The 72,089-nt window shown below is 43.7% G+C and overlaps 1 protein-coding gene across 2 annotated transcripts; it reads right to left on the reverse strand.

The window, feature by feature from the left end:
- Nucleotides 1–6,872: 6,872 nt before the first annotated feature.
- Nucleotides 6,873–32,527, reverse strand: LOC141110469 (uncharacterized). 2 transcript variants are annotated; one of them, XM_073601824.1, is made up of 6 exons: nucleotides 32,399–32,527; nucleotides 24,710–24,891; nucleotides 18,648–18,776; nucleotides 15,146–15,385; nucleotides 12,060–12,182; nucleotides 6,873–10,224 (listed from the first exon to the last, which is right to left on the reverse strand). In XM_073601824.1, exons 1-6 carry the CDS (start codon nucleotides 32,416–32,418, stop codon nucleotides 10,088–10,090), a joined length of 831 nt encoding a protein of 276 aa, XP_073457925.1. In that variant the 5' UTR covers nucleotides 32,419–32,527; the 3' UTR covers nucleotides 6,873–10,087. The 2 variants fall into 2 exon arrangements, with proteins under 2 accessions (XP_073457925.1, XP_073457926.1); XM_073601825.1 differs by lacking the exon at nucleotides 15,146–15,385.
- Nucleotides 32,528–72,089: the final 39,562 nt, after the last annotated feature.

Below are 72,089 nucleotides of genomic sequence, written 5' to 3' on the forward strand. Positions count from 1 at the left end.
CCGTGTGTGAAGAGCAACCCCGCTGGCCCCCCCCCCCAGTGGCGGAATTCCAGGCCCCGTTGCAACTGCGACCATTGCGACCCTGGTAATTCCGCCACTGAATACCACATATGTGTATGTCAGTTGTTGTTTGTACCCATAGTACAGCATAAAAGCAATATTGTGCATTTTGCTTTTTATTTTTATTTTTTGTCCCACCTAAAACACGCTGATACTAATTAAAAGAAAAATCCTGCCTAAAATCTACGGAGCCTGACTTTGACCTTTGACCCTGACCTTGACCCAAACACTACCCAATGCACTGACCTAGATCAAACCTCGATCTATTATTATTATTATTATTATTTAAGGTGCTTATATAGCGCCGTCAATTTACACAGCGCTTTACATATACATTGTACATTCACATCGGTCCCTACCCTCAAGGAGCTTATATATGATCTAGGTATTTTTCTGTATTTTTTATTTTATTTTTTATTTATTTTTTTTTTTTAATTTTTTTTATAAACACTTTTTTTTTCCTCTACAAGAAAAGGCAAAGATACATTGCATCTTTCCTTTCCATTCACAGAGAGAAAAACACAGGGGCGGGCTTCACAGTGACTGATCACTATGGCGGCCACTCAGAGGCCATCACAGCGATCAGGTGACCCGGAATCAGGAGATGCGGGTCACGATCGTCAGTACGGGGGCCTGGGGCTCTCGCTGAGACCCCGGTCTCTGTGCTGGGAGCACACTATGCGGTGCACTCCCAGCACAAAGGGAGATATATGCATATATGTGAGCCAATGGAAAAAAGCCCACTTCCATGAGGCCATATATACACTATATTGCCAAAAGTATTGGGACGCCTGCCTTTACACGCACACCAACTTTAATGGCATCCCAGTCTTAGTCCGTAGGGTTCAATATTGAGTTGGCCCACCCTTTGCAGCTATAACAGCTTCAACTCTTCTGGGAAGGCCGTCCACAAGGTTTAGGAGTGTGTCTATGGGAATGTTTGACCATTCTTCCAGAAGCACATTTGTGAGGTCAGGCACTGATGTTGGACGAGAAGGCCTGGCTCGCAGTCTCCACTCTAATTCATCCCAAAGGTGTTCTATCAGGTTAAGGTCAGGACTCTGTGCAGGCCAGTCAAGTTCCTTCACCCCAAACTCGCTCATCCATGTCTTTATGGACCTTGCTTTGTTTGGCCTGCTTAGTGCATCCATATGAGAGCTAACAAACTCATCATAAACAGACGCTAATTGCGATTTAAAAAGCCACAAATGTGGGAAGTTAACCTTTAATAGCCATTTTAAGTGGTGTGTGCCACCTTCTGTGTCTGTACCAAGGCCAAACATTCCAGGGTATGTAAACTTTTGATCAGGGCCATTTGGGTGATTTCTGTTATCATTATGATTTAAAAAGGAGCCAGCAAATGATGTGATAATTAATGGCTTCATGTGATCGCTATCCTTGAATAAAAGACAGTTTTTTTTTGGCATGATCAGTCATATTTTCAATATTAATTCCAAAATGTCACAATTTCTGCCAGGGTATGCAAACTTTTGAGCACAACTGTATATAAAGTAGCTGTTTAGAAAAAAAAAACAAATAATAATAATAAAAGAAATAAACGGTAACATGGTCCCATTATTGGCTACAAGGGAGGAAACATTATTCCGTTTAATGAGAACTTATAGGATGTTGCTCAAAAGTGCAATGAAATCTTAAGGATGTAAAAATTTTCCAATGTTTTACCCAACTGTCGTCTTACGAAATTGATCGCAAGATCTTTACATCCTGCCCAACAACACAGCTTGTGGTGACCAATGAATGCCCTCGTTACCTAACAGTATAGGGAGTTTCAACATGTAGAATTTGAGAAATAAGCAAACCCTAAAGCCGAAGTTTAATTTTCTCACACTTTGCCTTACTTGTCCCCCCCCCCCCCCCCCCTTCACCAACAAGCTCATTACATTATTAAAGAAAATCTTTCCATTTTCATTACAAATACTATTTTAGTCCCAGTGATGTCATCAAAGGGTCCCTGTGCTTCTCTATGGACAGGGACTATGGGAGGGGCTGAGAGGCTGCGGTGAAATCAGGGTAAGCTATTTCAGTCAAGGAAAGGAGTCTGTACAACTGTGCAAGACTGGAAGGGAAGGCCGGAGGTCAGATGTAAGAGTGTAATGGGCTTTCCTGGTGCCCCTGTTTCATCAGATTTGGTGACCCGTCAGAATGTGTAACGGAAGTGACGTTACGTCGCCGCCATCTTGCTACACCCCGCACTCGCCCATAGTAAGGATAGAGTGGGAAGGGGGCAAGCGGACATCTTGTTACACCCACCGGAGTTTTGCACTTTACACTTGTTTTTAACTGTGGGCCCTCCGATCCCTCCTGTATTGATTTGTATTGTAAGTGTACTGTCTGTCCTCATGTTGTAAAGCGCTGCGCAAACTGTTTGCGCCATATAAATCCTGTATAATAATAATAATAACTGTAAACTGAGGTTATATAGTGAAATACAATACTTAGAACTCTGTTTGACTGTTTAGATGTTGAATTTTAAAAGCAGTGGCAAGCCTGCTGATCTCACAGGCAGGGATGGTGCAAGGATTTTTGACACCCTAGGCCAGCAATGGTGAACTTTGGCACCCCAGTTATTTTGGAACTACATATCCCATGATGCTCATCCACTTGGCAGTGTACTTGAGCATCATGGGAAATGTAGTTCCAAAATATCTGGGGTGCCAAGGTTCACCATCACTGGACTAGGGGAAACCTAATTTTACTGCCCTCCTTGGCTCTGCCCCTGACTCCACCCCCTTTGCTCTGCCCATGTAACACATGTGACCTACCTGCCCCCTTCACTGACCTACCTAAACTGACCTACCTAACCATTATGCTGACCTACCTAACCATTACACCGACCTACCTAAACTGACCTACCTAACCATTACACTGACCTACCTAAACCGGCTTACCTAAACTGACCTACCTAACCATTACACTGACCTACCTAAACTGACCTACCTAACCATTACGCTGACCTACCTAACCATTACACCGACCTACCTAAACTGACCTATCTGACCATTGCACTGACCTACCTAAACTGACCTACCTAAACTGACCTTCCTAACCATTACACTGACCTACCTAAACTGACCTACCTAACCATTACACTGACCTACCTAACCATTACGCTGACCTACCTAAACTGACCTACCTGACCATTACACTGACCTACCTAACCATTACACTGACCTACCTAAACTGACCTACCTAATTATTACACTGACCTACCTAAACTGACCTACCTAATTATTACACTGACCTACCTAAACTGACCTATTTAACCATTACACTAACCTACCTAAACTGACCTACCTGACCATTACACCGACCATTACATTGACCTACCTGACCCCTACACTGACCTACCTGACCCCTACAATGACCTACCTGACCCCTACACTGACCTACCTGACCCCTACAATGACCTACCTGACCCCTACACTGACCTACCTGACCCCTACACTGACCTACCTGACCACTACACTGTGTGAGGAGGAGATGTGGCAGCTGGGAGCTCAGCGGGACACATTGGGGGATTGGCGGCACCTTCAGCGGATGTGTTCCAGCAGCGAACAGGGCTCACAGTGACCAGGAGAGGAGAGCCGAGCTCACCCACACCTGGGGCTTCACTGGGACAGAGGCCGTGGCTGTGCCCTAGGTGGTAGTGCGCCCTAGGCTTGCCTAGTGGTAGCGCCGGCCCTGTTCACAGGTTTGCTAATCTGACAGAAGTTTGCTGCTTTTAAAATTTGACATCTAAACTGTCAGACGGAGTTCTAAGTACTGTAGTTCACTATATAACCTCAGTTTACAGTTAAAAACAAGTTTAAAATGCAAAACTCCGGTGGGTGTAACAAGAAGTCCACTTTCCCCCTTCTCAGTGTATCCTTACTGTGGGCGAGACACACCACTGTAGTCAACGGGTTGACGCGTTTCGCACACTTCACGTGCGCTTATCTCACCTGGAGCGGCGGGTTTTCTTTTTTCCATATTGCTTGTGCACCTCCGCTTTGGGTGCTTGGTTCCTTCTGGTGTGCAGCGGGGGGGGGACCCTCTGCGTCTCCAGCCATCATGCTATGGGTAGCATTGCTGGTCAGCATCCTCGCCGCCGTATTGACCCATGCGCGGTCCGGGGCGAGGTACATGATTGCCGGCTGGTAAGGGAACTGTGTAGAGCCCTGCAGGGTTTCCACTGACACTGCTCCGTGGTAGGTATAAAAAAAATGAAGGGAAGAGTGTGCATTTGTGTATATGTGTATGTATATGTGCATATATATATATATATATATATATATATATATATATATATATATATATATACCGTATTTATCGGCGTATAACACGCACCGGCGTATAACACGCACCCCAATTTAGGAGGGAATTTTAAGGAAAAAAAACTTTTAGGAGGGAAGTTGAAGGGAAAAAAACTTACATTTTAAATGCCCTTCATTGCAGCCTTGTCAGTGCAGCCTTGTCAGTGCAGCCTTCCCCAGTGCAGCCTTGTCAGTGCAGCCTTCCCCAGTGCAGCCATGTCAGTGCAGCCTTGTCAGTGCAGCCTTGTCAGTGCAGCCTTCCCCAGTGCAGCCTTGTCAGTGCAGCCTTAGTGCAGCCTTCCCCAGTGCAGCCTTGTCAGTGCAGCCTTCCCCAGTGCAGCCTTGTCAGTGCAGCCTTCCCCAGTGCAGCCTTGTCAGTGCAGCCTTCCCCAGTGCAGCCTTCCCCAGTGCAGCCTTGCCCCAGTGCAGCCTGGGATCCCCTGTCCCTGCTTCCAGGGCTTCAAAATCGCGGTCCGCGATTTGAAAATGGCGCCGCCGGCGCCGAAGTACACAGAGCCGGTCCTCGGCTCTTTCCGGCGGCTCTCGTTTACTTTCGGCTCCACTCGTAGTCCCGAGCGGAGCTATCCGAGTAGGTTCGGATAGCTCCGCTCGGGACTACGAGTGGAGCCGAAAGTAAACGAGAGCCGCCGGAAAGAGCCGAGGACCGGCTCTGTGTACTTCGGCTCCGGCGGCGCCATTTTCAAATCGCGGTCCGCGATTTTGAAAATGTGACAGCTCGGGATCGGCGGGGATCGGCGTATAACACGCACCTGCGACTTTCCCCTGATTTTAAGGGGAAAAAAGTGCGTGTTATACGCCGATAAATACGGTATATATATATATATATATATATATTTCAACTTTTATTAAAATTTCGTAGCCTTTTTCTCTATCTTACTATATTTCCGCAGCTGATCCTCCTGCCCAATTCCCCAATGAGTCATTCATCTCGTAACCAAGATCCTCCCACTTCCAATAGGTATGAGACCAACTGTACGTGAGTATAAAAATAAAAAAAAGTGTGCTTAATGATTTAGCGTGGATTCCTTGCATCGCAGCCCTGCCCAAACCAAGAGGTCCAGAAAATCCTCAAGACCCCGTGATGATGACAGCCCAAACCGCAGGCCCCATTCTTCATGTCATAGGTCAGAAAGGTCAAGATCCAGAAGACGAGAGCCGTCTCCCTCTCCTCCAACTTATGCAAGGAAGAAATGCTGGGCATGTGGAGCTACACCACTACCGGACAAGCTGGTCTGTAAGGACTGTTTCAGGGACTACGCAGCCAACCGCGAGCTGGAGCGTCAGCAGGTCGTGGATCTGCTTAAGCGGACGGTGAAGGACTCCTTCTCGGAATTAGTGGCCTTATGCCCCGTACACACGGTCGGATTTTCCAACGTAAAATGTGCGATCGGAGCTTGTTGTTGGAAATTCCGACCGTGTGTAGGCTCCATCGGACAGTTTCCATCGGAATTTCCATCGCACAAAATTTGAGATCTGGTTCTCAAATTTTCCAACAACAAAATCCGTTTGCGCAAATTCCAATCGTGTGTACACAATTCTGACGCACAAAATGCTACGCATGCTCGGAATCAAGTAGAAGAGCCGCACTGGCTATTGAACTTCATTTTTCTCGGCCCGTCGTACGTGTTATAAGTCACCGCTTTCTTGACGTTCGGAATTTCCGACCAACTTTGTGTGACCGTGTGTATGCAAGACAAGTTTGAGCCAATATCCGTTGGAAAAAATCCATGGATTTTGTTGTCGGAATGTCCTATCAATGTCCGATCGTGTGTACAGGGCATTAGTTCCCGCTTAGTCAGTCCCACAAACCTCCCAAGTACAGGACACAACCCAATGTTCCCGGTCCCTCAGCAGTCAGTACCCCTCTGCCTCCATCAGGCCAGCCGGCAAGAGATTCATTACCCGAAGACCCCTCTGAGGGCTCCTCAGAAGAATCAGAGCCTTCTGGGTTCAGTTATACCCTGGTGAAGCCTTTCATCCAAGCAGTCAAGACCGCAATCGCCTGAGAAGATCCAGAGGAACTCCCTCAAAAGTCCAAAAGATACTTTCCATTCCTCAAGAGGAAGCAGATTGTCTTCCCCCTGATGGGTGAGATTAGAGAAGTCATTGAGAATAAGTGGTCAAAAACAGATACAAATTTTTCCTTGGGCCACCTTAATAAGCTATATCCTTTGCCAGAGGCGGAAACACAGTCACTAAACTCTATGCCGGTAGTAGATGGAGCAGCTGTACGCCTCGCAAAGAATATCGCTCTCCCGATGGCTCTAATGGTTTTTAAAAATGTATATTTAATGAATTTTCATAATTTTTATTCTTTGATGGCTTGACAAAGAAGACGTATGCAAATTTGACATGTCTTTGTTTAAATATAAAAATATAATATACTGTATATATAATATAAAATAATATAATATAATATAATTATTCTAAGTAATTTTATTAAGTGAGAAAATAAAATGAGTAGTGGAACAACCCATGTAGCTGCAATTAAATCCTTTATTGTGATTTAACAGAGAAGCATTACAAACACTTACGTACTTATGCATTTCATATTACATACAACAACTAATTATAGGGACACTCAGGTAAAGATCACCTCTCCCCCATACAGAAAAGATAGGTGTTGGATAAACTCATAACAGGACTCCCAGTCCTCTTATTAGGAACTACCCTATGGGGGAGATTTGCTAAAACTGGTGCACACAGAATCTGGTGCAGCTGTGCCAAGCAACCAATCAGCTGCTAACTCCAACTTGTTCAAATAAACTTTCACTATAAAACATGGAAGCTGATTGGCTACTGTGCACAGCTGCACCAAATTCTGTGTGCACCAGTTTTTGTAAATCTCCCCCTATATGAACAGAAGACCTAACTCCCAATGGTCATCCCAATTCATCCCAAAGATGTTCAGTAGGGTTGAGGTGCAGGCCACCACACCAAACTGGTAAAACCATGGGGTTGATTTTCTAAAGGCAAGTGCGGTTGCTCTGGAACTTAGTAAATGAGGTAAAGCTTCACTTTACAAAGAACACCCAATCACATGCAAGGAAAATTTAAAAAAAACAAATTTTTGCTTGCACATTGGATGATGGAAGTCAGCAGAGCTCTCCCTCATTTACTAAGTTTCTAACTTCAGCTTGTTCAATTGAGCTTTGACAGTTAGACCTAGAAGCTGATTGGTTACTAAGCACCAGATTCTGTGTGCACCAGCTTTGAAGCCCGACACACAATGATTTATGGAGGCATTGACCTCATTTTACACCAGGGAAACAAAATATTGTATCTACAACTCAAGTTTCTTTTATATTGGCCTAGGTCAGTGATGGCGAATCTTGGCACCCCAGATGTTTTGGAACTATATTTCATCATGGGAAATGCAGTTCCAAAACATCTGGGGTGCCAAGGTTCGCCATCACTGACCTAGGTGGTTCTTCTGCTGCCATACTTGGCCATGCCACTGGCAGCTAAGAGGACACTCTTCTGTGGTTAGGACTGCATGCTCTTGGTGAATGATTCTATGCTTTGTAACTGTTCTCTCTAAGATCTTCATCCTGTGCTGCCCAGGGTCAGGGGACACGGCCCATGTTTTTCATTCTCAAATTCATCTCCATTCAGTAATTGAGTTATTGAGCTACAATGCAACCAGCTACCCAAAATGATTGACAAGATACAAATTGGAGTTTGTTAGATGGGATGTGTCTCTTGGGTAAATTGCTACAAATGCAAAATGTCCAAGTATGACTGAGATGTACTCTACCCTCCATTAGCCCCAGAGACATAGCTAGACAAATCAAGCAAGTTTGCAAATATATAAGCTTTCCTCTTGTTCCTTGCCTCTTCTGAATTTTAAGTTCTCTCCCGGGATCACCAATTGTTCTACCAACTGATACTATCCAGCTGGTACTACTACAGCCTCTTAAAAAAAAAAAAAAACCTCCTGAAACACAAGATACTACATTGGAGAGCATCCATTCCAACCTCCTAGATATGTAACACCCAAGCCGCCAATCTCCTTCAGGGTTGAGTAACAAGCAAGCACATCTACATGGGTGCTAAGGATGCCCTCTTACAAGAAGCAACAACTGCCTATCTCTCCTCCCCCCTCTATTCAAGATTTTTTATATGATCTCTTATTTGCCGATTACTTTCAGGGCTTGCGTTGACGAGCCATATTCCCCGTACACACAATCGGATTTTCTGACAACAAATGTTGTCCATCGGACATTTTGTTGTCGGACTTTCCGCCAACAAATTTTGGCTGGCAGGTTCTCAAATTTTCCGCCAACAAATTTTGTTGTTGGACTTTCCGATCGTGTGTACACAAGTCCGTCTCACAAAAGTTCACGCATGCTCAGAATCAATGCTCACCAAGCATAAAATTAGCAGAAGGAGCCCAAAGGGTGGCGCATGACTATTGAAAAATTTCACTGTTTGGCCCTGACATATCGCGCTATTGGAGGCTTCTGTATTTTGTCCCCCATCTCTCACTGAGGTATGCCTTCATGCTTATTGGGATATTGGAGCGAATTAATATACCCATAGCAGGACCACCGAAGGGTCTGCCCACCCATGGAGGACAGTAGAGATTTCGGATGTTGACTGCTATATATTCATACCATTGAGGTGAGAGTTTTGGGAGACTGTAATATTGAAGAAGCCATACTTGGACAATATATGGACACTCTTATTTGATAACTACATGTTCAAGTTCTGACAGCAGCAGAAGTTTATTTATTCATTTTTTGTCCACAGAAGAAGACTTTTTACTATTATTAGTCATCTATTTTTGATTATTATTTTTATAGACGGTGTCATAGATTGACACTCTTTCTCTTCCTCTTTTATTTAGGATACTTTGGAAGTATTTATTATATGTAATTCACCATCACTTATCTATTGCACTCCAATGCAAATATCACTCATTGTGCACTATCACTTTATTCAGATGTTTATTAAGACACGTTTATCTATATATAGTGTTACAATCTATTTAGTGTAGACACCAACATCAATTGGCGCGAGATCACCAGATTCACTTTAAACAGTTTGAGTGGTATGTGATACACTTAGAGATTTTGCTGCATTTTGATTTTACACACAGTTCTGCATTAGTTTTGTTTACTGTTCCTTGCTAGTGCGAGAGATTTATTTAACAACGCATGACTATTGAACTTCCTTTTTTTATCGGCTCGCCGTACGTCTTGTACGTCACCACGTTCGTAATTGTTGGCCAACATTTGTGTGGCCGTGTGTATGCAAGACAAGCTGGAGCCAACAACCTTCGAACAAAAATCAACGGTTTTGTTGTCGGAACGTTCGATCGTGCGTACAGGGCATTTCTTCGCTTCAAATGGTATTGCGATCCTATACAAGTCTATGGGAATGCAGAACCCGCTTGAACCCGCAGGTCATATGCACCTGTCAATGAATTCTGAACGCTCCTGAGAAGTGTGTCAGACTGATGTCATCAATGCACGCCCAAAGCCCATCAACACTAAAGGGACCAAAGTTATCTAAAGGGAACTTCTGTAAATAGAAATATTGATTTTAGTACTGCAGGCTGCTGGATATGGCCCATCCAGATATGAGAGGAAACATACCTGTTATTTTTTTTTTTTTTTTTTATCACAATGGTGAACTTAATCCTTTATTATAATGTATTTTATATGAAAATTATCATAGACATATTCCACCTAAGAAACGGCACGGGTTGTTGGGACGTGTATCTCATATGGTGGAAGTGCATCGTTCACTAATATTAGCTGTCGCATTTGATCCGATGTTCTTGCTATGTCAGGTTCTATTCTACTGCTATACCAGCTCAAAAATCCTAAAATAAAGGAGAGGATTCTGTTAGTGCACATTTAATACAATGACTAAAGCGTTATATAACTGGTGTGTTGGTGATCAGGGACACTGACTAGTGACGGTATGTCAAAATTTCATTTTTTTTCCCTTTTTTTATTAAATTCTTTTCTTTATTTACAATTTTTTTAACACACCAATACAGTGTTATCATAATAACCCTGTACTATTCTAGGGAAGTGATCAGGATTTTATCTTTTTTTTTTTTTACACATTATAATTGCTTATACCAGTGAATGTCACTGATATAAGCAACCATTTTTACTGAATGAAACTGATACATTCAGTTTGTTTTGTTATAATTAGCTGTAATTGGTCACAGCTAATGACAAGGTACAGATGTGCTATGATTGGCCCTCTCTGTGCCATGTGATCACTGTGATCAATCACAGCAAGGCACAAAATTGTACACAATGAATGGCATGAAAGGAAACCATCCATTGTTTACAACTGTCATGTTCTGCTGTGATTAGTCACAGTTAATCACGAGGTACAGCTGTGCTGTGATTGGCCCTGTCTGTACCATGTGATCACTGTGACCAATCACAGCTAGCAACACAATTGTACACAATGAATGGCATGAAAGTAAACCATCCATTGTTTACAATTGTCATGTTCTGCTGTGATTAGTCACAGTTAATCACGAGGTACAGCTGTGCTGTGATTGGCCCTGTCTGTACCATGTGATCACTGTGACCAATCACAGCTAGCAACACAATTGTACACAATGAATGGCATAAAAGTAAACCATCCATTGTTTACAATTGTCATGTTCTGCTGTGATTAGTCACAGCTAATCACAAGGTACAGATGTGCTGTGATTGGCCCTGTCTGTACCATGTGATCACTGTGACCAATCACAGCTAGCAACACAATTTTACACAATGAATGGCAAGTAAACCATTCATTGTTTACAATTGTCACGTGATCTGCTGTGATTGGTCACAGCGAATACATGGTACTGATAGCAGGCCGGTACACTGATCAGTCATCTGCTGTGTCCGGTGGACACAGCCAGTGACAGATCACGCTAGAGTGTGGCCTGTGGGGCGCGCACAAGGTGCATTGCGGGAGGACGTCCTATGACATCCACCCGGAACGACAAATGTCCCACCCAGCCATCATTTGACAATTGGTCAGGCTGTAAGTGGCTAAAGTTTGTCTGAGAGTTCAGTAAAAAGGGGGTGGAGAGCTGAAGTTACACTTGGCAGAACTCAGTGAGGAGAGCTCTGAGAGCTGATTAGAGGGAAGAGAAACACCGATTTTTTACCCAGCACACAGGAACAGAACTCAGGCAGTGAGTCAGCTGGAGCTCCCTCCCTTGTCACCATTTTTTCTCTTGGTGTCAGGAAAACTTGTCAGAAGTGATTCATGCTGATAGCAGAGGAACAAAGCAACAGACAGAAATGACACTCAGTGATCTTAATTGAGACAAGTGCACACTATAGAGGGATATGCTTTGCTCATATTTCATGTCTGAGGTTTACAATCATTTTAAAAATTATAGTTGTCTGTGGAACAGGAAAAGGGCTAATCTTTCATATTCCACAGGAACATTTGTTCTGGTGACAACTGTCAAAGAAGGGATTTCACCTAAATCAAAAACAAAAAGGGGGTTTGATCATTCCCCACTCTATCCAAAACTAAACAAAAAGTTTTGGCTCTGGATATACTTATAAAATGATAAATGACATGAAGTGAGGTATTTTGTATCTTTCGTACCAGAGATTGAATTTCCCTTTAAAATGTGGGAAATGAAGCCTGGAAAGCAAGAAATATATATAAATAAAAAGGATTTACCAGCCACACAATACAGTACTGTGCCAAGCCAGCCAAGGCCTAAGCCGTATTCAATGTGCCCAAAATTGGGGAGACGGACAAGGATGACTGTTGCGTAGATCATTCCACTCATTGCTGAAATACCTGAATAGAATGAAAATGATACACAAGAATAAAAAAAAAAAAAACAAATCACACCCTGTTTTCTTCTACCACTTTGAAGTTTGAGCAGTGATATCCCAGTTCCCAACTCCACCTCCATTTCAGGGAGGTACGGACCTCCTTGGTCAAGCAGTATCAATAACTCCTGGATGGCTACTAGTTGCATGTCTTTGAGATTCCAGCAGTGTTATCAATGCCCCTAGCTCCACCTCTATTTAATGGGGGTCCTGCTTTCCATGGTGGTGCAGGGACAGAAACTCATGCACCGAGGATTGGCTGCCTTGTACCCCTCTGAGATTCCATCAGTAATATTGATGCTCCTGAGTTCCCGGTTCTGCCTCCATTCTAGGGAGGTCCTGCTCTTCCTGGTGGAGCAGTGCCAGGAATTCCCACACAAAGGATTAGCTGTCAGCTGTACATCTCTGAGATTTCAGCAGTAATATCTATGACACCTGAGTTCTGGGCCACCTCAATTTGGGAAGGCCCTGCTCTCCTTGGTGGAGCAATGCCAGGAACTCCCTCAGAAAGGATTGGGTGCCAGAGTCTCCAAGAGAACTGAGAAGCCCAAACTAACGCCTCTCGTGGATTTTAACCACTTGCCAACCAAGTCTTTTTTTTTGACACTTTTTGTTTACAAATTTAAAGCAGTTTTTTTTGCTAGAAAATTACTTAGAACCCCCAAACATTATATACACCGTATATACGCAAGTTTTTCAGCCCATTTTTTAGGCTGAAACCCCCCCCTTGGCTTATACTCGAGTAAGGGTGCCCATCTGCAGCTGTACCTTTGATTACTAAAACAGCAGGTGTCTCCCGCTGTGTCATGCAGTCTGTTTGGCGGCCGTCCATTGTAACAAAGCCCCGCCTCCGTGATAGAGGAACACTGATACAATGCTGGGAAACTGTATCAGTGTTCCGTCTATCACGGACAAGGAGGAGGCGGGGCTTTGTTATAATGGACGGCCGCCGAGCAGACTGCATGACACAGCAGGAGACACCTGCTGTTTTAGTTATCAAGGGTACGGCTGCAGATGGGCACAATGAGGCTGCAAATAGGCACAGTGAGACTACAAATGGGCACAGTCAGGCTGCAGATGGGCACAGTGAGGCTGCAGATGGGCATTGTTTACCCAGTAGCTGCTGCATTTCCCACCCTAGTCTTATACTCGAGTCAATAAGTTTTCCCAGTTTTTTGTGATAAAATTAGGTGCCTCTGTTTATATTCGGGTCGGCCTATACTATCAGAGTATATATGGTATATTTTTAGCAGAGATCCTAGAGAATAAAATGGTGATCCTTGCAATTTTTTATGTCACACAGTATTTGACAGCAGTTTTTCAAACTGTGTATATATACAGTATCTCACAAAAGTGAGTACACCCCTCACATTTATGTAAATATTTTATTCTTTTTATTTATCTTTTTATGTGACAACAGTGAAGAAATGACACTTTGCTACAATGTAAAGTAGTGAGTGTACAGCTTGTATAACAGTGTAAATTTGCTGTCCCCTCAAAATAACACAACACACAGCCATTAATGTCTAAACCGCTGGCAACAAAAGTGAGTACACCCCTAAGTTAAAATGACCAAACTGGGCCCAATTTCCCTCCCCGGGTGCTACCAGGGTGCTACACCAAGATAAACTTATTTGGTTCAGATGGTGTAAAGCGCGTGTGGCTGCAACCAGGTGAGGAGTACAAAGACAAATGTGTGTCTTGCCTACAGTCAAGCATGGTGGTGGGAGTGTCATGGTCTGGGGCTGCATGAGTGCTGCCAGCACTGGGGATCTACAGTTCATTGGGGGAACCATGAATGCCAACATGTACTGTGACATACCGAAGCAGAGCATGATCCCCTCCCTTCAGAGACTGGGCCACAGGGCCGTTTTCCAATATGATAACAACCCCAAACACACCTCCAAGATGACCACTGCCTTGCTAAACAAGCTGAGGGTAAAGGTGATGGACTGGCCAAGCATGTCTCCAGACCTAAACCCTATTGAGCATCTGTGGGGCATCCTCAAATGGAAGGTGGAGGACCACAAGGTCTATAACATCCACTAGCTCTGTGATGTCATCATGGAGGAGGGAAAGAGGACTCCAGTGGCAACCTGTGAAGCTCTGGTGAACTCCATGTCCAAGAGGGTTAAGGCAGTGCTGGAAAATAATGGTGGCCACACAAAATATTAAACTTTGGGCCCAGTTTGGACATTTTTACTTAGGGGTGTACTCACTTTTGTTGCCAGCGGTTTAGACATCAATGGCTGTGTACACTCACTACTTTACATTGTAGCAAAGTGTCATTTCTTCAGTGTTGTCACATGAAAAGATAGAAGAAAATATTTACAAAAATGTGAGGGGTGTACTCACTTTTGTGAGATACTGTATATATATATATATATATATATATATATATATATATATATATATAAAAAAAAATATATATATATATATATATATATATATATACACACACATATATACATATACACACACAGTTGTTTTGCCTTTCATTTCTATTGTAAACTGAATGGGAAGTTTTACAAAGTGATCGTTTATAAACACTTTGTTGTTCTGCCTGCAATATCAGATTTGACCACAAGATGGAGCCAGTGAGAAATGTACTGTTTTTGCAGAATGAAACTGGTCAGCTTTAATAAAAGTTCCCATTATCCTTCAGCCTAAGAAAAGAAAACAGAAGCATTCGGAGAGCTCAGACTCCATCTTAGAAAGAACAAAATAAGAAAAATGGGCTGTCATCCCTAAGTATTGAAATAGACAGTGGATGAAGGAACCCCCCCTAATGGGACTTTAAAGGCCCAAAATTGTATTCATACCAAATATCAAAAAGTACTAAAGAGTAAAAACATTAGGTATCATTTTATTGCGAAATTCATTAAAAGAAAACAATTTCTTGGCTAATGTAATAGTATTGTCACGTACCTTGTGGCAGAGCCTGACATGCAGAAGGAGACCTCTCATACAGCCCTGGCTCAGGAACCACTGGAGTTGCGACAGTGGTTGCGAGAGTGCAGTGAGGTAGGAGTGCCTGCGAGATCCTCCGTTGGCGGCAGAGACGTGTGGCCGATGAATCACCAGACTGGACTGGATCGCTGAGCAGCAGTTGGCAGCGGGAACAGCAGGTGCGGACACACAGCGGATGCAGGACACCGTCACCAGGCACTGAATAGAGCAGAATAGCTAGAAGACTGGAGCAGGGTCAGACAAGCCGGGTCGGTCACTGATAATCAGATATGGCATAAATGGCAGGCAGAGAATAGTTAGTATGCAGGCAGAGGTTGGCAACAGGATATCAGGCAGAACAGCAAGTATAACAAGGTCTAGGTAAGCCGAGGTCAGGACTGGAGATGAGCAAGCGTGGTCAAGAAAGCCGGGTCAATACAGGAATCAATACAGGCACAGGAATTGAACTCAGGTACAGCTGCAGACCAGACAGCAATGCACTAGTGCTGCTGCTGCCCCTATATAGGCCATTTGGTGCCAACATTAATGGCTAACGGATGTGAGTATTTGAGCGAATGCGCATAAGCGTTCACCTATGTCCGGCAGGATGGCCACCTGCAGGAGCACGTCTGCGCATGCGTATCTGCCTCTGTCTAGGAGCTTCAGCTGCACTGTGGCCAGCACGTCCCTGACAAGTATAATCACCCAGGATTACAAGTGCATAATGTTCTACATATACTGTTGATGTCACGATTGATACCGTGACAGTTACAAACAGAGTCACCCGACGCGTTTCAGAAGAGACTCCATCTTAGAGACTAGAGAGAAGGAAACAAATATCAGAGCACATGTTGGATTGGAACCTGCATCTCTTCACATCCGCTAATGACAGCATTGCTGGTATGAATGATATACTGAAATAAACAGCCTAATTGTAATTTTATTTTCTGTGTATTTTATATGCTGATTATATGTACTTTTAACAGTTTTTTCCTTAATAGTTTTACCCCACCCTGTTTTGTTAAAGCAGTTGTATTGCCCACTTGGTCATTTTTACCTACGGGTAAGCCTATAATAAGGCTTACCTGTAGGTAAAATGAATATCTCCTAAACCTGCACAGTCTAGGAGATATTCACCCTTCATGCAGCCGATGACGTCAGCGGCATATGCGCGCTGAAGGTCCAGCGCCTCGTGCCGGACGTCATCGCAGCTCCGGCCAGTCGCGGCTCCAGCCACTCACAGCGCCGGAGCCTTTGAACCAGGAAGAAATGCAGAGGGAACAGGTTAGCCCCCTCTGAGGTGACCGAGCAAGCTGCGGGAACTTCGTTCTAAGGTAAATATTTCATAATGTGCTGGTATGCGATGGATACTAGCACATTATGCTATTGTCTTGCAGGGTTTTTTTGGAGGGGGGTTATTGCAGAATAGAAGGGTGTAGCTGCATGTCGAGTTACACACAGGGAAAGGTGTAGCACAGACAGAACACATGCCATACTGAATGATATGTAGGCCAATTGATAGCTTGTAGCCATTTGCATACCTCCCAACTTTTTGAGATGGGAACGAGGGACACCTATTGCCAAAAGTATGTAGGCATAGGGCACACCCTCTGCCACGCCCTTTTAAAGGAGTATTCTACAAAAAAATTATTAGTTAAACCCCCAAGTGCTTTTTATTTACCAATACTATTCCTTTTCTACTGGCTTTTGAAATTTACAAATGCAGCAATTTAAAAATTGGATGAAAGGTTTAGCGCTGGGAAACAGTTTTTGAAAGATAAAAAGTGCATTTTATATAAAACTATATAGATCAGACCAAAATAAGAAGGACAGAGCGACTTTGTTCCAAATCAGGGACAGTTCCTCGAAATCAGGGACAGTTGGGAGCTATACCATTTGTTTAGAATGAGGAGTTCTGTTATTTGATATAGGACATATTTCACATTCATGTTTTTAGGATCCTTTATGATACATTAAAGTTTTTTAATATATATACGCGTAGCACTCTCCTGGGTAGGTACTAGGATTCGATAAGTTATTATTAGTTGTGTTTTTGATTGGTCAATTTAGTTGTCACACTGTAGTCAGTGTGGTTGCATTTATTTGGTAGGCAAAACCATATTATGCTCACCGTATCCAGTGAAGCTGTAATCTGCTAGTAAGGTCTGCTCAGTGTCTTTGGCTGCTGCCAGTCTGGCCTATAGCTTCCTCTGTATCCAGGAAACCTGAGATGTTTCTGGATAATAGGTGTGAAGCTTTGCAAATGGCTGCATGAATATTGATACAGCCCTGGCCTATCCTAGAGAGGCAGGCTACGATGGCATGCTGGGTAACTGTATATATTCAGTGAGCACAGTGTCTTTTCCCAGAGTCAATTAGTTTAGCCTAGAGGGGCACACTGCCCTCCCAGGTGAAAGCTGTTGTTGATGATATCTCAGGTGGATGACCTGAGGGGCTTAAATGCTGAGACCCAGGAGCTAAAGGGAGCTGACTGAGGGGAGCTGTCTGCTGAAGATCAATCTGGTATCATGGAAAGGTTTTGCTTGGAAGTTGATTGTAGGGTGCTATCTGTCCTTGGGCCTTGTGGGTACAGATGCTAAGGGATCTTGAGGACCTTTGCGCTTTAGCTACCCCCTCTGGGACTACATAGTCAGCTGTGGGTCTATTTAAAGGAGACACTGGCTGGTGTCCTGAAGAGCTTTGTCCGCCTAATCTTCTACCTAAAATGAACTCTGCTTTTGTTCCTCTAACTCAGGCTTTCTCAAACTTTTAACCCTAGAGGAACCCCAAAAATAATTTTCATGTCTCGAGGAACCCTTACTAAAACCAAATCATCAGGGCTCAATAGGAACAATGCTCCTTATATTAGTGGTCAATAGGAATAATGTCCCCCATAAAGTGGTGTTTAGAATGCCACCCTTAAAGACAACTAAAAAGATATTTGGTGTCATGCTGCTGGCTTTGCTAAGTGGTCCTGAACCTTGAACTCTGTAGGCACCATCATATAGGTGGTTCATCAGCCACAGCTCAAGGAACCCCTAGCAACTTCTGGAGGAACCTGCCTGACCTCACAAATGCGCTTCTGGAAGAATGGTTAAACATTCCCATAGACACACTCCTAAACCTTGTGGACAGCCTTCCCAGAAGAGTTGAAGCTGTTATAGCTGCAAAGGGTGGGCCAACTCAATATTGAACACTACAGACTAAGACTGGGATGCCGTTAAAGTTCATGTGTGTGTAAAGGCAGGCGTCCCAATACTTTTGGTAATATAGTGTATGTGCTAATAATAAAGCTTTGTTAAGATTTTAACATTTGTGTGGTCTTAATTGAACCGGTAAAGTCTGACTGTATTTCTTTGGTTGTTTCAGATGGAGAGGATCAGCAAAGGGTTGTGCTTCAATGAATCTGGAATGGCCCTTTTTTAGCCCTTTTTAGAAGAAGAAGTATGAGAAGGGATTATGGTTTGAAGCTGGAACATACCTTCTGTGAACATCGCTCTTGCTATCACACGTTTCAGGTACTTCACGCCTTTCACCAGGGCCAGAATGGTCAGAATATTACAACATATTCCAAAAAAAAAGGCGATCGCAAGAATAAATTTGGTATATACTGGGAAGGAGAAAGAGAAATAGAATAGTTAGGACAAGTTGAAAAAAGTGTCCATACATACCTCCACAGAACCAGCCTGTTCAGACAGTATGATCACCTGCTCACTCTGCACCATCCAGAGACAGCTTAACTCTTCAATAAGAAACAGAATTTGAATCCAATATAATTTTACTTCAGATATTTGCAGTACACAGAAGACATTTTTCGAGGTCTACCCAGGACTAAATTAACTAGTACTAAACAAGGACTACAGCTTTTATTTTAATCAGAAACAGTGTTCTGTTTCAAATGCCGCTTTATGCTTTGACCCAGTGGGGGGGATTTACTTAAAGCGGAGTTCCACACAAAAATGGAACTTCCGCTTTTCGGTGTCACATTTGGCACCTTTCAGGGGGGGGGGAGGGGGGTGCAGATACCTGTCTAAGACAGGTATTTGCACCCACTTCCGGCATAGACTCCCATGGGAGTCTATGCCTCTTCCTGTCCCCACCGCGCTGTCTCCTGGGAACACACAGCTCCCAGGAGAGAGCGGGGACCACTCGGGACGCGCAGCGCGACTCGCGCATGCGCAGTAGGGAACCGGGAAGTGAAGCCGCAACACTTCACTTCCTGATTCCCTCACCTAGGATGGCAGTGGCAGCTGCCGAGAACCGAGCGGGTTCTCGGCGTCCCCTGCCGACATCGCTGGACCCTGGGACAGGTAAGTGGCCATGTATTAAAAGTCAGCAGCTGCAGTATTTGTAGCTGCTGGCTTTTAATATTTTTTTTTTTTTGGCGGTGTGGGTGGACCCCCGCTTTAAACTGGTTCACACAGAATCTGGCGCAGCCATTCATAGTAACTAGATATGCTTGGTTCATTTCAAATTAATATTCTGACAAATTTTTCGATATTCTGAGATTCGGATATATCCGAATACCCGAAAGTTTACTGAATGTTCAGAATAATGAAACAAAATTCGAATTGAAATTCAAATCAAATTTTACATCGAATTCCAGTCGAATTTAAACTGTAGACATACGGTTGTGCTCATAAGTTTACATACCCTGGCAGAATTTATGACTTCATGGCCATTTTTCAGAGAACATGAATGATCACACAAAAACATTTCTTTCACTCATGGTTAGTGTTTGGCTGAAGCCATTTATTATCAATCAACTGTGTTTACTCTTTTTAAATCATAATGACAGCAGAAACTACCCAAATGACCCTGATCAAAAGTTTACACATCCCAGTTCTTAATACCGTGTATTGCCCCCTTTAACATCAATGACAGCTTGAAGTCTTTTGTGGTATTTGTGGATGAGGCTCTTTATCTTCTCAGATGGTAAAGCTGCCCATTCCTCTTGGCAAAAAGCCTCCAGTTCCTGTAAATTCTTGGGCTGTCTTGCATGAACGACATGTTTGAGATCTCCCCAGAGTGGCTCAATGATATTGAGGTCAGGAGACTGAGATGGCCACTCCAGAACCTTCACTTTATTCTGCTGTAGCCAATGACAGGTCAACTTGGCTTTGTGTTTTGGATCATATTGTCATATTGGAATGTCCAAGTACGTCCCATGCACAGCTTCATGGCTGATGAATGCAAATGTTCCTCCAGTATTTTTTGATAACCTCCTGCTGTCATCTTGCCATCAATTATGACCAAATTTCATGTGCCTTTGTAGCTCAGACATCCCCAAAACATCAGCGATCCACCTCCGTGTTTCACAGTAGGAATGGTGTAGCTTTCATCATAGACCTTGTTGACTCCTCTCCAAATGTAGTGTTTATGGTTATGGCCAAAAAGCTAAATTTTGATCTCATCACTCCAAATGACTTTGTACCAGAAGGTTTGAGGCTTGTCTCTGTGCTGTTTAGCGCATTGTAAGTGGGATACTTTGCGGCATAATAATGGCTTTCTTCTGGTGACTCGACCATGCAGCCCATCTTTCTTCAAGTGCCTCCTTATTGTGCATCCTGAAAAAGCCACACTGCATGTTTTCAGAGAGTCCTGTATTTCACCTGAAGTTATTTGTGGGTTTTTCTTTGCATCCCAAACAATTTTCCTGGCAGTTGTGGCTGAAATTTCAGTTGGTCTACCTGACCGTGGTTTGGTTTCCACTTCTTGATTAGCGTTTGAACACTGCTGATTGGCATTCTCAATTCCTTGGATATCCTTTTATATCCCTTTCCTGTTTTATACAGTTCAACTACCTTTTCCCGCAGATCCTTCGAATATTCTTTTGCACTCCCCATGACTCTGAATCCAGAAACGTCAGTGCAGCACTGGATGAAAGATGCAAGGGTCTGTCAGGAGTCCAGAAACTCATTGACCTTTTATACACACACACTAATTACAAGCAAACAGATCACAGGTGAGGATGATTACCTTTAATAGCCATTCAAACCCCTTTGTGTTAACTTGTTATCAGGCCAAAATCACCAGGGTATGTAAACTTTTGATCAGGGTCATTTGGGTAGTTTCTGTTGTGATTATGATTTAAAAAGAGTAAACACAGTTGATTTATAATAAATGGCTTCAGCCAAACACTAACCATGAGTGAAAGAAAAGTTTGACCAAGAAATCATAAATTCTGCCAGGGTATGTAAACTTATGAGCACAACTGTATTTCTGAAATGAAAAGACTGTGTGTGTTATTAGAGTACCATTTGGAAATAACGCTGTTTTTGTTAAGCTAAGGGGGATTTGAAGAGTCATTGTAATCATTTGATGAAGATTTTTCTTTTGCCACATTCGAATCAAAGAAAAAATGATAACATTTTCGCTTCGACCGATTCTAAATGTATCGATCTGAACTTTTCGAATAGAAGAAAATTTCTAATACGAATCCCGAATACAAAGTTAACGAAACTAAATAACTTGATTACCGAATCTAAACGAAACAAAACAAAACATGTTTTGGTTTTTTTTCGTGTTTTTTCATGTCTAATAGTAACCAATCAGCTTCTAGGTTTTAGCTCTCGCTTACACTGAAGGTGGATTTGAAATCGTGCAAGTTCAGGGGGTGGCGATTTGAAAGACATCTGTGCGGGTTCATGCACAGATCTACTTTTGGGAATCGGTGCGGTGCCCCAAAGTCGGTGTCGTCCCGATTCAGACGGTGCCGTTTCCGGCAATCAGCTGCAATTTGACATGCAATTTGACATGTCAAATCCCATCGATTTGAACGGAGGCTTACTGTCAAAGCTTAACCACTTGCCGACCAGTCCCTGTTGTTCTACCAGGCCTTCTCGTCCAGCATCAGTGTCTGACCTCACAAATGCGCTTCTGGAAGAATGGTCAAACATTCCCATAGACACACTCCTAAACCTTGTGGACAGCCTTCCCAGTAGAGTTGAAGCCGTTATAGCTACAAAGGGTGGGCCAACTCAAAATTGAACCCTACGGACTAAGACTGGGAGGCCAATAAATTTCATGTGCGTTTAAAGGCAGGCGCCCCAATACTTTTGACAATATAGTGTATATACGATACACCAGCGCAAAACAGATCTACTTCCAGTGTAATGAATGACTATTACAGACGTCAACCATTGCTGCTGGCACAAAACAGTGTACAATAAATCATTAATAAAAACTGTGCCTGTGCAACATAAATTACTGATCTAGATCTGTGCAATCCCTAAAATTGTGCAATACGTGCAAATCAAAACCAAATGTATGTAATCCTAGCAAATCTCATATACTCAATAAATCAAAAACAGATGTGTGCTAATTCATTCAAATATATAAAACAATGAAAAAATTGTTTATATTTCAAAGAGTGAACATATATACTTTTATCCGCTGGGAAAATTCTAAATATATGTATAACAATCTAAAAAAAAATGTATAATAAAAGAAAATAAAAAAATATTTTTGTCCTGTGTCCATCTTTGATACGCACTCCTTTTTGAGCAATCTTTTCCTCTATAGTGGATAATGTATATACAAATACAGTTTTTTCCACCAGTGATTATTCTGGGATTGATGGTATTTATAGTGCTCCCATCCCATCACCAGTGTTATACCGCTCTCACCTCACAAGATGGTAGACATGTGCGATTAATTTCGTACGAATCGAAAATTTGTACGAATTTCCGTAAATTCATACATTCGGGAGGATCCGAAATACGAATTGCTATGCTTCCGAATTTTGTACAGGGATGGTGGGAGCCCCTCATAATGATAAATTCATCAAAACGAACATTCGTAATTGTTACGAAAAGTTAACGAACCTAGCGAAAATTCGTATTTCGTACGAATTTAAATTGAATTTCGGTCACGAATTACAAAATACGAATTCATTCTAATACGAAATGGAACGAAACGAAACAAATTTATTGACGGCGCACATGTCTACAAGGTGGACCTAATATATATCAGGTGAACCATGCTTTTCCTCTTTGTGATAGGGTTACTGTGTTCCTCTGTATGCATCCTTCCTGGTCGGTGTGGGTGTTAAGATATTAATCCGTTGTCATCCTGGGTCATTTTTGCATATTCTTACATATGGAACCCAAAAGAGAGTGATATTCATAGTGCTTGCTTACTGCATATTTGGCTTTGTTTTTGGTAAAAGTTAAAAATTCCCTCACATTATATATGATTAAAAAAATGCCTGTATAACGACTGTCAAGATGTAGCTGTTACTCTGTCGGTCTGTGCCCCCATTTATGGGCCCAGTTGGGGTTCTCTATGGGGTGGGGAACCTGAGAACTTACATGGGCTTTGAGCTGCCAGTCATGGACTTTTTGTGGATTATTGCCAAATCATGAACTCTAAAGGGCGTTACTTGCTAACCCTGTGGATTTACTGCCTAAATCAGGCTTTCTCAACCTTTTAACCCTAGAGGAACCCCAAAAATTATTTTCAGGTCTCGAGGAACCCTTACTAAAACCAATTCATCAGGTGTCAGTAGGAACAATGCCCCTTATACTGGTGGTCAATAGGAATGTTCCCTTTAAAGTAGTGCTCAGAATTCCACCCTTAAAGACAGCTAAAACAATATTTTGTGTCATGCTGCTGGCTTTGCTAAGTGATGGTGAACCTTGAACTCTGTAGGCACCATCAAAAAGGTGGTTCATCAGCCACACCTCAAGGAACCCCTAGCAACCTCTGGAGGAACCCCAGGGTTCCACGGAGCCCTGGTTGAGAATGGCTGGCCTAAATTGACTCTTGCTTCTGAAGGACTGTTTCATGAACTTTGCTGCTAATTCAGGTATGATTATCTCATGTGCACCTAGAGAACTTTCTACAGGAATGTGTGTGAAGATGTTGTTTGAAAACTGTTCCTGTGTTACCCTTAACTACTTCAGTAAAAATCCTTTACTGTTCCTTTAATCCTCCTAGACTGAAGTCTCCCAAGGGGTGCATGCCTGGGAAGAGCAGGGCTTACACCAGAGTACTGAGTCCAGCATGTAGTATGCTGTCCATAGGCTACATTGCTATTGTTAGGGACAACTGGATATGTATCACTGGCTAAACAGCCAACCAGTCAGGGAATGGGTGACAGGTAAGGGTGACGGACACTCTGGTTTAGGCATTAGCCAGTGCAGTTCCACAGAGTCCCCACTAGGGCGCCTTAAGCCCTGCCCACATGCAAACATTTTTATATCCCTTTACTTTGTTGAAAAAACGATTGTCACTTTGACCTCATTAACAGGGAATCTAACAAACATTCCAAAACTCTACTCTAAATATATTCTACAAAAAAAAGTCTACCTGTGCTGCTTTTGGAGATTTTCCCTCACTTCTTGTCTGTTAAAACTGTTGTCACTGTAAGCTGAAGTGAGGTGAAATCTCTCTAACAGGTTAAAACAATAAAAGTTTTCCCTGCATACACTTTAATGGTGGCTTTACCATTGATATTCATTTCAAAAGGATATAGAGCAGATCTGTTGGTGGTCTGGATGTTGTATGGAAAGATGAAGTGTGAATATTTATTCCACTTACAGACATGACTGTGCAACACGCACATCTTCGTATTGCAGATCATCCATAAGCCCATATGATCTACTGAATCCTTTCCATTTGCTTTAATCCAGTGGTTGGTACACATAGCGATTAACAGACAGATGTTGCCGATACCGATTATTATAGTCACTGCCAACCTCAGCCCGAAGGACGAAATGGGGCTGCAAAGACATGAAAATAATTTCTATTAGCTTAATAAGACCTTGACATCAACCTAAAGGCTAAGTTCCCTCTTTTACATAAAATGGCCTATAAAATGCACTGTGCCATTTGTAAAAAATATTATTTACTGTAAATGCCATACCTGTAGGTCTTTGTTGTTCATCCATGAAGCCTGGCTGAAATATTTACAATGTTTCCATTTCTATGTCCATATGTCTATATGCTTATTTTCAGGACATGGGCTACAACAAAATGGCCGTCAAGCTCCTTTTTGGGGACAACTAAAGAGAATATCACAAAGAAGGGGGGCTCCGCCATCAATTTGTGGAAGCCCATGTCCTGGAAATAAGTCAGGACTAAGGTGAAACAAGTGGATGGTTGCACACTCTTGCAAGGCAGTATTCATTTTGTTGATGAAAATATGTGTCATAATTTTCATCAGTGGCATGTTTCCAGTGAAAACTAAATGAAAATTACCCCAAATGTTCGTCGTTTGAAAATCAATTCCAATTTTCATCAACAAATGAAAACTGAATGAAAATGTTGGGGAAGAAGGTTTACCCATGTGAACTTCTGGTTTCCTTGGAGCTTCAGCTGTAAAGCCCATGAGTGTCTCCTCTCCTGGCAAGCATGGTAGTGACCATAGCGTGCTTAGAGGTGTGTCATGCTTAGCACCATGGAACATTACAGGCCTCCTCAGACCACTGCCCAGAGCACTGTGCAGAATTTACAGGCCTCCGGCCGTCCAGAGTACTATGTGCATCACAGGCCCTCTCAGATCACCATCCAGAGCACTGTTCATTATAGGCTTCCTCAGACCATCGAGAGCACTGTGCAGAACTTACAGGCCTCCCAACCGTCCAGAGCACTGTGTGTATTACAGGCCCCCTCAGACCACCGTCTAGAGCATTGTGTGCATTACAGGCCTCCTCAGACCACCGTTCAGAGCACTGTGCAGAATTAACAGGCCTCCCGACTGTCCAGAGCACTGCGTGCATTACAGACCTCCGCTCCTAAGACCATCCAAAGCACTGTAAAATATTTACAGGCCTCCTCAGACCAGCACCCAGAGCACTGTGTGCAATACAGGCCTTCTCAGACCACCGTCCAGAGCACTGTGTGCATTACAGGCCCCCTCAGACCACCGTTCAGAGCACTGTGCAGAGCACTGCGTGCATTACAGACCTCCGCTCCTAAGACCATCCAAAGCACTGTAAAGTATTTACAGGCCTCCTCAGACCAGCACCCAGAGCACTGTGTGCATTACAGGCCTTCTCAGACCACGTCCAGAGCACTGTTATTACAGGCCTCCTCAGACCACCGTCCAGAGCACTGTGCATTATAGGCCTCCTCAGACCACGTCCAGAGCACTGTTATTACAGGCCTCCTCAGACCACCGTCCAGAGCACTGTGCATTACAGGCTTTCTCAGACCACCGTCCAGAGCACTGTGGGCATTACAGACCTCCTCAGACCACCGTCCAGAGCACTGTCATTACAGGCCTCCTCAGAACACCGTCCAGAGCACTGTGCATTACAGGCCTCCTCAGACCACCGTTCAGAGCACTGTGCATTACAGGCAATGACGTATCATCCATGTGTTCAGGATGTTTACTGCACACGGGCCCCAAGGGGGGGCCCACCAAGGTCTGACTCACCCTGCACTTATGGATGATGACACAAGGATTCACAGTGGGGGGTAATCGGTGTGGCAGTTACAAGCACCAATCTCCTTGTATGGCTTTCAGTGAAGCAGCTGAAGGCCACGGGAGGGAGAGGAGGAGAAGAGGCTTACAGCTGCTTTACTGAAAGCCATACAGGGAGATCCATGCTTGTAACTGCCCCCACTGCCACACCGTTCACCCCCCCCCCACTGTCTATCTGATTTCCCTTCCTCTCTGGGCCCCCCTGTGTGTTCCTCTGGTCCTGCTCTGTGCTCCTCTACCCTCCCTCCCTCGTCCAAGATCTGTCAGGATGGAGAGTGGAGGAAGGGGCCAGTAAATGCGTAATTTACTGGACCCTTTCTTTTCTGAATGAGCAGAGTGAGCAGAGTCAGTGATTACTGTTTACGATGTTTCAGTTTATGAATGGAGGGGAGCCTCTGTCTCCTGTTCATTCATCTTCAGTGCAGCTGAGGCTGCTGGGAAAGGGATTGGGGAATCTGTGTCCTCATCTCTGTCTCAAAGGGGAGATGTCAGGGGTCGGTTTAGACCCCTGATATCTCACCAAAGCCCCCCAAATGGGCTGAAAAAAAAAGAATTGTAATAAATATTAAAAAATAAAAAGAATAAAAGAATAAAATTGTAAAAAAAAAAAAGTAATGAAAAACTACTGACACTGTCCCCTCCCACCACTTCTGAAAGCGATCCAGCGGCTAGGCTAATCAATCTTTTATGAGAAAGCCTGTTTACGGCTGGAAAAAAAAAAAAATACTGGGGTTATGGCTAATATCTTCAGCCATAACCCTGGTAAACTACTTGCAAACCACACGTATATATATATATATATATATATATATATATATATATATATATATATATATATATATATATATATATATATATATATATATATATATGTATATATATATATATATATATATATATGTATATATATATATATATATGTATATATATATATATATATATACATATACGTATATATATATATATATATATATATATATATATATATATGTATATGTATATATATATATATATGTATATGTATATATATATATATATATATATATATATATATATATATATGTATATGTATGTATATGTATGTATATATATATATATATATGTATATATATACATATTGCGGGTGGCAAGTGGATATAATGATTTTGTAAATTCTAGAGAAATGTTTAAATAATGCATTACAATTTACCTAAACCCTTATTCGACTAAAATAATTTTAGTCAACTAAAATGTACTGGTTACCTATGAACCACTTGCCGACCAGCCGCCACAGTTGTACTGCTGCAGAATGGCACGGCTGGGCGAAACGACGTTATGTCGTTTTGCCCAGCGGTTTCTGTTTACATCATCGTTTACGGCGGCTTCTGTTTACATCATCTGATCAGCTGTCATTGGCTGGCAGCTGATCACATGGTAAAGGACCGGCCCTGCCCCCCCCGGCGCCAGCGTCATCGGATTTGATTGACAGCAGTGGGAGCCAATGGCTGCGCTGCTATCAATCTATCCAATCAAGAGCCGAGAACCCCAGGCAGAGAGACAGCGTGTCCCTCACCGGGTGAAGTTCCAGGGTTCAGGTAAGTAAAATGGGGGGGCTGGGGTTCCGGTTACTGCCAGGTGTTTTTTCACCTTAATGCATAGGATAAAAAACCTTTACAGCCCCTTTAACTGTGCATTGCGCCCTGCATCGGGGTTATGCAGCGTTTTTATCACACAATACTGGCCTCACTATAACAAACGTAGCTCTGATCACTCGGGCCTCTCGTCACATTCGGGTGTCTCCAGCGGACCAGCTCTCCTTCCTGAGGAAATCGAGGCAAGGTTACAGGGAGGAAAGCTGGTGAAGACTAATGCCCCGTACACACGGTCGGATTTTCCGATGGAAAATGTCCGATCGGAGCGTGTTGTCGGAAATTCCCACCGTGTGGGGGCTCCATCGGACATTTTCCATCGGATTTTCCGACACACAAAGTTGGAGAGCAGGAGATAAAATTTTCCGACAACAAAATCCGTTGTCGGAAATTCCGATCGTGTGTACACAAATCCGACCGACAAAGTGCCACGCATGCTCAGAATAAATAAAGAGATGAAGGCTATTGGCCACTGCCCCGTTTATAGTCCCGACGTACATGTTTTACGTCACCGCGTTTAAAACGATCGGATTTTCCGACAACTTTGTGTGACCGTGTGTATGCAAGACAAGTTTGAGCCAACATCCGTCAGAAAAAATCCTAGGATTTTGTTGTCGGAATGTCCGAACAAAGTCTGACCGTGTGTACGGGGCATAAAAGTCTAGATGTGTAAAGTTAATAGAGAGACTAAAGACTGCAATTAAAGCAAAAAAGGAGGTTTAAAGGATCACTAAAGATTATTTAATTTTTTTTTTTAAATAACAAACATGTTATACTTACCTCCACTGTGCAGCTTGTTTTGCACAGAGTGGCCCCGAACCTGGTCTTCTGGGGTCCCTCGGCGGCTGTCTCGGCTCCTCCCCGCCCCGCAAGGACTCAACACCTTCATGCGAGCTCCCTCTCATGGTGATTAGTTCTTGCGGGCGCGCTCCTTTGATACAGCCGGCGGCCATAGCCGCTCACTGTATCACTTGGCCCCGCCCCCCCGGCGCGCCGCGTCTTTGGATGTAATTGACACTTACCTGTCCAGCGAACCTGCGATGTCGCCCCTCCCCCGAGGTCGATCCATCCATCGGCTGCCGGCGCCGCCATCTTAACGAAGGGAAACAGGCAGTGGAGCCTTGCGGCTTCACTGCCCGTTTCCTACTGCGCACGCGCGAGTCGTGCGGCGCTTTGTGAATGGCCCCGTTGTGTTCTGGGACACACATGTCCCAGAAGGCAACGGGGCCGCTCTCTGAAGAGGAGGAAGCGACGCGGAATAGGAAGAGGCAGATTAAGAAGACTGCCTAGCAACAGGGGTTTCTGGTAAGTTGAAAAAAAAAAAAAAATTCTAATTTAGTTTTTTTTTAATTTTTTTAAGAATATTAATGCAATTTTTTTTTTTTTTTAGGGTGGCCCTCCGCTTTAAACACTAAACCCTTTTCTGACATTTGTTGGTTTCAAGTTATATAATAATTATATAATTATATAATGTATAATTTTTTTTTTTGCTAGAAAATTACTTAGAACCCCCAAACATTATATATATATATTTTTTTAGTAGAGACCCAAGAGAATAAAATATTGGTTGTTGCAATATTTTAAGTCACACTGTATTTGCGCAGCAGTTGTTCAAATGCAATTTTTTGGGAATAAATTACACTTTGATGAATTTTTTTTAAAAAAAAAAATAACCAGTAAACTTAGCCCAATTTTTTTTTTGTATAATGTGAAAGATTTTACGCCGTGAGAATCGCGATTTTTTTATTCTAATCGAAAAAAGAGAATGTAAAAACCACATCGAGCAAACCCGGGTGCAGCCAGCCACTCCTACATATACATACAACTTCTCCTATTCATGGATAGGAGAAATCAAGCTCTTTTTTTTTTTTTACATACACTATATTACCAAAAGTATTGGGACGCCTGCCTCTACATCAACTTTAACGGCGTCTTAGTCCGTATGGGTTCAATATTGGTTTGGCCCACCCTTTGCAGCTATAACAGCTTCAACTCTTCTGGGAAGGCTGTCCACAAGGTTTAGGAGTGTGTCTATGGGAATGTTTGACCATTCTTCCAGAAGAGCATTTGTGAGGTCAGGTACTGATGTGGACGAGAAGGCCTGGCTCGCCAAAGGTGTTCTAACGAGTTGAGGTCAAGACTCTGTGCAGGCCAGTCAAGTTCCTCCACCCCAAACTCGCTCATCCATGTCTTTATGGACCTTGCCTTGTGCACTGGTCCAACTCATGCCCAATCATGGTTGTTTTTCAGGGGTTGGGCTTGGCCCCTTAGTCATACCTCCCAACTTTTTGAGATGGGAATGAGGGACACCTATCAGCAAAAGTATGCAGGCATAGGACACACCCCTGGTCACGCCCCCTTAAAGGAGAATTGTACAAAAAAACAAGATTGGTTAAACCCACGAGTGCTTTTTTTTTTTACCACTACTATTCCTTTATACTGGCTTTTGGAATTTACAAATGCAGCAATTTAGAAATCAGATGAAAGGTTTAGCACTGGGAAACACTTTTTGATAGATAAAAATTGTATTTTACATACAAGTATATAGATCAGACCAAAATGAGGGACAAATGAGGAGGAATGAGGGACAGAGGGACATTGCTCCAAATCAGGGACAGTCCCTCGAAATCAGGGACAGTTGGGAGCTATGCCTTAGTTCCAGTGAAGGGAACTCTTAAGGCGTCAGCATACCAAAACATTTTGGACAAGTTCATGCCCCCAACTTTGTGGGAACAGTTTGGGGATGGCCCCTTCCTGTTCCAACATGACTTATGGACTTTGCTTTGTGCACTGCTCAGCAGTCATGTTCAATGGTGGCTGGTGGGTTTTTCTTTTGGGTGGGGCGGCAAACAAGCACCCCCCCTCCGAGCCGGCAGCACGGCACTGACAGCACTCAGCCACCACCCCCCCCACACGGGAGGCCCGTGGCTCGGCACTGACACCACCCCCCTCTGGGAGGCTGGCGACGCTGCACTGACAACCCCCCCACTCGTCCCCAACCAGGCAGCCACTGTGACAAAGTCCTGCCTCCTAGACAGGCTCCTATGATACACGTCACACTGATGCAATTTCCCGGCATTGGATCAGTGTGCCGCCTATCACAATTCAATTTTGCCTCTTCTAACTTGGGACACTCTTTTGACCCAGTTCTGCCCCCTTTTGATTATTTAAGGAGTCTGTTTTCTCTTGGAGGGGGGGGGGACACCGAATTAATCCTCACAGGCTACCTAGGCTTCTCCTTCACCGGACCGGCTGACAAAAATTACACAAGTGAATCAGCAGTCTTCTTGGTAGTTTTCTAGTATATGTACAAATTTGTGCTCCAATCTAAGGCCCTGATGAAGCGGGACTCCCCATGAAACGCGTAGGCCAGTTTTCATCAATTCTTCAGCCAGGACTAGCACATCCTGGATAGACTTACAGTGACTGTGGTTTTAACCAGTTGTATTCAACTTTCTTAAATCTAACCATTTGTATATGGAAATTAAAGATTTGTTTATTTTTTTAAGCCTTTTTGATATGTGTATTTATTAGACCCTGCAAAGTACATGTAAATTCCCACCCCCCATTCTTGTTCTCATTCGGTAATTCCTACAGATGTATTTCACATCTGTGCATTTTATAGAAAGGGCCAGGGACTTTTTTTCTAGTTTTTGGTTCCATAGACTTCAATGGCTAAAAAGCTTTTTTTGAAAAATGCAAAATGCACCTGGAATGTGCTAACTGCAACCTGCATAAGTGTGAATCGGGCATATTAAAAATCCCAGCAGAGCATCCATGCAACAGAAGCAGATTTGTTAGTTTCGAGTATTAGTTTTGAGTATTTGATAAAAGACCTTGCAATAAAAGAATCTAGAAGATTTTTTTCTAGATATAAATAGATATAAATTCTAAAATAAATATTAAAGGATAAGTAACTAATTGAATGGAAAAATAAAAAGCAAAACCACTGTGCTAGCATGACAAAGCGGAGCCCACATACATAAACAATACATAATAAGTATAAATAAGATACATGTGAGTATAAATATATTGTGGTTCCCTCCTCACTTTAAAAAGATTAAGTAAAAATAAAAATAAATAAATAAAAAAATTAAATAAATAAAACATTTCCTTTTGTTAATTAAGCGCTAAGAAATGAGCCCGGGGAAGTTTAGGAAAATATCTCTATACCTTGTCATGTTGGGAATCATGTCTGATCTCCTCAGCCTTCAGTCTTTACTGGAACGTTCGCGCCACAAGTCAGCTTTCGTTTTGCTAGCTTCCTCCTCCCACTCAAATACTATAGGAATTTGGGACTTTGCTTCAACGTGTAAACCTTTTTGATTTTACAAACAGGTTGTTTTAGAAAAAAATAGCAGAAGCACAAACTCTTGATTTCACTTGCTCAGCTATTTAGGTGACATGTGCTTACATAAAAAAAAAAAAAAATCGACATTTTCCCTTTTTTATAGAGGATGTGTTTCTTTTTTTTGTTGTGTTTGTGGGTGTATTAAGGGGAGTTTATTTTATTTTATAGTCTATTTATAAATGTTTTTACAAGATTTACACAACTTTCACCCAAGGTTCCCACATTTTTGTTCTTTGTATTTGTGGTTTCATCTTTTGTGTATCCCTGTACCAGTGGCGGCTGGTGTTAAACTTTTTTTGTGGGGAGAGCGGCAAACAAACCCCCCCAGGTCTACCCGCACTCAGCTTCTCCATGGTGACGGTCCCACTACACTCAGCCCCTCCACACTGACGGTGCCCCCGCACTCTGCCCCTCCACGGTTATGGTGCCCCCTGCACTCAGCCCCTACAATGACAGTCCCCCAACACTCAGCCCCTCCACGGTGAAGGTGCCCCCGCACTCTGCCCCTCCACGGTGACGGTGCCCCCACACTCAGCCCCTACAATGACAGTCCCCGAACACTCAGCCCCTCCACGGTACCGTTGCCCCCACACTCAGCCCCTACGATGACAGTCCCCCCACACTCAGCCCCTCCATGGTGACGGTTTCCTAGCACTCAGCCCCTACGATGACAGTCCCCTCACACTCAGCCCCTGTGATGACAGTCCCCCCACACCCAGCTCCTCCACGGTGACGGTGCCCCCGCACTTAGCCCCTACGATGACAGTCCCTCCACACTCAGCCCCTCTATGGTGACGGTGCCCCCGCACTTAGCCCCTACGATGACAGTCCCCTCACACTCAGCCCCTATGATGACAGTCCCCCCACACCCAGCCCCTCCACGGTGACGGTGCCCCCGCACTTAGCCCCTATGATGACAGTCCCTCCATACTCAGCCCCTCCATGGTGACGGTGCCCCCTGCTCTCAGACCCTCCATGGTGACGGTCTCCCCACACTCACCTCTCCATGATGACGGTGCCCCCGTACTCAGTTTCTATGATGACAGTCCCCCCACACTCAGCCCCTCCACAGGTAAGGTGCCCTTGCACTCAGCCCCTACGATGACAGTCTCCCCTCACTCAAGCCCTCCACAGTGATGTGCCCCCCGCACTCAGCCCCTAAGATGACAGTCTCCCCGCACTCAGCCCCTCCACGATGATGGTCCCACTCACTCACCCCTCCATGGCTTCCTCGGCTTCTCCTCCCGGCCAACCTGATCCGTCTCCTGTCCTGATTGGCCAGGAGGAGAAGCCAGGAAAACAATAGCGAATATTAATTCACTAGTGTCATAAGTGGGTGGGTTCAGGGCACAGTAATCTGGACTCTGAGATCAACCTTTTTCAAGCCAATTGGAGCCTCAGACTCTAATCATGTGGCTTGAAGAGAAAAAAACTCATAGAAACCTATGAGTCCTGCACACCGCATGCAAACTGGGAGGGGGGGCCTAATGGACCGACCGCTCCTGCCCTGTAAATTTTTGTTTCTAATTTTTAAGGACTCGTTAATGACTGGAATTGTACCATTGGATTGGTGTAAGGCCAATGTGGTGCCTATATTTAACCCCTTAATGACCGCCCCATCTACAATTCCTGCGGGGCGGCGACTCTATTGCACAAAATCACATTCAACTACATGATTATCACTTCCGGGTCTCGGACACAGCGGAAGCTGTACTGTACTGGTAGTCGATGGGAGATTTAGAATCGGACAAAATAAGAATGTTCGTTAATATCGTTTTATTATTGTCATAATAATTATGATTATTCATTATGATGAAGTTTAAAACCCAGGAAGTCAGCACAGCACAGGGATGGTGGGAGCCCCTCATAATGAGCACAACAGGGGTAGAAACCCAGGAAGTCAGCACAGCACAGGGATAGTGGGAGCCCCTCATAATGAGCACAGTAGGGGTACAGCCCCAGGAGGAAGTCAGCACAGCACAGGGATGGTGGGAGCCCCTCATAATGAGCACAGCAGACTGACTTCTGCCCATGTGGCCAGCAATATGTTGGCCGCACTACACACAGGCTGGCGGTCACATCTCAATAATATAAGGAAGGGGTTTAGAAAGCATAGTCTCTCCTATCATTTTAGGGTTTTCCACAATAGGGATCCCTCTTTGCTCACCTTCCCTGGCATAGATAAAATAGATAATCATTGGAGGGGTATAGATATGCGGAAAGCGGTATCGCAAAATGAAACAAGGTGGATTTATGAATTATGCACTTTGAATCCAAAAGGAATGAATTTGGATATTGATATAAATTGTTTTATAACTACCAGTAATTATTAATGTTTGCATAGATCCAATGGCTATTTAATTAGAATTCTATTTATCATTTTTACATTTTTTATTTATTTATTAATGGTCTGGAATATCCAGGATAAATTCAACTTCCTTTTGAGCCACAAATTTAATGGAATGATATAGTAAAGGGATTTTTTGGAAACAATTTTTTTTTTTTAAAGAATTTCCTTGAGGACTTATTAATGGCCTTTGTTTAATCATCTTATATTGCCATTTGTTGTATTCGTAAAACTGAATAAAAATTTTAATTCAATATTATTAACTATAAGGTTTTTAATAATAGAGCCTTTTTAGCAGTGGGCAATATTGTACTTATGGAAAAGATCAAAGGAGATTTTGTTATTTGCACTATGCATTCATCAGGCCAGGAAACAGGAGAAAGCAGGGTCAAACAAGCCAAAGGTCAGAACTGGAGATAGTAGCGTGGTCAGGAAGCCAGGTCAAACACTGGAACAGGATACAAGCACAGAGCTAGGTTTCAGGGAACAGCTGCAAGGACCTGGAGCATCTTTATAGGCCACTAGGCGCCATAAGGCGTGCGCATGCACATTCATGCGCAACATCCGTGATTCGAGCATGCGCGTTGGCACACATCTTCTATTGCGTGCAGCGCGTCCCTGACATTGCTCCCCCCTTAAGGGCAACCCCCGTGTGCCCAGGAGAACTCTCTTTTGAGGATGGGTGCGAAAGAAGGTCTGGATTAACTCTTGGGCATGGACATTCTGCTTGGGTTCCCAGGAGTTCTCTTCTGGACCGTACCCCTTCCATTTGATCAGGTATTGAAGCTGGTTTCCTCTTCTTCTACAATCCAAGACGGCCTCCACCTCAAACTCCTCATCCCCATTGATCATTATTGTTTCAGGCGATCCCGACCCCCTGTTTGGGAAGGGATCCGGCACTGCAGGCTTTAGTAGTGACACGTAAAATACTGGGTGGATTTTCAATGAATCGGGTAAGGAAAGTTCATTAGAGACTTCATTTAATTTCCTCTTCACCGGGAAGGGACCAATGAATTTGGGTGCCAGTTTCCTTGTGGGGCAAGTCATTCTGAGGTTAGCGGTAGACATCCATACTTGATCGCCCTGTTGAAGGCGCAATTTCCCTCTCCTCTTCCTGTCAAACATCCTTTTATTATTTGCCTGTGCCTTGATCATGGCTTCCTGTAATAATTTGTTATTATGGCCCAGGAAATCAACGGTGTTCTGAACTGCTGGAATCGTAGAATCTGGAATGAGATCAGGTAGGAAAGTCGGGTGCAATCTATAGTTGGAGAAGAACGGAGACTGACCTGTAGCCGAGTGACTGGCATTGTTGAAGGCGAACTCCGCCAAGGGCAGTAATGCTACCCAGTCATCCTGGACAAATGTTGTGAAGCACTGGAGATATTGCTCAAGCGTTTGGTTCGTCCTCTCGGTTTGCCCATTAGTCTGAGGGTGATAGGCAGAGGACATAGACAGTTCGATCTTTAGGACCTTGCAAAATGCCTTCCAGAAGCGAGAGGTGAACTGCACCCCTCTATCCGAAACATGGCTTGTTGGGATACCTTGTAGCCTTACAATCTCCTTTATGAAGACCTGGGCAGTTTCCGTGGCAGAGGGCGTATTTTTTAGTGGCACGAAGTGAGCCATTTTAGACAGGCGGTCAACCACTACAAAAATAGCCGAGCAACCTCCTGATGGGGTAAGTTCCACTATAAAATCCATGGCAATCATTTTCCAGGGTCTGTCAGGAACCGGTAGGGGTCTGAGCAAACCCCAGGCCTTGCTTCTAGCAGTCTTACTTCGGGTACAGGTGGCGCATGAATTCACATATTCCCTGCAGTTCTTTTCAAAATTCGGCCACCAAAACGTGCGTTGTATTATTTCCAGGGTTTTATGTATTCCGAAATAGCCAGCCAGGGGATGGTCATGGCACAGACCTAACACTGTTACTTGGATGTTTCCTGGCATAAAAGATCTTATTATCCTTCCATAGTAGCCCATCCTTGGGTAACATGGTAATTCCTGGGAGGACCGGGCATCCTTGCTGAAGCTTCCTTCAAGCCAAACATCAGATTTGTTTGTAAGAGTAGGAAGTTACCTTCTGATAGGATGGTATCTGGAGCTGACACTTCTCTTGGATCCTCAAACATGCGAGAAAGGGCATCTGGTTTGATGTTCTTCAAGCCCGGCCGGTAGGTAATGTGAAATGAGAATCTGGAAAAAAACAATGCTCACCGTGCCTGGCATGGTCTCAGACGCTTGGCAGCTCTCAGGTGCCCTAGATTCTTATGGTCTGTATAAATGAGTATGGGATGCGCCGGTCCCTCCAACAGATACCTCCATTCCTCGAGTGGAGCCTTGATGGCCAGGAGCTCTCGGTCCCCCACATCGTAATTCTTCTCGGGTGGAGAGAGTTTACGAGAGAAGAAGGCTATTGGGTGCATTAAGTCTTTGAGACCCTACCGCTGTCTCCGAAGCATCTACCTCGAGTAGGTAAGGCAAAGCAGGATCAGGATGACTAAGGGTAGGAGATGATGTGAAAAGTCCCTCTAAAGTTGCAAAGGCAGCCTGTGACTCGGAAGTCCAGTGAAACCGAATACTCTGTCTTCGGGGAGAGAATGGCGGAGAATCCCTTGATGAATCTCCGGTAGAAGTTTACAAAGCCGAAAAAGCGCTGCACCCCATTTTTTGTCTGAGGGTGCAGGTCAGTCCAGAATGTCTGTAACTTTTTGTGGATTCATCTTGATTCCCTCTGTGGATATTACTAGGCTGAGGAACTGAATACTCTGCCATTCAAATTCACATTTTTCTGGCTTGGCATATAGCACATGCTGATGGAGCCGACAGAGTACGTTCTTAACATGTTCCCGGTGCTGCTCAAGAGATGTGGAAAAAATCAAAATGTCATCTAGATAGACAATTATGTAGATATCCAAACAGTCTCTGAAAATGTCATTGACTAGATGTTGGAAGGTGGCAGGGGCATTGCATAGGCCAAAGGGCATTACCAGATATGTGTAATGGCCAAACCTGGTACGGAAAGCTGTTTTCCATTCATCCCCTGCGCGGATGCGGACCAAGTTGTAAGCCCCCCGCAAGTCTAGCTTGGTAAATACAGAAGAAGTCCCTAGTCTTTGAAAAAGTTCAGGCACCAGGGGCAGAGGATACCGGTTCTTGACCGTAATATAATTTAATTCTCGGTAGTTCACACAGGGCCGGAGAGAGTGGTCTTTTTTTTTTCCACAAAAAAGATTCCTGCCCCTGCTGGAGAAGTGGAAGTTCCCCCCTCTTGAGGTTTTCATCTACATAATCCTTTAGCACCTCTAGTTCCCGTTCAGATAAAGGGAAGATTCGTCCCAAGGGGATCTCAGCCCCTGGGAGTAGTTCAATTGGACAATCATATGAACGATGGGGAGGAAGAGTTTCAGCCCCCCGTTTGCTGAAGACATCCAAAAATCCATGGTAAGGCTCAGGCACTGTTGCACGTATCTCTGAATCAGGCATAATAGAGGACCAGAGGTGCTGGGACATGAAGGCAGACAGTGATGCTGGCTGTAAAATGACCGGAACTTATTATTCCCTGACCCACAATCAATCTGCGGATTGTGGGCCTGTAACCAGGGTAGGCCCAGGATGACTGGAAACAGAGAAGATGCAATAGCATCCAAGCTCAACAGTTCCTTATGATCTGTGGAGGTAGTTACAAGCAGAGGAGGGGTTTCCTGGGTCACTACCTATTAACCAGACATCTGGTTAACAGGTACAGGATTAGCTGGAACTGGACTGGCGGCGGCAGGGTAAACAGGAGCTGGTACCCGGGGTAACATCTAAGCTGGAAGGGGCTGCTGGGTAGCTCTTTCTGTTCTGCGCTCCCGGAGTCATCAGTCTATCTGGATAGACAAGGTGACTAGAGTTTCTAGGGTATTAGGAACACCGACCTGGGCTAGCTCGTCCTTTAGCCCTTCGGATAGACCAAGGCGGAACTGGTGCCGCATCATTCCACTGAGTATCTCCGCTCCAGTGTCTGAAGTCAGTCACATAGTCCTCGACCGCTCTGCGACCTTGCTGGAGTGCGTGGAGGGCAGCCTCTGCAGTGGAAGTCCGTTGGGGGGTCATCGTAAAGTTGGGCCATTGCACTGAAGAAAGATGACAAAGAGTCCAGAACTACATGGCGTTCTTCAAGCAGATGATGGGCCCAGGTCTGAGGTTCACCTTGCAGCAGAGAGATGATGAACCCTACTTTGGTGACCTCTAATGAAAAAGTGTGAGGTTGTAATGAAAAGTATAGTTCACATGCGTTGCGAAACGCCCAAAATTTGCTTCGATCTCCAGAAAACCTCTTTGGAATAAGGACCCTTGGTTCAGGAGGTAGCAATATCGCAGTGGGTGTGGTAGAAGTTGTGTCTGGTGCCCCGCTAGTGGAAGGGGTTGAGACCAAAGAAGGGTTTGCAGTGGTATTCAGGGTTTGCATTTGTTCTTCCGACTGGACGTAGCTGTCCTGAAGAGACTTTACGGCCTGGGTGAGGTCTGTGAGTTGCTGGCAGATGTCATCCATAGGCGAGGTCCCTTTTGCAGGCTCAGACATGATGCTTTGATACTGTCACGTACCTTAGGTGTGAGCCTGACGTGCAGAGGGAGACCTCTCGTACAAAACTGACTCAGAGACCACTGGAGTTAAGACAGTGGTGGTAAGAGCACGGTGGGGTAAGAGTGCCTGCAGGGATCTCTTAGCTGGAAGTGGTGGTGCCAGATGAGATGCCGGAACAGCTGGTGCAGGAGTGCTGCTTATGCAGGGCAGCGGATGCAGGTCAGCAGATGCAGGTATGCTGGGATTGCAGAGCAGCGGATGCAGGACAGCAGGCTGGAGCAGGGTCAGACAGGTCAGGACAGGACAGATCATACACAGAAGAGCAATCAGCATAAATAACAGGCAGAGAGTAGTCAGAGTCCAGGTTGGTTTTGGCAACAGGTAATCAGGCCGGTACACAGGAGAAAGCAGGGTCATACAAGCCAAAGGTCAGGACTGGAGATAGTAACTTGGTCAGGAAGCCAGGCCAAACACTGGAATAGGATACAAGCACAGAGTCAGGTTTCAGGGAACAGCTGCAGATCAAACCGCAAGAACCTAGTGTCCCGGGAGCATCTTTATAGGTGACTAGGCACCAAAGCGCATCTAACGTGCGCAATGCCCGTAATTCGAGCATGCGCGTTGGCACACGTCTTCTAATGCGGGCAGCGCGTCCCTGACAACATGTGTGATGTCATGTGTGATGTCAATATCATGTTACCTGACTAGCGCTGAGAACAAGTATATAATGTTCTCTCCAACATAAAAGACACAACTGAGCATGTGCAGATCGGCTACCCTGCCTGTGTTTTAGCTGGCCTTCCCCAGATAAGACAGTGCAGAAGGGGAAGGATCTGTGCATACAGGATAAAACACCCTTTTTACACAATGCAGAGGATTAACCCCTTAAGTTCCACAGTGAGTATAACAAGCGTGCTATGCTGCATATACAGACTGATTTTACTGTTGTACTGTAAATGTATCTCTTTTATTTTATTTGCTTGTATGTATGCCACACCTTTTTTGTAAACTTCTATTTCTACAGCCTTTTTCTAACCCTTTTTTTTGCACTGCCTGCTTGTGGATATTAAATAATATAAATGAAATATTATAATAATAATAAAAAAAAAAAAATAGAATAAAAAAATAAATAAAATGCGTTTTTTTTTTTTTGGCTAAAATGCTAAAAGCTGGAATTTCTTGTGAGGTGTAGCCAGTTTTTTTTATTTTCCTATTTTTCATTACTCTGTTTTATTTGGCAAGCACTCTGACATGGCAACCACCAAAAGGGTAACCAAAAGAGTAACCTTCTAGACAATCCAAACCTGCTTATGAGCTAAGAGGGATCTTTATGGTTGGCAAGCAAAGACCCAGCTTATATGTGTGCTGCTAGAGAATGAGGCAAAATGGCGGGGCATGAGAGCCTAGCAACAGTGCCACTCCAGATGACTGCATAAATTGGTGGGACTCTGTTCTTTGACCCCCTTCCCAGCAGGAGGAACTGCCACACAAATCCAGTTGTCTCTGGACAGCAGTCCCTACTGCTGTTGGGAACTGATGACCCACATTTGCACGTTCAGAGAGAGAAAGAGCACAAACCGAAGATGGCCCAGGTAGAGCACACAATTGCATCTTTACAGTCATCTGCTTCAGGATCTTCAGGAGCCAGACCTTCACTTGTGGTGACCTGTAAGTGTTTTGTCTTGAACCATGTGGGACATATCACAGGCCACTGTCCAGAGAAGAGGGGGCCTATCAAAGGATATCTTAGCTCTTCCAGGATGGAGGAGCCATGAGTATGCAATCCCTGAGGAAGCCATGGTCATCACAGGGCTCGGAAGAGTAACAAGTGACATCATCACTGTGCTGTACATAGCCTGTGCAGAGAGAAGATCCGTAGGAGTGACCCAGCTGGCTTCATCCACTACAGGCTACCTACAAAAAACCATACCTTCCTTCTCTATACCGCCCAACTTTTTGAGATGGGAATGCGGGATACCTATTAGCAAAAATAAGTAGGCATAGGACACACCCTGCCACGCCCACTTAACCGCCCACTTAACCGCTTGCCAACCAGCCGTCGTCATTATCCTGCGGCAGGTCGGCACGATCCCGCGAGCCGTCTCAGCTATGCATCGGCTCGCGGGATCGGGTGAGGATGCTCGTGGCCGACGGTCGCGGTGACCGCCAGGCCACGAGTGATCGCGGGCACGAGAGGCAGAACAGGGACGTGTGTGTGTACACAGTTCTGTTCTGTAAGGAGCGACAGATCGTGAGTTTCTAATAGCTAGGAATCACAATCCGTCATTTCCTCTAGGTGAGTCCCCTCCCCCTACAGTTAGAACACACACAGGGAACACAGTTAACCCCTTGATTGCCCCTTAGTGTTTAACCCCTTCCCTGCCAGTGACATTTTTACAGTAATCAGTCCATTTTTATAGCACTGATCGCTGTATAAATGCCAATGGTCCCAAAATTGTGCCAAAGTGTCCGATGTGTCCGCCATAATGTCCATATAAAAAACGCAGAACGCCGCCACTACTAGTAAATAAAATGCTATAAATCTATCCCGCATTTTGTAGACGCTATAACTTTTGCGCAAACCAATCAATATATGCTTTTTTTACTAAAAATATGTAGAAGAATACATATCGACCTAAACTGAGAAAAAAATTGCTTTTTTAAAAAAAAAATGGGGATATTTATTATAGTAAAAAGTCCAAAATGTGTTTTTTTTTCAACATTGTTTTTCTTTTTCGTTTGTAGCGAAAAAAATAAAAACCGCAGAGGCGATCAAATACCACCAAAAGAAAGCTCTATTTGTGTGGAAAAAAAGGACGTCAATTTTGTTTGGGTGCAGCATCGCACGTCCGCAAAAAAATGGTCCTGGTCATTCAGCAGCCAACTCTTCCGGGGCTGAAGTGGTTAAAAGAGAATTAAACAAAAAAATATTAGTTAAAACTACAAGTCCTTTTTTTACCATTACTATTCCTTTTTTATTGGCTTTTGGAAACACATAAATGCAGAAATTTAGAAATTGGATGAAAGGTTTAGCACTGGGAAAAACTTTTCGAAACATACTGTATATGCATTTTTTATACAACTCTATAGATCAGACCACAATGAGAGACAAATAGGGAGGAAAGAGGGACAGAAGGATTTTGTTCCAAATTACGGGCTTTCCCTTGACATCAGGGACAGTTGGGAGATATGAGAAAACTACAGAGGGGTGTGGAGACAAGACCACAAGTAGACACAGCAACAGTGAGTGGTCTTTATCCCAGGAAGCTCCTGCACAGAGGCAAAGTTTCACATTCGATTACTGCACAGATCTGGAAAAATACACAAAGTACACCAAGACTCAAGTATGAATACACATGACTCTTGAATTTAGACAATATTCAGCTTTAGTTAGAAGTTTGAAAAAATAAAATGTTTAATAGTTATTAAAAATGTATATTTAATGAATTTTTATTCTTTGATGGCTTGATAAAGATAACATGCAAATTTTACATTTGTTTGATTACATGAATTATTATGAAGTCATTTTATTAGAGAGGAAATAAAATCAACAATGGCACCAACCCATGTAGAAGCAATGAAAGTGGTTCTAAAGACTGAAGGTTTTTTTTATCTTCGGGCAGTCTATGCATGAAGGTGAAAAAAAATAGACATGTGCACTACTGAAAAATGTGTTAGTTTTCGTTTCATTTTGTTTGTTTTTTTCGTTTTTCGGGTCATTCGTTATAATCGCAATTTCTAAATTCGGAAATTTGTAACTTCGTAAATTCTGAAGTTTTTGGGAAAAATTTGTTAAACGAGTTTTTGCAACGAATTTGTTGAAATTCATTAAAAAACTAATTCGGAACGAAATGAATTGCACATGCCTAAAAAAAAACCTTCAGTGTGCAACTCCACCCTTAGTCCCCCCTTATACTCCCCTGAGCCCAATCTCAATCCAGCGATGTGCCGGGGAGCAGAACTACTTCATGTCCCCTTCATGTTCATGGGGACAAATGCCTCTTCCAGACAACCGTGGACGGTGGTTGTGGAGGTATGTGGGCAGGGCTGGGGCTTATTGGAATCTGGAAGCCCCATTTAGCCCCCAGATCCCGGCCCCCCACCCTATGTAAATGAGCATGGGGTACATTGTACTCCTACTCATTCACCCAAAAGTGTGTAAAAAATAAATAAAACCAGTACACAAGTTTTTTTTACAAAGTCCTTTATTAAAGTAGCTTCAGCATGTCTTCTCGCTGTGCTGATGTCTTCTTCCTTTGTTTCTTCCTCTGGTTCTTCTCTCTCTGCTGTCTTCTTCCTCTGGTTCTTCCCTTAGGTTATTCTTTATCAGCTGTCTTCTTCCTCTGGTTCTTCTCTCCTCTCTGTCTTCCTCCTCTGTTTCTTCCTCTGCTTCTTCCTCCGGTTCTTCTCTCTCTGCTGTCTTCTTCCTCTGGTTCATTTCCCTCCGCTGTCTTCTTTCACTATCTTCTTCCTCTGGTTCTTTCTCCGGTTCTTCTCCCGACGCTAGCTCCCGCTGTTGTGTTAGTTCTGGCGTGTGCAATTACTTATATAGCCATGGGGCGTGGGCATCCAGTGATGTCACCCGGAGACACCCCCTTGTGACGTCAATACTCGGGGCATGATGGTGGGGGGTGATGTCACAAGGGGGGGTCTCTGGATGACATCACCGAATGGCCACGCCCAATGGGTAAATAAGTAAAAGCACATGCCGGAGCTAACACAACAGTAGGAGCTAGCGTCGGGAGAAGAACCAGAGAAAGAACCAGAGGAAGAAGACAGCGGAGAGAGAAGAATCGGAGGAAGAACCAGAGGAAGAAGACAGTGGAGAGAGAAGAACCAGAGGAAGAAGACAGCACAGAGAGAATAACCAGAGGAACAAGACAGCAGAGAGAGAAGAACAAGAGGAAGAAGACATCAGTGCAGCGAGAAGAACCAGAGAAAGAACCAGAGGAAGAAGAATCAGTGCAGCGAGAAGAGCCGGAGGAAGAAGGCACATTGGAGCTACTTTAATAAAGGACTTTGTTAAAAACTTATGTACTAGTTTTAAATATTTTTGACACTTTTTTTTGTGAATGAGTAGGGGTACAATGTACACCATACTTATTCACATGGGGTGGGGGGCCGGGATCTTTGGGCCTGCTTGTTAAAGAGGGCTTCCAGATTCTAATAAGCCCCCATCCGCATACCCCCACAACCACCAACCACGGTTGTCCGGAAAAGGCCCTTGTCCCCATCAACTTGCTTTGGGGTGAGGGGTGCACCCACCCCCCCATGTTGGGGTCATATGCCCTGGTATGGTCCAGGAGAGGGGGGGCACTAGCTCGCCCCCCCTTTTCTTACCTGCCAGGCTCTGTGCTCAGATAAGGGTCTGGTATGGATTTGGAGGGGACCCCATGCCATTTCTTCGGCTTGGGGTTCCCCTCATAATCCATACCAAACTGAAGGTTTCTTTTTTTTAATTTTTGCGTGGGGTTTTCCCCTTAAGATCCTTACAGCATAAGTCGCATGCCACAAGTCAGATCAGTTAAGACACATGCATGCTCTTGTTGGATGATTCTGTGCTGTGCAACCTTTCTCTTTCTAAGATCTTCATCTTTTGCTGCCCAGAATCAGGGGACACTTGGCCCATATTTTTCAGCCTCAGATTCATTTCCATTCAGGAAATGAGGTATTGAGCTAGCAATACAACAAGCTACCCAAGATAATTGACAGGATACAAATTAGAGTTTGTTAGATTGAATGTGTCTCTTGGGGTAATTGTTGTGAATGCAACATGTTCATGTATGACTGGTATGTACTCTACCATCCACAAGACCCGCAGACATAGCTAGACAAATCAAGCAAGTTTGCAAATATACAGGCTTTCCTCCTGTACCTTGTTTCTTCCAAATTTGAAGTTCTCTACTGGAATCAGCAGCTTTCCTACCAGTTGAAACTACCCAGCTGGTGCTGCTACGGCCTCGTTAACCTCCTTAAAACATAAGATACTGCATTTGGAGGGCATCCTTTCCAACCTTCTAGATATGCAACACTGAAGCCACCGATCTCCTTTAGGGTTGAGTAATGAGTAAGCACATCTACATGAATGCTAAGGACGCCCTCTTACAAGCAGCCATAAAAATGTCTACCTCTCCTCTCTCTTTACTCAAATTTCCCAGTTAACTGTTTATTTGCCAAAAAACTTTTGAGGATTGTGTTGACGAGCCTTTCTTCGCTTCAAATGGGTTTTGCAATCCTATACAAGTCTATAGGAATGGAGAACCCACTTGAAGCAGGTCAACTGGGTCAAATGCATTTTTCAATGATTTCTGACCAATCTGAGAAGTATTTTAGACTGATTCCATCAATACAAGTCCAAGGCCCATTGACACTGATCCTAAAGGGAACCTCTGTAAATAGAAATAATGATTTTTAACACTGCAGGCTGCTGGATATGGCCCATCCAGGTACGAGAAGCAACATAAACTTTAATGTTCTCTAATCACAATGGTGACCTTTAATATAAAACATTTGATATGATAATTATTATAGCCATATCCCATCTGAAATACAATACTGCTTGTTTATGGGATTCTAGTATATGATTGTGTATTGTGTGCCGATATTAGCTGTCTTATTTCATCCATTGTACTTCCTATGTCGGGTTCCATTAAACAGTGAATGCAGCTCATAATTCCTACAATGAAGCAGAGAATTCTGTTAGTACACATGTAATATAACTAAATGTAAAAGATTTTTCCCAAACGTTATTGGAAAATACCTACTTATATTCTGTATACAGTCAGGGAATACAAAACACATTTTAATCCATTTTTTTATGTTTACAGACTAATATTTTTATCATTTTTATCATTTGTGGTAAACTCTTCATTTCTTTCTTATCCTTTGAGGATTACAGGATGCTTTGACTGTCAGGTTATACTGCCGCCTACAGGAGGACTATATACTGGCAAATAAAAAACTTGTGGACCAGCCCAGATAAGTCTCTCCTAACTCACAGCCTGCCTCTGTTTGTTTTTTGCTAGTGTCCTAGAAGGATGGAAATCTTTTCTCTGTGGAGAAAAGTACTTTTTGCTGTGTACGTTTTCTTCTGGATTGCAAGAGACACAGATTGGTCCCTGATACCTGCCTACAGTGACTTGGTCACCCTCAGCCGCATGACCCTACTCCTGCTTCTCAAGCAATGGAGTTCATAAGCATCTGTGGCCTAGCCACCTACCCCAAGATACATTGGTGTTTATTTACTAAAGGCAAATCCACTGTGCACTACAAGTTCACTCCAAGTGCACTCGGAAGTGAAGTTGCTGTAGATCTGAGGGGGACATGCAAGAAAAATAAAAAAGCTGCATTTTTGCCTGTACATGATTGGATGATGATGTAGCACCCTGATGTTTAGGCAGGGTTGCTAGTACATTTACCTGCCAGGTATAGTTGCCTTGGCCAATCCACCATAATTCTGGAATTGCTGCACTTCTCTCTTCTGTCACTACATGGCCGGGTATCTGGTGACATTAGATAAGAGAAGGGCATTGCAAGGACAGATTAGTAATAGATGGGGTATCTCAGCCAATGGGCAGGAATCGTATTGGGTCCCTTGGCCTGCTGGGAGAGCCTATTTATTTGGGTGATGTCAGGTGAATGGGGTTCTGTGCCACCCGGATGGCTGTCTGGGTGGACATGTGTTGTGCTGCCCCGGGCTACTAGGCCAGAGCCTGAGGCCTATCCCGGAGACATCTGGCTGCTAGGCTGCCTGAGAGCCTATTCAGAAGCAAGAGAGCAGCCCGAGGCTGGGATTGCCCTAAACCCTCTCTCCCACAGTTTTGTTCAAGAGAAAATAAATCCCTTTGCATTCAAGAAGTGTCTGGCGCCCATGAATCTATCTTGCATTACACCCACCATGCCTTGTAACCCACTCTACACAGAAGGATGTCAGCTGTCCCTAACTCTGGAGGTTCTCATTAGACCAAAGGGGACCGGGGCCCTGCTACAATAGAAATCAGCAGAGCTTCCCCTCATTTCAGATCTTCCCCTTAGATCTACAGTGACTGCACTTCCAAGTGCACAGTGGATTTGCCTTTAGTAAATCAACCCCATTGTCTTCCACCTCACAGTGCAACATGTCTAAATGAAGATGCATAACAAACAATCCATACAGGATGCCTCCATCTCACACAATTTTGTTTCCTCTGCTCTGGGGTAACTCCCTCCTCCCAGGCCTCAAATTCCAAAGCCAAACATAAGTTTGGCAGCCAGTCCACTCCCAAATCCTGGAATTCCAAGTACCACAAACACTCAGGAAAATCTACAGCATGAACGGCATCCCCACTTTCCTAAGAAGGTGGACATCTGTTAGCAATTGCAGAATAAACAACCTGCATCTCAGATGCTTTAGGGGGGCGCTTCCAGGGGCTACAAACTAGAGCTCTGCCTCCAGCCCACCTGCCTGTATCATTGCACAGATTAGCAGATTTTTATAAAACACTGGTGTGGCTTTTGATGCAGGGTGTCACTGCGAAAGTCCCTGCAACAGAAAAGTTTGAGGAGTTCTACTCCAACCAGTTCACAATGCCCAAGCTAAAAGGGGACATCCACCCCATCTTGGGTCTTTAGGCTCTTATGTCTTCATTTTGCCCCAGAAATTCCTGTGGAGACTTTTAGCCTCTGTGGATATCAAGGATGTGTACCTGCATGTCACCATTTTTTTCTCTCCTTTGCCTGGATCTGGTTCATGCTTGGAGAGTTCACTTTGCAGCCAATGTTTCCTTCAGAAAGACTGATTCTCTTTTTGATTCTCTCTCAATGGTTCCTGCAAAGGTGAATTTGCTCATCATTCCACCATTTCTTGGTGGCTCAGACAGACTGTCATTCAGGCGTATGGTCTTAAAGTGGTTGTAAATCCTTACAGACCACTTTAACCTACAGGTAAGCCTAGATTAAGGCTTACCTGTAGGTGCAAGAAATATCTCCTTAACCTAAACGGTTAAGGAGATATTTTCCTGAAAACGGGCACCGATGTCTATGGCAGGTCCATCTTAAGAGTATTACAGGCCCCCGGGCAATACAGTGCACATGGGCACAGTGGCAGCTTTTGATGGGCACAGTGGCAGCTTTGATGGGAACAGTGGCTGTTTGATGGACTAAGTGGCAGCTTTGATGGGCATAGTGGCAGCTTTTGAGGGGCACAGTGGCTGTGTTTTATGGGCCCAGTGGCAACTTTTGAGGTGCACAGTGGCTGTGTTTGATGGGCACAGTGACAGCTTTGATGGGCAAAGTGGCTATGTTTGATGGGCACAGTGGCAGCTTTTGAGGGGCACAGACAGTGGCTATGTTTGATGCACAACTTGAACTTACTTAAGTGTTAGACTTATTAGAGGCCACCGGCCTGGTGCAGTACAGTGTGTCACTCACAGCAGAGCAAGGCAGCGCCAGCTATCAGGGGCCATCTTTCTGCTCCACTCCCTCTCCACACTGTCTGAAGAACATGGCAGAGGTGGGCGGAGCTTGTCCACTAGTCACGTGGCGGCCGCGGCGCGCTATGAACACTGGGGTGGCCGCGACCTCTGACTGACGTCCCTGGTTGCTAGACGCCGGGCGGCCGGCGATTCTAGCAAGTGAGCAACCAGTGCAGTCAGTCAACTTAAGCAGCAGATTGCATCGCTGAGGATCGGCCCTGGATGGGGCCCTCCAGGCAAGTGGGGCCCCCGGGCAACTGCCCAGCAAGCCAAGTGGAAAAAACGGCCCTGGCCTATGGCGCATGCGCCCTGAGCGTGCCGTTAGTGAAGGCGATCATACCGTCACTGACGGCTCCCGCGCACATGCGCCTAAGTGACGTCATCGCTGCTCCGGCCAGTCACAACGCCAGAGCAGCGATACCCGGAAGGAAGATAGACGCTTCTTGGATGAGGGGACAGCGGTGACATCACAGGCTCCTGTGTCAGGTAAGTGACACATAATGGGCTATTATGCGATGCATAGTAGCCCGTTATGCTTTACCTTTGCAGGGAAAGAAAGAGGAAGTAAACCCATCAGGGTTTACTTTCTCTTTAAGGATCAGGTACCACTCCATCCTGTGAGGGAACATCTACTAGATGTGTAGGTGTCTCTTGGACTGTTCAGCATCAGGCTACTGTTTCTCAGATTTGTAAGGCTGCCACCTAATCTTCTGATTACATGTTCTCCAAGTTTGCCAGGCGAATGTTCAGGCCTCATTGGATGCCAGCTTTGGGTGTAAGGTCCTTCAGGCAGCTTTTGGAGCTGCAGGTAGTCCCAAGTTCTTTTGTTTGTTTTTTTGTTGGCAGGCATGTTATAATTTTGTTTGGTGTTGTCCACTCTGGACAGTCAAGATTTCCTGTTTCCCTCAAAGGATGAGAAAGAAAATACAATTTTTGTACTTACCATAAAACCTATTTCTTGAAGTCCAGTGAGGGACACAGGTCCCACCCCTCTGTGTTTATGATCATGTTCTTGGTACTGCTTTGCCACAAAACTGAGGCATGCTAGGAGTTAGTGGGGGTTATTCCACATTCTATATATGTCAATGTCCTTTAGGTGACAATAAACTCCCAACAGTCAGCAGTTCCTGTGTCCTTCAATGGAATCCAAGTAAAGGGTTTACAGTGAGTACAAAAACCCTATTTTTACAAATAAAAATTGAATGCTATACTTGAATGCTATACTGCTTACAGGACATGCTGTTATGACTATTAAGAAAGCCCAGCACTAGCATATCTCTGACTAAAACTTATTTTTTTCAGTTTTGAATCGAGTAGGGAAAGGTTAAAGACCCTGTCAGTCTTGCAGATTAAGATGTAAGGGGAAGGTGGAGCTAAATTCAATGTTAGTCGCTACGCGTTTCTAGTACACTTACTATTGAACATTGGTATTAAACCTAAAAGAAGGGGACATGCCTGTTTCCAAATGTGTTAGAATTGTCTTACAATCAGTACAGTAGAGCTATAAACCATCTGACACTTGAATTTTCTTTTGGGGCTCTACTTTACTTTCTATTATGAGACTTATTGCTGTCTGGGTTCAAGATGACCATAGATGGGTCAAATTTTGGCCCGTTTAGCAGGGACCAGTCGAGATTCGATCCATCTATGGGCAAGCTGGTTGTACCCAAAATGATCCATTGATCGACTTGGGTACAACCAGTCTGACAGATTTTTTACATGCGGTTACATTCGGCGGCTATAGCCACTAGCAGTCATTGTGTTGTACGGGCTGGGAAAGCTCCCCACCGGAAGAACACAATAGCACTGAGGAAGGGATTCCCCCATCAAAAATGATTGTGTTGATGGGGCAACTGAGCAATTTTCTTTACTTCCACCCGTGGTGGAAGGAAAGACAATCACATAATCTATGGGCTGCTTTAGTCTCTCTATTTGTTCTGGTTACTATTGTCACTGAGACAAAAAGTGGTGGGAAATCCGAAAATTGTTGTCTATGGAACAGGAAAATTGCTAATCTTCCACATCTCGAAGTGGGCACCTGTTCCAGTGACTGTCAAAGAGGGGCTTTCACCTTAACAAAAGAAAACCAAGAGGGGTGTCCACCATTCCCTACTCTATCCATAACTAAATATAGAAAAAGCTTTTGTCTAGAGCTAAACTTCAAAGAAAAATGATAAATGGCATGCAGTAGGTCACTTTGTATGAGTTATTGATAGAATTTCCATTGAAAATGTAAGAAATTAAGCACAAAATGCAAGACATATCTATAAAGAAAAAGAATTTACCGGCCACAATGTACAGAACTGTGCCAATCCAACCAAAGACTAAACCAAATTCGATGCGCACAAAATAGGGGAGACTGGTAAGGACGATTGTTGCGGCGATCATTCCACACAATGCTGATAAGCCTGAAAGGAATCAAAATAATACACAAGGTTGACTATCAAATAGTCAGTCTATTTAAAACTAAATCACACCCTGTTTCAGGCATGTACTGGCCATCAGGACTACCGGGAGTTTCCCGGTGGGCCGATGGCTCAGTGGGCCGGTTCCAGCGGCCGCCTAATTTGCCTATTGCATCGTTTCTCAACTGGGGTTTCCCAGTTGTTCTGCGGTGAGGTCCAATGTACCCTGATGTGCCTCATGTGCTTTGATGTGCCTGATGTGCCCCAATGTACCCTGATGTGCCCCAATGTACCCTGATGTGCCCCATGAGCTTTGATGTGCCCCAATGTACCCTGATGTGCCCCAATGTACACTGATGTGCCCTGATGTGCTATGTGCCCCATGCCCTGATGTGCCCCGTGCCCTGATGTGCTTTGTGCCCCGTGCCCTGATGTGCTGTGTCCCAATGTCGTGTGCCCTGATGTACTGAGACCTGTGCCCTGATGTCCTGTACCCTGATGTACTGTGCCCTGATGTGCTGTGTCCTGATGTGCTATACCCTGTATCCTGATGTGCTGGGCTCTGTACCCTGATGTGCTTAACCCTGTGCCCTGATGTGCTGGGCTCTGTACCCTGATGTGCTGTGCCCTGATGTGATGTGCCCTGATGTGCTGTGTCATGATGTTCTGTGTCCTGTGCTCTGATGTGCTGTCCCCTGATGTGTTATGCCCTGGGCTGATCTGGATGAAGTCCAGGGCCACATTTTTGTCCCAGTCCAGCCCTGCCCCGTTTTCATGTACCACTCTGAAGTTCCAGCAGTGATATCTGGGTTCCCAGCACCTCCTCCATTCTAGGGAGGTACTGAGCTCCTTCATCCTGCAGTATCAGGATCTCCTAGTTGGCTGCTAGTTGTACATCTTTGAGCTTTCAGCAGTGATATCAATGTCTCCGAGTCCCTGGCTCCACCCTTGAGGTCCTCCTATCCTTGGTGGTGCAGTGCTAGAAACTTGTGCACACATGATTGGCTGCCTTGTACCTCTCTGAGATTCCATCAGTGATATTGATACCCCCGAGTTCCCAGTTCCACCTCCATTCTTGGGAGGTCCTGCTTTTCCTGGTGGAGCAGTGTCAGGAATTCCCACACAGAGGATCTCAGCAGTAATATCAACCCTGCCCAAGTTCCCGGGCCTCTTTCTTTTCAGGAAGGTCCTGCTTTCCCTGGTGGAGCAATTTTAGGAACTCCCTTAGAGAGGATTGGGTTTTAGAGTCACCAAGAGAATTAAGAAGCCCGTTAGCTGGAAAATGTTGTACCCGAAACTAATGACTCACATGGAGAGGACCAGCAAAAGGGATATGCTTCACTTCAGTGAAAGTGCAAGGACCCTTTAACCGGTTTCCGACCGGCTCACGCAGATATACTGCGGCAGAATGGCTCCCTTGGGCGAAATCCCATATGGGTACTTCCATTCCTTTAGCGGCCACCAGAAGGCGCGCCGCCGGAGGGACGTGCGCACGCCCGCTGCACGGTGGGGGACCCGACAGGCACGAGCGCCAGAACGGGGATTTGTGTGTGTAAACACACAAATCCCTGCGCTGTCAGGGAAGAGGAGCCATATCGTTTGTTCCTACTAAGTAGGAAAAACGATATGTCTCCTCTCCTAGTCAATCCCATTTCCTCCACAGTTAGAACACACTGAAGGAACACACAATTAACCTCTTGATCGCCCCCTAGTGTTAACCCCTTCCCTGCCAGTGACATTTACACTGATCGCTGTATAAACGCCAATGGTCCCAAAAAAAAGTGTCAAAAGTCTCTGATCTGTCCGTCGCAATGTCGCAGTACCGCTAAAAATCGCAGATCACCGCCATTACTAGTAAAAAAAATAATAATAATAATAAAAATGCCATAAAAATGCCATAAATCTTTCTCATAGTTTGTAGACACTATAACTTTTGTTTTGTTACCAAAAAATATGTGGAAGAATATATATTGGCCTAAACTGATAAAGAAATTTTTCTTTTTTTTTTTTAAATTTGGAGGGTATTTATTATAGCAAAAAGTAAAAATGTTTTATTTTTTTTCAAAATTGTCGCTCTTTTTTTGTTTATAGCGCAAACATTAAAAACCTCAGAGGTGATCACATACCACCAAAAGAAAGCTCTATTTGTGGGGGGGGGACGCAAATTTCGTTTGGGTACAGCGCCGAACGACCGCGCAATTGTCAGTTAAAGCGACGCAGTGCCGAATTGTAAAAAGTGCTCTGGTCAGGAAGGGGGGAAAATCTTCCGGGGCTGAAGCGGTTAATTAAATGCACTTTTTTGAGAAGAAGTATGAGCGGAGAATTAAGGATTGTAGCCGCAACATACCTTTTAAGATCATTACTCTCGCTATCAAGTATTTCAGATACGTTACACCTTTCACCAGTGCCAGGATGCCGACAATATTGGTAGATACTCCGAACAAAAGGGCGATCAGAAGAAGGATTTTGGAATATACTGTGAAAGAGACAGAGAGAGAGAACAGTCAGGACAAAGCTGAAAAACTGTCCATGAAAATCACCCCTCCGATCATGAACTGCCCAGATCTTTCATGCAAATGTACCAAACAGTATCTGTCACATATGTATTATCTGGACAGTATGGTCAGCTTATAATTTGGCACCATCCAGTAGCAGCTTAAAGTGGAGCTTTACCCAAAAAGGGGGGGGGGGGGGGGGGGTTACCTGAATTCATCCCAAACGTGTTCTTTTGGGTTGAGGTCAGGTCAGGTCCATGTCTTTATGGACCTTGCTTTGTGTACTGGTGCGCAGTCATGTTGGAACAGGAAGGGGCCATCCCCAAACTGTTCCCACAAAGTTGGGAGCATGAAATTGTCCAAAATGTCTTGGTATGCTGACGCCTTAAGATTTCCCTTCACTGGAACTAAGGGGCCAAGCCCAACCCCTGAAAAACAACCCCACATCATAATCCCCCCTCTACCAAATGATTTGGACCAGTGCACAAAGCAAAGTCCATAAAGACATGGAGGAGCGAGTTTGGGGTGGAGGAACTTGACCGGCCTGCAGTCCTGACTCTCCTGACTTGCGCTTATCTGCTGGCGGTCTGGACGTTGTATTGAAAGACTAAGTGCTATGAATATATAAAGTGATTGTAAATGATCACCTTGTAAAACAGCCCATTTGGTTTAAAATGGAAACAAAAGGCAAAACATTTGTGTATAGATATACAGAAAAAAAAAATTATATGCCTTTTTTTCTTCCTTTTCAAAAATGATCACATTCCCTCTGTTCTCAGCTGCATAAGAGCTGGGGGAGGAGAAGCAGCAGCATGCTGATTTACCAAGTTAATGGCTGTGCTGGGGAGTGTCAGGACAAGTCTGATCATTGGAAGAGAGCAGGCCGAGTTCCCAGTATAGCTAGGGAACTGACCATAATGTGCTCTCCTGCCTAGTGTGGTCAGTTTTTAATAGGAAAGCAGAGGGTTTGGCAGGAACACCAGGCATGTCACACAAAGGAAGCAATACAAAGAGAACAGGAGGCTTTCTCATACGAGTATATTGGTACAGCAGACACATATCAGGCATTAGACATGAGCAATTCGTTTTGTTCCGAATTCGTTGTTCGATGAAATTCGACAAATTAGTTCATTCGGAAATATTCGAATTAACGAAAATTCGAAAATTCATCAATTCGAAAATTCGCAAATGCGATAAATCAAAAATCCAACAATAAGAATGAAAATTCGAAAATTCACAAGAAGAAAAATTTGAAAATAAGAACGAAAATTCGAAAATCCAAAATATTAACTAACTAACAATAACTAACTACTAAATTATAGGTATTGGAATTTCCTTTCAAATATGGCTGTTAGTGAACATAATGAATACGAATTTATCCGAAGTTAGGAATTATGTAAATAACGAATCCCACGTCTAAATGAATGGAACGTAAGAAATTAATAACAATAATAAATAATAATAATAATAATAAAAACTTTAATAAAACTTTAATAATATATTATAATAATATATTATTATTACGTTCCATTCATTTAAATGTGGCATTTGTTATTTCGGATAATTCCTAACTTCGGATGAATTCTCCTGCCTAGTGTGGTCAGTTTTTAATAGGAAATTAGAGGGACTGGCAGGAACACCAGGAATTTCACACAAAGGAAGCAATACAAAGAGAACAGGAGACTTTCTCATACGAGTATATTGGTACAGCAGACACAAATCAGGCATTAGACATGTGCAATTCGTTTTGTTCCAAATTCGTTGTTCGATGAAATTCGACAAACTAGTTAATTCGGAAATATTCAAATTAGCGAAAATTCGTTTAACAAATTTTTTTACGAAAATTCATCTATTCGAACATTCAAAAATTAGAAAATTAGAAAATTCGTAATTTTAATTTTCGGATTTTCAAATTTTCGGATTTTTGCGAATTTCAGATATTTCCGAATTATCGAAATAACGAATACCGCATCTAAACGAACGGAACATAACAAATTCAAATTTATCTAAATTTACGAATTCATTCAAAGTAACGAATTTTGATCATAACAAATGACCGGATTTTCACATTTTCGGATTTTCACATTTTCGGATTTTCAGACTTTCAAATTTTCAGATTTTCACATTTTTGGATTTTTTGAATTTTCCGATTTTAGAATATTCGAATTTTCAAATTTAGCGAAAATTCGTTTAACAAATTTTTTTAGGAAAATTCATCAATTCGAACATTCAAAAATTAGAAAATTCTAAAATTCGTAAATACGAAAATAAGAATGAAAATTCGAAAATTCAAAAGAACAAAAATTCAAAAATAAGAACGAAAATTCGAAAATCCGAAATAACTAACAATAACGAAATATTAAATTACACAGTAGGTATTGGCATTTCCTTTCAAATTTGGATGTTAGTGAACATAATGAATACGAATTTAAGTTGTTGGTCCGGTTGGTGAAAACAACACCCTTCATAAAGACACCTCATCCCAATAAAGACTAGATCAAAAAAAGGGGGAATAAAGGGGATTTTTACGGTGTCAGATATAGAGATATACAATTGACTTCTTATGAATAAAATATAATATTTATTATCAAAATATATTTAAAAGATGAAAGACAACAAACAAGGCATACTGTGACTCGACAGTATGAAGTTACAAGCATTTGGTGGTCTACATCACATACAGAGGAGTATTGAATCACAGCAAAAAGATATTGCACACTAGCCCGACGTGTTTCGCTACTCAAGCTTCCTCAGGGGATGTGCAAGAAGTTTGTTATGTTGAGACCACTAAATAGATGAAAAAGCAGAATTATAACGACAGTTCACAAAATATACAAAATATACAGGAAAATTATGTGTACAAAGTATTGAATAGAGTATGAACCCAGTTGCACGAAATAGATACTTACCCCATGCGGTAATAATACCCATGAGCCACCTGGCAAAGCCCCTGACTTGGTCCCAAATGACCGGATCCCAGGGGGTCAATTTGGCAAGGTCATAGAGGGCTGATAGGGAGACGCTGAGAAATAATAATAGATTCGCCAAGAATTTAATTTGTGGATTGAATATATATGAAAGGTAAATTGATGTGGAAAGGTGAAGGAAGAGAGGAGGAGAGGAGGGGAGGAGGGGGGAGGGGGGGGGGTTCAGGGGAAGAGGGGAGGGCTGGAGGGGGAAAGGGTTGAAAGTGAAATAGGAAGGGGAGGGGGGAGGGGGAAATAGAAAGGAGGGGGAGAAAAAGGGGGAGGAGGGGGAGAAAAAGGGGGGGGGCTAGAAAATTACTTAGAACCCCCAAACATTATATATTGTTTTTTTTCTAACACCCTAGAGAATAAAATGGCAGTCATTGCAATACTTTTTTTTTGCACCGTATTTGCGCAGCGGTCTCATAAGCACACTTTTTTTGGAAAAAATTCACTTTTTTGAATAAAAAAATAAGACAACAGTAAAGTTAGCCCAATTTTTTTTTATATTGTGAAATATAATGTTATGCCAAGTAAATTGATACCCAACATGTCACGCTTCAAAATTGCGCCTGCTGGAATAGCGTCAAACTTTTACCCTTAAAAATCTCCATAGGCGACGTTTAAAAAATTCTACAGGTTGCATGTTTTGCGTTGCAGAGGAGGTCTAGGGCTAGAATTATTGCTCTCGCTCTACCGGTCACGGCAATACCTCACATGTGTGGTTTGACCACCGTTTTCATATGCGGGCACTACTCACGTATGCGTTCGCTTCTGCGCGCGAGCTCGTCGGGACAGGGCGCTTTAAAATTTTTTTTTTTTTTATTATTTATTTTACTTTATTTTATTTATTTTTTCACTGTTTTTTAAAAAAAAAAATGGATCACTTTTATTCCTATTACAAAGGAATGTAAACATCCCTTGTAATAGAAAAAAGCATGACAGGTCCTCTTAAATATGAGATCTGGGGTCAAAAAGTCCTCAGATCTCATATTTAGACTAAAATGCAAAAAAAAAAAAAAAAAAAAGTCGTTTAAAAAAATGACACAAAAAAAAATGTGCCTTTAAGAGAAGTGGGCGGAGCCGACGTAATGACGTCGCTCCGGCCGTCCTATGGTATAGAGACGGGTGGGCGCCATCTTAGCCTCACTCATCTCTATACTGGTAAGCTGCGGAGGGCGCAGGAGAGCGGCGGGAGGGGGGTGGCACCTCTCCCGGCGCTGATAACGGTGATCTCGTGGTGAACCTGCAGCAGAGACCACCATTATCGTGTACAGAATCGCCGGCCCTAAAGATGGATACCTCGGTTGTGGCAGCAGCTGCTGCCGTTACCGAGATATCCATCTTTAAAGTAATGACGTATATATACAGTGGCCGGTCCTTAAGTGGTTAAGGGATAGCATAGGAATAGTTGAGTGTCATGAATGGAGGTCTGTGGCTTCTTACCTCTCTGTTTTATGGTCACAGATCCAGTGTCATCCTCCGGCTCAGGCTGAACTGACAGCCTGAATAGCCGGCTTATATCAGCCCTCCAACGAGCCGGCTCGAGGCGGACGTGAAGACGCCTGTGCGCATGCGCACGAGCCGCTCTTCACCCTCTAGACTACAGTTACCATGAGGCCCTGCGGTGAGGAGGAGGGTCCAGGCTCATCCACATACAGGAATGCCCCCGGATGCTTCAACCAATCTCCGCAGCGCTCAGGCAAGCAGTGCTGGTGTTTCAGGGGGGGGGGGATCCCTGGTGGCCTGGCCATCATGGGATTAAAAGAGCAGCTCAGCGATGAAAGGCGTGTACAAGGGCCTGCATGCAGGTGGATATGGCAGGCCCTGGGCGTCCGTATGGCCTGCCAGTACTAATACCCCGGGGCGGTATAAATGGGAATAAACTAGGCCGGCCGATTTAATGGGGGGGTTTTTGGGTAAAAGTAAGTACACATATGGGGGTATTGGGACAGGACCACATCTGGCCCCAATAGGTGGAGTATCCAACATGCAAATAGGTTCATTTACAAAAGTTCAAGACACTAAATGCAAAATTTACATACAATTGCAGAATTTCTTGTATCGAATTTATCTTGAACCAAACAGTTAGGTATAGCATTTCTGTCAATCAAATAACCAAATCTTAATATAATGGTAAAAAAAGCAAAAAGGAAAAAGAAAAGGAGAGATGCATAGGACACATATATAATAAGAATAATGTGTCTGCATAATCTCCATACGAGAGAAGAGAAGGAGAAAGAGAGGGGTGGGGGAGAGGGAGGGAGGAAGGGGAAAGACAAGAAAAAGCAGGACAGAGAAGAATAAGAAAAGGAAGAAAACCTGGGGGGGGGGAAAGAGGGAGAGAAGAAAGGAAGGAAAAAGGAAGGAAAATAGGCAAACACTGAAGGACTGGTGAATCCCTAATTGGGGACAGAAAAGATTGATGGGGACCCTGGCTAGTGGAGAGAAAAAGGGGAGGATCTATAGGCATTGGAAAGCTACAAAAAGGATTTGAAGCTCAGATTTTCGTTAAAGCCAGGAAAATAGGTAGCCTTTAAATTGTAAATCCAGCGAGTCTCTAATTGCAGCATGCGATCAACGCTGCCATCTCGAGGATCTGGGGGGATATGTTCCAGCGCAAAGAACTCGATGAAATGCGGGTTAAAATCATGGTACATGCCGATATGTCGGCTGATGGCAGTGTCCATTTTCTTTTTCTTTATGGGTTTGATATGATCTCGTATGCGTTGAAAAAATTGTCTTTTTGTTTTGCCTATATAAAAATCCACCACACCGGCATCGGGCAAAATATACAATGTCAGGTGTTTGACAGGTGACTCTAAAACAAATGGAATGCCATTTTCCATTAGGAAGTTTAAATTTGGTTTTTGTGGCGACATAGTCGCACATGTCGCATGTACCACAGGGGAAAGTCCCGCAATTCATGGATTCCATAAAAGGTTGTGTGATTCTGAAGTGACTCCGAACCAATTGATCCCTCAATGAGGGGGCTCGTTTAAAAGTAATTTTAGGAACATTATTTATTTGTTTACTCACTGTAGGGTCTGCAGACAGGAAAGGCCAAAATTTTTTTTAAATGTATCTGAATTCTTGATGCTGGCACGAATATTGAGTGATAACTCGTACATTATCTGGCCTTTTCACTTGTTTATTCGAGAAAATCTGTGAGTTTCTGTTTTGGCTATTGGCTCTGTTGAAGGCTTTTTTCAGGCAGGCATGGCTGTACCCTCTGATCTTCAACCTGTTGTATAGGTCTTTAGCTGCCATTTTAAAGTCAGAGTCTCGGCTACAGTTCCACTTAAGTCTTAGATACTGACTATATGGAATACTTTTGATTAAGGACGTGGGGTGCGAGCTTTGGGCGTAGAGGATAGTATTTCCGGCTGACGGCTTTCTATAGAGAGATGAATCAAGTTTTCCATCAGCATTGATGGAAATCACCAAGTCAAGAAAATCAATGCTAGTCTGACTGCAAGTCATAGTGAATGTAAGGTTAAAATTGTTGATTGAAATGATTTTTAGAAATTCGTTCCGCTCCGTGTGTGTTCCAGACCAAAAAATAAGAACATCGTCAATGAAACGATACCAAACCAGAATTTTGTCATGGAGGTGGTTAAGGTCGTCCCTGGTAAGGACTTCCTTCTCCCACCCCCCCCCAGGTACAGGTTTGCATATGAGGGGGCACATTTGGTCCCCATTGCGACCCCCTGTACCTGGAGGAAGTGGGAGGAGTTGAAAATAAACACATTATGTTTCAAGATATAGTCCAATATATCCAATATAAAAGCATTGTATTTAGTAAAGGTGGGACCTCTCTCATTTAGGTATTGTTCTATTACCTTGAGGCCTACGTTGTGTGGAATAGCATTACACAAGCTTTCAACATCCAGTGCTACTAGCCACGTGCCGGGAGGTAAAGACAAATCTTCAATTGTTCTCAAGAGATCAATTGTATCCTTAATGTATGACGACAATGCTGTTACATGGGGTTGTAGGTAGCTATCTACCAAGGAGCTGGCATTTTTAGTAAGACTTGAACATCCAGAGATTATTGGATGTCCTGGGGGTTCAGTTAATGATTTGTGCACCTTCGGTAGTGCGTAAAATGTAGGGATTCTTGGATCTTTCACATTAAGAAAATTTAACGTATTTTGGTCTATGACTCCTTGACGATAGGCTCGAAAAATAATTGTGCGATATTGGGTGTCAAAGTTTTTAATGACTGTTCTCGAAATGGGACGATACCAATCTTGGTTTTTTAGAATGTTCTGGCACATGTTTACATATTGGAAATTGTTCATAACAACTAAGTTTCCCCACTTGTCAGAGGGCTTAATTATTATGTCGCAATTGGCTTGTAGAGACTTGACTGCATCAATCTGTTCTGGGGTTATATTGGAGGTCTTATGCCGCGTACACACGGTCGGACTTTTCGTCTACAAAAGTCCAACGGACGCCGACGGACTAAAGCTGGCTGGTAATCCCTTCGTGTGTGGGCTTCTCCGGACTTTCAGCAGACTTTTTCAGCCTCAAATCCGACGGACTTTAGATTTGAAACATGCTTCAAATCTTTACGTCGTAACTACGACGGACCCGAAATCCGCTCGTCTGTGTGCTAGTCCGACGGACAAAAACCCATGCTAGGGCAGCTATTGGCTACTGGCTATGAACTTCCTTATTTTAGTCCGGTGTACGTCATCACGTACGAATCCGTCGGACTTTTGTGTGGTCGTGTGTAGGCAAGTCCGTTCGTTAGAAAGTCTGCTGCAAGTCCGCCGAAAGTCCGCCGGAAGTCTGTCGGACAGGCTGTCGGACTTTTGTAGACGAAAAGTCCGACCGTGTGCACGCGGCATTAGTGTTGGAAATTCTTAGTTTCTCGATTTCTTTGGTTGTTTGTTGTATGAAAGCCCAAATGTTTGGGTTGGTGTTTAAAAGGGGAAAAAGTCTCGATTTTGGTTTGAAGGACTGAGGGGGGGAAAGGCACACCAGTGATCGACAAAGCGGGGGGCTGAATGAGGACCCCGTCGTCGTCAGTGGTGTGTCCCTCCTCCCAAAGTTCCATCAAGTCTTCTAGGGCTTGATGATCCTCAATACTTTCACGAATATCCAAACCCCACTCTGCAGGATTTTTTGCAGAGGGGGATTTATCAAAAATTGTTCTATATAGGAGTCTGCGTGCAAACAGGTGCAGGTCTTTAATAAGTGAGAATTTATCACATTGTGAATCCGGGCAAAAAGAAAGGCCAAGTTGTAGAACTTGTGTCTCAATGTTAGTTAAATTGTAAGAAGATAGATTGATAATAGACAAGTGGGAATTATTTTCTCCACTAATGTTTGCAGTGAGTGTGGGGTTCAACGGGTGTTTAAATTCTAGTCCTTCCCCCAAAAAAGGGGGGCTAGTTTAATATCTGTGGGTGCTGGAGTGCCTGAAGGATAAATAATCACTTCATTTGTGCTGGTTTTTTTGGGAAGATTGGGGTGTAAGGGGGAGGCTGTGTTCGATGTGGATGGTGCTATGGGAACCATAGACAGTGAAGTTGAGGCTTGAGGCCCACGAGTGTCAGAATGTGTGGATTGAGTGACAGAAGCTGGCCGTGCAGGTGCCTGTTTGGTGTGTGCCGGTTGTGGTCTACGGGCTGATGCATTGCCCAAATGATGTGTCAATGACTCAGTGGAGGCCGCGTCTGAGTTGCCCTTACGTCTTTTAGGTAGTCTGTCCCCTGATAGATCGCGATAGACAGTGGACTGATTAGATGAAAGAGATGAGGAAGACATGTTGGTGTTATTGTCATTTTTGTTTTTAGTATTAGTTTCAAAATTATAGTTGGAAGATTTGTTCCTAGGGTTGGTATTCTGAGTCCATTTGTATGCGAAGCCATTGGTATGTGCACTTAAATCCCTTAGAAATTTGCTTTCTTTGGTACGAATAATGTTTAGAATGTATCTTTCTATGTGCGTTTTAAGGACTTGTTCCTTCTTAAGAAAACGAGTACTAGAAGAAATAAGTGTATAGTCCTCATACCAACGGGAAGTGGATTCATCTAATGATTTTAATTCAATGTCGTATTGTGTGCATAAAATGGACATCATGCCCTGTGAGCATGCTTGTAAGTTATTTTCCCAGCTAGTTTTTAAGGATTCCTCAATTTTTTTTTAAATTAGGGAAGATTTGAACTCTGAGTCCCCAAGGGGCTATGTTATTGTCCATATATTTTTGGAAGTACTTTCTATGCCAGAATGTTCTTACTTTACGTTCAAGGATTCTTTGGAGTCTGAGAAAGGCTTGGTCCAGATCCTGATCAGAGATTTCCGCAGAGTGTTGGGACTGATGGATTCTGTCCATGAAGCCTTCCCAGGCCTCTCCACTAAAGGTAGCCATGCTGGAAGATATGGAAAGAAAGGGGGAGGGGAAGAAGTAGGGGTACACAGGGGAGGAAGGATATGCACAAACAGAATTGGGAGTTCTCTCAGTTAGCAGAATGGAATATAGATTAAAGATAAATATCCATGGTTAAACAGATAATATATAGCTCACTGAATTTTTGGACATCATCTGTAGATCCTAGTTTGCTATTTGTTGTGTTGTCAGCAAGCGGACCGAAGTGAATGTGTACTGAAACACTAAGATAGGAATTTAGGTTGTTGGTCCGGTTGGTGAAAACAACACCCTTCATAAAGACACCTCATCCCAGTAAAGACTAGATAAAAAAAAAAAGGGGAAATAAAGGGGATTTTTACGGTGTCAGATATAGAGATATACAATTGACTTTTTATTAATAAAATATAATATTTATTATCAAAATATATTTAACCACTTCCCACCCGGCCACTGCACATATACGGCCGGGTGGGAGCTCCCTCCTTCTGACTGGACGTTCCCGAACGTCCTTCAGAAGGAGCGGGATCACGCGGGCGCGCTCCCGCGCAGCCGCGCAATCCCGATGCGCGCGTGTCACTCGGACACGCCGCATCTCAGAGCGGCAGGAGGGCAATGTGATTTGCCCTCCTGATCCGCACGATGGCTGTGTGTAATCACAGCCATCGTATAGTAAACAAGGGGGAGGGGGTGGCAGATGACAGGAGATCGCGCCGCCACGTGCCCGCGCAGCGGCGCGATCCCGATCTGCCTGTGTCCCCCAGAGACAGCACAACACAGGAGGGCCCTGTGATTGGCCCTCCTGATCACATGACGACTGTGTCCAATCACAGTCGTCATGTAATGTAAATAGAGAGCGTAGTAACTGCTCTCATCTCTTCCTCTCCTCACACAGAGCCTGTCAGTGAGGAGAGGAAGAGAGATCTGTGCTGCAGCCAGGAGATCAGTGAGTAATAAAGCTGTTTGTCTGCTGTTTACCCACTGATCACCCAGCTAGTGTCCCCAAAACACAGTGTCCCCAAAACACAGTGTCCCCAAAACACAGTGTCCCCAAACAGTGAAAACACCTGTCAGTGAACATCTGCCCGTCAACAACTGGCACATCTGTCCGCCAACAGCGGGCACATCTGTCCGCCAACAGCCGGCACATCAGCCCGTCGTCATCAGGCACATCTGCCCGCCTGCCATCAGGCACATCTGCCCGCCATCAGGCACATCTGCCCGCCTGCCATCAGGCACATCTGCCCGCCAGTCATCAGGCACATCTGCCCGCCAGTCATCAGGCACATCTGCCCGCCAGTCATCAGGCACATCTGCCGCCCGCCATCAGGCACATCTGACACCGTCAACAGCTAACACATCAGCCCGTCATCAGCTGACACATCAGCCCGTCAACAGCTGACACATCAGCTGCCCACCATCATCAGGCACATCTGCCTGCCTGCCATCAGGCACATCTGCCCGCCAGTCATCAGGCACATCTGCCCGCCTGCCATCAGGCACATCTGCCCGCCTGCCATCAGGCACATCTGCCCGCCTGCCATCAGGCACATCTGCCCGCCAGTCATCAGGCACATCTGCCCGCCAGTCATCAGGCACATCTGCCCGCCAGTCATCAGGCACATCTGCCGCCCGCCATCAGGCACATCTGTCGCCCGCCATCTGACACCGTCATCAGCTGACACATCAGCCCGTCATCAGCTGACACATCAGCCCGTCAACAGCTGACACATCAGCCGCCCACCATCATCAGGCACATCTGCCCGCCCGCCATTAGGCACATCTGCCAGCCGCCATCTGCCCACGATCAGGCACATCTGCCACCCACCATCTGGCACAGCCGCCCACCATCTGGCACATCTGCCGCCTGCCATCTGACACATCTGCCCGCCAACATGACAAAAAGGTCTTACAGCGCAGAGGAGGCTCTCCAAATACTCCAGAGTATGTCGGACGAGAGTAGCGGGGAATTCTCTCCGTCAGACTCGGATAGTGACTATGAGCCAGTGGAAAGCAGTGGCTCCGAGTTGGAAACAGAGGAAGATACAATCCTAACAAGGAGAATCAGGAGAAATGAGCAGGAGGAGGCATTCACCAGCAGCGCAGCACTCCAGGGCATCCACCAGCAGGCATCCACCAGCAGCGCAGCACTCCAGGATGATATGCAGGCATCCACCAGCAGCCCAGCACTCCAGGATGACATGCAGGCATCCACCAGTAGCGCAGCACTCCAGGGCATCCACCAGCAGGCATCCACCAGCAGCGCAGCACTTCGGGATAGGCGGGCATCCACCAGCACTTCTGCAACCTTCCTAGAAGATAGGCCAGATGCTAGCAACGGATCCCATCAACGAGGCAGTGCCCATACTAGCCTCCCAGATGTTCTACTGTATCCAACATGGCTGCCCGATACATCAGTAGAACCTGTAATACCCCTTTTCACAGCCCAGCCAGGCCCTCAGATGCAGACGGAAAATGTAACCCCACTTTATTATTTTCATTTATTTTTTACCAATGAACTCCTAACCTACATTGTGGAGCAATGTAATCTATACGCCAGCCAACACATAGCCAACAATCCCAGTTCCTCATATGCCCGTCCTTTTGTTTGGAAACCCCTCACCGTAGAAGAATTTAAAATTTTCCTTGGCCTAACCCTCAACATGGGGCTGACAAAAAAAATGAACTCCATTCCTACTGGTCTACCCAACCTATCCACCACATGCCGATCTATTCGTCATTTATGCCCAGAACCCGTTATGAGATGATCATGAGATTTTTACACTTCAATAACAATGCCCAATGCCTCCCTCGAAATCATCCCAGTTACGATAAGTTATTCAAAATTCGGCCCCTAATCAATTTTTTTTGCGCCAGCTTCAAGGAGATGTTTACCCCTGATAGAAACATATGTGTGGATGAATCCCTGGTGCACTTCACCGGAAGACTGGGAATAAAACAATACCTCCCCAGTAAAAGAGCCAGACGTGGGGTAAAATTTTATAAGGTGTGTGACAGGGCCACGGGTTACACATATGATTTTATGATTTATGAGGGAAAAGACAGACAGCTAAACCCCCCTGGATGCCCTACCTACATGGGAACAAGTGGCAAAATTGTCTGGCAGCTGATCCAACCATTACTTGGGAAAGGTTACCACCTTTACGTAGACAATTTCTACACTAGTCTCCCACTTTTCCGCCATTTGTACCTGAAGAACACTGTGGCCTGTGGGACAGCACGGACCAACCGCAAAGGCTTCCCACAAAGATTGGTCACCAAGAAATTAAGGAAGGGTGAAATGGCCAGTATGCGAACTGAAGAAGTACTAGCGGTGAAGTGGAGAGATAAAAAAAGAGATGTCTACATCCTTTCAACAATACATGACGACACCTTGGTGGAACTTCAGAGAAGAGGAGGCCCCATACAGAAGCCAAAATGTGTGCATGAGTACAACCTATACATGGGGGGGGTGGATATGAACGACCAGATGATGCAGCCCTACTTGGCCACCAGGAGATCACTATTTTGGTACAAGAAAGTCGCCATTTATTTGATGCAACTTGCCCTATTTAATTCCTATATCATTTTTTCTAAGTGCACCCAAAGTTCCCTACCCTATCTAAAATTCCAAGAAGAAGTTTTCACAGCCCTTCTCTATCCCCAAGGCCAAGCCCCTCAACTAATTCGCTCCGATGCGTTAGCCAGACTCCATGAAAGGCACTTTCCCGAAATCCTCCCTCTTACCCAAACAGGTCGCAAACCCCAAAAAAAATGTCGTGTATGTGCAAGTAGAGGAATTCGCCGTGACACCCGATACTACTGTCCCGAATGTCCCTCCGAGCCAGGGCTCTGTATTGGAACATGCTATCGGAGCTATCATACTTCACTACACTATTAGTACAGTGAAGGTGATTTTTTTCCACTATCTGCCATTTCTGTGAATGACCCGGACTATTAACGACTATGCCTCTGCCAAACATGTTTCTGCCTTCAACGTAAATTGACCCGGACTGTTAACGACTATGCCTCTGCCAAACATCTTTCTGCCTTCAACGTGAATTGACCTGGACTGTTAAATGACCATGATTTTTGCCTGCCTCCTGAACTGATCATTTGCCCTGCCACTGTACAGCACAGGGGTCTCACATATGTGAGGGGCTCCAGAAAAGGTTTTCCGAGTGGAGAAAACATTTTTCTCCGGGTTTTTAGTTTTCTCGGATTAGGGTCTGGAGACTCGGAGGCTTCGTAGAGATTTGGGTGGGAAGAAGCCTCTACCCCTGTCCTCAGGTCTTACCTGACCAAGGCCCAATGTACAAAGTGCTGCCTGCTGCCACCTGAACTGGCCATGCCTTTTGCCTGCCACATGACCTTGCCATGCATTTGCCTGCCACATGACCTTGCCATGCCTTTGCCTACCACCTGGACTGGCCATGCCTATGCCTGTTACCTGAACTGCCTGCTAAACCTTGGACTGTACTGAACCATGTTCATACTTTTCCATATCTGTCTGCTGCCTGGACAATTCCTGGACATTTCCTTTGGCTGTCTGGACAAATGCTTTGGCTGCTCTGGAACGGTATTCCTGCCTGCTAAAACCACAGGTGAGCTTTTTTTTTTTACCTTTTGCTCAGCAGAATGTATTTTGGGGTGTAATTCTTGGTGTGTACATGCTATGTGTTAGAAGCCTGGAGGTGCTACTTGCATGTTGGGCCTCTGTATGTGGCCAGGTAGTGGAAAAGTCTCACACATGGGGTATCGCCATACTCAGGACGAGTGGCAGAATGTATTTTGGGATGTCATTTTGGCTATGTACATGCTATGTGTAAGAAAGATCTTCTAAATTGACAACTTTGTGAGAAAAAAAATAGGTTTTCATTTTCTTTCCACATTTTCCAAAAACTTGTGGAAAGAAATTACATGTTAAAAAGACTCATTATGCCTCATAGAATATACATTGGGTTGTTTTCTTTCCAAAATGGGGTCATTTTGTGGGTAATTCCATTGTCCTGGTGCTCCAGGGCCTTCAAAAATGTGATAGGTACTCAGGAAATGAAATGTGTAATTTATGCCTTTAGAACGCCTGATGGTGCTATATGGATGTTGGGCCTCTGTATGTGGCCAGGCTGTGGAAAAGTCTCACACATGGGGTATCGTCACACTCAGGACGAGTAGCAGAATGTATTTTGGGGTGTCATTTTGGCTATGTACATGCTATGTGTTAGAAAGATCTTCTAAATTGACAATTTTGTGAGAAAAAAATAGGTTTTCATTTTCTTTCCACATTTTCCAAAAACTTGTGGAAAGAAATGACATGTTCAAAAGACTCATTATGCCTCATAGAATATACATTGGGTTGTTTTCTTTCCAAAATGGGGTCATTTTGAGGGTAATTCCATTGTCCTGGTGCTCCAGGGCCTTCAAAAATGTGATAGGTACTCAGGAAATGAAATGTGTAATTTATGCCTTTAGAACGCCTGATGGTGCTATATGGATGTTGGGCCTCTGTATGTGGCCAGGCTGTGGAAAAGTCTCACACATGGGGTATCACCATACTCAGGACGAATAGCAGAATGTATTTTGGGGTGTCATTTTGGCTATGTACATGCTATGTGTTAGAAAGATCTTCTAAATTGACAACTTTGTGAGAAAAAAATAGGTTTTCATTTTCTTTCCACTATTTCCAAAAACTTGTGGAAAGAAATGACATGTTCAAAAGACTCAGTATGCCTCATAGAATATACATTGGGTTGTTTTCTTTCCAAAATGGGGTCATTTTGTGGGTAATTCCATTGTCCTGATACTCCAGGGCCTTCAAAAATGTGATAGGTACTCAGGAAATGAAATGTGTAATTTATGCCTTTAGAACGCCTGATGGTGCTATATGGATGTTGGGTCTCTGTATGTGGCCAGGCTGTGGAAAAGTCTCACACATGGGGTATCGCCATTCTCAGGACGAATAGCAGAATGTATTTTGGGGTGTCATTTTGGCTATGTACATGCTATGTGTTAGAAAGATCTTCTAAATTGACAACTTTGTGAGAAAAAAATAGGTTTTCATTTTCTTTCCACATTTTCCAAAAACTTGTGGGAAGAAATGACATGTTCAAAAGACTCAGTATGCCTCATAGAATATACATTGTGTTGTTTTCTTTCCAAAATGGGGTCATTTTGTGGGTAATTCCATTGTCCTGGTGCTCCAGGGCCTTCAAAAATGTGATAGGTACTCAGAAAATGAAATGTGTAATTTATGCCTTTAGAACGCCTGATGGTGCTATATGGATGTTGGGCCTCTGTATGTGGCCAGGCTGTGGAAAAGTCTCACACATGGGGTATCGCCATCCTCAGGACGAATAGCAGAATGTATTTTGGGGTGTCATTTTGGCTATGTACATGCTATGTGTTAGAAAGATCTTCTAAATTGACAACTTTGTGAGAAAAAAATAGGTTTTCATTTTCTTTCCACATTTTCCAAAAACTTGTGGGAAGAAATGACATGTTCAAAAGACTCAGTATGCCTCATAGAATATACATTGTGTTGTTTTCTTTCCAAAATGGGGTCATTTTGTGGGTAATTCCATTGTCCTGGTGCTCCAGGGCCTTCAAAAATGTGATAGGTACTCAGAAAATGAAATGTGTAATTTATGCCTTTAGAACGCCTGATGGTGCTATATGGATGTTGGGCCTCTGTATGTGGCCAGGCTGTGGAAAAGTCTCACACATGGGGTATCGCCATACTCAGGACGAATAGCAGAATGTATTTTGGGGTGTAATTGCAATTATGCCTGCACCGTGTGTGAGAAATAACTTGTAAATATGACAATTTAGTGAAGAAAAAAAAAAAAATCTATATTTCTTAATTTTCCAAAGCATTGTGGGGAAAAAATTTCAACTTCAAAAAATTCACTATGCCTCTTACTAAATACCTCAGACTGTCTTCTTTCCAAAAAGGGGTCTTTTGGGGGGTTATTGTACTGTCCTGACATTTTAGGGCCTCAAGAAATGAGATCAGTGCATTAGGCCATCAGTGCATTAGGATTGATACATTTTCAATAATGCGTAGCATGGCTTGTAGACTCTATAACTTTCACACAAACCAATGATCATACAATTATCAGGATTTTTTTTACCAAAGACATGTGGTAGAATACATTTTTGCCTAAATTTTCGACAAAATTAAATTTTTTTGGTTTCTTTTAAAAGAGAAAGTAGAAAATTTTGTTTTTTTTTCAAAATATTCGCTCTTTTTTCGCTTATATCACAAAAAATAAAAAATGAAGTGGTGAATAAATACCACCAAAAGAAAGCTCTATTTGTGTGAACAAAATGATAAAAATTTCATTTGGGTACAGTGTAGCATGACTGAGTAATTGTCATTCAAAGTGAGAGAGCACTGAAAGCTGAAAATTGGTCTGGGAAGGAAGGGGGTGAAAGTGCCCAGTATTGAGGTGGTTAAAAGATGAAAGACAACAAACAAGGCATACTATGACTCGACAGTATGAAGTTACAAGCATTTGGTGGTCTACATCACATACAGAGGAGTATTGAATCACAGCAAAAAGATATTGCACACTAGCCCGACATGTTTCGCTACTCAAGCCTCCTCAGGGGATGTGCAAGAAGTTTGTTATGTTGAGACCACTAAATAGATGAAAAAGCAGAATTATAACGACAGTTCACAAAATATATTAAATATACAGGAAAATTAAAAAAAAAAAAAAAAAAGGGACCCCCTCTCCTCCCCCTACCCCCGAACCCGTAAACCTCCATCAAATTCCTCCAGCACTCAGATTTTTTAAACTCCATCCATTTTCCCCATATACTCCAATATATCTCTAATGAATCCTCTGCTGTATGTATTGTTTCCTCTACGGCTTCCTCGGTTCGGTTTTTCGAAATTTCGAATTTGGGATATTTCCGAAATATCGAAATAACGAATACCGCATCTAAACGAACGGAACATAACAAATTCAAAATTTTTCCAAATTTACGAATTTATTCGAAGTAACGAATTTTGAACATAACAAACGACCTGATGACCGGATTTTCGAATTTTCACATTTTCGTTCTTTCGGATTTTCGTTCTTATTTTCAGACTTTCAAATTTTCGGATTTTCGGATTTTTTGAATTTTCAGATTTTTAGAATTTTCAAATTTCGGATATTTCCGAATGATCGAAATAACGAATACCGCATCTAAACTAACGGAACATAAAAATTCAAATTTTTTCCAATATTTATGAATTGATTTGAAGTAACTAATTTTGATCATAGCAAACGACCTGATGACCGGATTTTCGAATTTTCACATTTTCGGATTTTTGTTCTTTCGAATTTTCATTCTTATTTTCAGACTTTCAAATTTTCGGATTTTCAAATTTTTCGAATTTTCAGATTTTTTGGATTTTCGCATTTCGGAATTTTTCGAATTTCAGATATTTCCGAATTATCGAAATAACGAATACCACATTTAAACGAACGGAACATAACAAATTCAAATTTTTCCAAATTTACGAATTAATTCGCAGTAACAAATTTTGATCATAACAAATGACCTGATGACCGGATTTTTGAATTTTCGTTTTTATTTTCAGACTTTCACATTTTCGGCTTTTCAAATTTTCGGATTTTTCGAATTTTTGAATTTCGGATATTTGCGAAATATCGAAATAACGAATACCGCATCTAAACAAATGGAACATAACAAATTAAAATTTTTCCAAATTTACGAATTGATTCGAAGTAACGAATTTTGATCATAACAAATGACCTGATGACTGGATTTTCGAATTTTCGGATTTTCACATTTTCAAATTTTCGTTCTTTCGAATTTTTGGATTTTCGTTCTTATTTTCAGACTTTCAAATTTTCGGATTTTCAAATTTTCGGATTTTTGCGAA

This window comes from Aquarana catesbeiana, linkage group LG10 (assembly GCF_042186555.1).
Source record: "Aquarana catesbeiana isolate 2022-GZ linkage group LG10, ASM4218655v1, whole genome shotgun sequence".
NCBI lineage: Eukaryota > Metazoa > Chordata > Amphibia > Anura > Ranidae > Aquarana > Aquarana catesbeiana.

Excerpts from the sequence above, each read along its gene's own strand:
- LOC141110469 (XM_073601824.1), bottom strand. The coding sequence starts at position 32,418 with ATGATTCCCAACATGACAAG. Across the intron at positions 15,386-18,647 it reads AAGAGCGATGTTCACAGAAG|TGCCTGGTGACGGTGTCCTG; the intron begins GTATGTTCCAGC and ends TGCTCTATTCAG. Across the intron at positions 12,183-15,145 it reads ATGTCAGGCTCTGCCACAAG|GTATTTCAGCAATGAGTGGA; the intron begins GTACGTGACAAT and ends CATTCTATTCAG.